The 72,089-nt window shown below is 36.9% G+C and overlaps 1 protein-coding gene and 1 non-coding gene across 8 annotated transcripts; one reads left to right on the top strand and one right to left on the bottom strand.

Moving 5' to 3' along the window:
* Positions 1-25,947: 25,947 nt before the first annotated feature.
* On the top strand, positions 25,948-26,048 carry LOC117695669 (small nucleolar RNA U13). The gene has a single exon (XR_004604698.1). It is a non-coding gene; the product is annotated as a small nucleolar RNA U13 (small nucleolar RNA).
* A 3,252-nt stretch (positions 26,049-29,300) lies between these two features.
* On the bottom strand, positions 29,301-45,891 carry Slitrk2 (SLIT and NTRK like family member 2). 7 transcript variants are annotated; one of them, XM_034485647.2, is made up of 7 exons: positions 45,759-45,889; positions 45,210-45,338; positions 41,845-41,898; positions 41,579-41,739; positions 37,627-41,347; positions 33,679-33,776; positions 29,309-30,643 (listed from the first exon to the last, which is right to left on the bottom strand). In XM_034485647.2, exon 5 carries the CDS (start codon positions 41,302-41,304, stop codon positions 38,764-38,766), a length of 2,541 nt encoding a protein of 846 aa, XP_034341538.1. In that variant the 5' UTR covers positions 41,305-41,347; positions 41,579-41,739; positions 41,845-41,898; positions 45,210-45,338; positions 45,759-45,889; the 3' UTR covers positions 29,309-30,643; positions 33,679-33,776; positions 37,627-38,763. The 7 variants fall into 7 exon arrangements, with proteins under 7 accessions (XP_076775128.1, XP_034341540.1, XP_076775125.1 ...); XM_076919013.1 differs by having other exon boundaries at positions 29,301-30,643; positions 33,679-41,347; positions 41,569-41,739; XM_034485649.2 differs by having other exon boundaries at positions 29,301-30,643; positions 33,679-41,335; positions 41,569-41,739.
* Positions 45,892-72,089: the final 26,198 nt, after the last annotated feature.

The following is a 72,089-nucleotide window of genomic DNA, read 5'->3' as shown; positions in this document are numbered from 1 at the left end:
TATCATAACTAAAACACTTAGTTCTGAACCTGGCTTTTTCCTTGGCTTTAGAATGAATGTCAGCTGAAGACCATCCACACAAATCTTTTCTCTCAAAGTAAATAGCCAGGATTGGCTATGATGCTATAAGTTTTCAACCTGGTCAGAAATCCAGAATGACTGAGTTAACTAAAATTGTGAGACGCACAAAGCATAGCTTCTAAAACTTAGCCAATTTATAGAGACCTCTGAACACCTGGACACTCCCTCTGCTACAAAATGTTGGAGCATCTGATCTTCAGCCTTCTGGCCCAGGATCATCTGACAGACCTTAGTGCTGCAGAATCATTAAGAGCTGATTACTCTGTCTAGGCAGATATAATCAGTTGACTATTCTGCAAGTGTATCCTTTTTTGGACAGTAATTTGTCTGTAAATGGATAGAGGCAAAAGGGTTGGTGGCCCCATGAGGAGAGCAACAATACCAACCAGCCAGAGCTCCCCAGGGTCTAAACCACCAGCCTAGGAGCACATATGGAGGGACACATAACTCCAGCTGTATATGTAGGGGAGGATGGCCTTGTTGGGCATAAGTGGGAGAGGAGATCTTTGGTCCCATGAAGGCTGAACACTGGGGGGGGGGGGAATCTGAGGGTAGGGAGGGGGAGTGTGGGGTAGATGGGTGCACACCCTCATAGAAGCAGGAGGAGGGGGTATGGGATAAGGGGTTCCTGGGTGGTGGGAGGAATGCAGTAAGGGGATAAAATTTGAAATGCAAATATTATATCCAATAAAAGAGGGGAAAAAAGAAAAGTGGTTAGAACCAACATCCTTAATAAAATGTCAGCCCTCTTTTAAAAAATTACCTTGATACTAAAATTTGTTTTGAGAATTGTATATTTCAGAATGATCAGCCTTGGTGTATCTACTCATCAAGCAAGCTGGGCAGACCTGCTCAAACCTCTGAGATCCTGGATTTCCATCTGGATGCAGTGAAGACACAGTATCAGAGGCTTATCAATTTGTTCTTCCCCCTACTCTTCTAATATCTCAAAGCCCATAATCAGCTCGAAGAAGCCAATGAAGAGTCTGCACCCTGATTCCCTGGGCTTGGGAACTAAGGTGATAAATGTTGGGCTGTCTTTCTAGGGAAGAGTAGTGGCTTTGTGGGAATAGAGAGGATTAGCTAGGATTTATTGCATAGCCATAACCTATTAGTAGAAATCTGTACAATTATTATCAAGATGAAGATATAAATTCTTAAATGGCACCAATTTACTTTGATTACAAATTTTAAGGTTTCCATTGGTACGAGCTTCTTTTTTGATATAAAAGTGAGATGAATATTGTTACTCTCATAGGCATTGTACCAGTATAACACATTTAGGAATACAAGGCTTAGACCCAGCCCTTCTTTAACTTTTTTAACAGATTTGAGATAGTTAGCCTGTGAGTTAAGGGACTATAGCAAATTCATGGCTTGGAGTTTATTGTTAGGGTGTTTTCTATGTTTTATTTAGAAATAGCTGAGTGGAGTTAACAGACAACAGTCCAGATTACCTTACATGGATAGTTGGTTTTCTGTAGGGAGCCATGGGTTAGCTGTGATAACATCCGCCATTACAAGATGGCGCTGGCATCCTGTGCCCTCACAAGTAAACAACTAACTACGCAAGTTCAAGAGGTGAAAGCATGCCAAGCCACTGCCAATCCTGAGGCGTAACAAGGGGTGATGAGTGAACAGCCAATCAGAAGTGAACACGCCACTCTAGGGTACATATAGCAGTGCCTTTCCCGGGCTTGGGGTCTTCCGTTTCTACTGATACAAGAATAAAGCCTCACTGTGGTAACTACCCGAACACTGCCTCTAGTGTCTCCTTCGTGGGTGAAGGGGACTCAGAAGGGGCCCGGAACAGTTTTCAAGATGTCAGAAGTCCACAGAATTGACATGACAAACATTTCTGTATTAATGTTCATTTTGATTAGAGACCTGTCTGTTCCTGACAGCTTCCTGTATTGAATTCTAAGAAGAAATTTAGCATCTTTGGAGTTACTCTGTATTTGTTTCTAACTACTACAGGAGGAAGCTTCCCTGATGATGGCTGAGCAAGGCATGGGTCTATGAATATAACAGAATGTCACTTGGAGCCATAGTATTGTTACATTCCTTTAGCAAAAGAGTAGTATTTGGTTTTCCCCTAGGTCCACGGCTTATTCAGTCTCAGGTTCTTGGCCATCTGAGCAGTATCAGGCATGGGGTAGGTTCCATTGCATGGAATGGGCTTTAAACCAATGAGATAATGGTTGGTTACTCTCACACTTTGGTGCTGCTGTTGTGCTAGCATATGTTGCAGGCAGGGCACCATTGCAGCTAGAGGGTTTGTAGCTGGGTTGCTGTTAACTTTCCTCCTGTGGTAATGTGAAGTGTCCCTTCCAGTACCCTGAACACTAGTTAGAAGGGGTCAAGGCCCTAGGTAGGCCCCAGCTCACTTGACTTCTCTATGTTCAATGAGTTATGTAGCTATTGTCTTCAGCAATAGGACCTCACCATCAGTTTCTGGAGGACAACTGATAGCATTGGCAATAGCCCGGATTGCTTGGAAGTTTCCATGGGACTCCTTTGGGCAACAACTTAATTAGATGTAACACATTTCTGGCACTGGAGGTTTCATTTGGTGGTGAAAGATGTCTGTGTATTTGAGACATTGTCTCCTCTGCTATTTGGTTACTCCATTTAATTTTCTTTCATATATGTGCATCTTTTAAGAAGCTAATTATGTTGGGTTTACCTTTGACCCCTCAAATGGCCCTTAGTTTTAGCAGTCTCTTCTCATATTGTCTTTCTTCCCAACTTCTTCCCTTCTGCTTTCCCATTTGATCCTCCCAGCTCAGCCCTATCTCACTCTACCCTATCCAACCATAACTGTCTATTCTGTTTCCCATTTCCCTTGTTCAGGGCTTGTCTAAATAGTTAGTATAACAGGGTCTCATTTGTTATAGGAATTAACCAGACCAATTGCTGCGTACCAACTAATCCATTCTATTACAAAGTCTTTGGCTTATTATATTTTTTACAAAATCATTTCCAGCAATTTGGGGAAGATTATGTTTCATCTAATAATATTCATTCTTATACTATTTTTTATTATTTAAACCTTATTCTTTCAAGCTAAAACTGAAGCACTATTTTTTATCCCAATTATACACACTTAATTTCTCTGTGAATTTTCCAAAGTAGCAGTAAATATTGAACCATACCCAACATTTATGAAATATTGTATTGTCATTACCTCATTAAATGTTATAAGCCCTGTAATGACTCTTACAGAAACACTCAGGTGTGTCCCAGATTGACACAGGTGTATTCTGGCCCGCACCTTCATTGAAAAGCTGAACAGTGCTTGAGAGAAATGGAAATAAATAGCTATATAGTTTCTATCAGCAGGGTGCATTGCACACCAAGAATATTCATTTCAATCTTAATTATATATTATCTACATATATCTAAATCCTTGTTGTGTAAGTGATAAAAATTTTACATCTATGGAGGAAGGAAGGTGTAAAGTAATTTTGAAGGGCTAAGGGAATAATTTAAAAACTACAGTGAATAAGGGAAGGCAAGGTTTGTGCTCAGTAACTATGCCCTTTATTGGTCCCAGAATAATAAAACAAAAAAAAAATTTGGGGGGGGGAGTTTTAAAACTTAAAATTTCAGTGACTTATTATATGAATAGGGTCTATCTACACAAAGATGAACTTAAATCTTTTAGATATTCAAATGTCTTTTTCACACATATTAATTATAAAGGTGCCTCTTAATTTAATCAGGTTTTAATGTAAAGTAAATCTAGCTCCTTGCAGGCTGCTATAAAGGAACCCTCCTTTTCCTTTCTCTAGCACCCAGGAATTGAGTTGATCAAAGATACTCAGCTTTCCTTCTCCCTTTGACCTTGTTTGTACCTCTTCTATGAGGGCAAAGTTACCTACTATTCATTCTGTTAGGTCTACAGAAAACACTGGCCAAGTCCCTATCCCTGGCTTTTTCTTGGAAGAGCTATATTACAACAAAAATTGTTTAACTTCTTTCCTATATTTTTCTTTTTTGAGAGAAAAGTCTTAATAACCCTACATTTGTTGTTATTGTGTATTAGCAGAGACTGTATTCCTAGGAGACTAGGGCAATCCATCATCTGAATAAATGCAGGATGTGATAGGAACCTTTAGTAACCATGAAAATTTGAGAGACTTTCATATCTTCAACCCAAACCTATACTCTGAAAATCATAAAATTATTGGTGAAATCTTAGACAGGAGGAAATGGAGTTCTAAGCCAATTTTTCCTACTATTTAAAGTGAAATAGGGCCTTAGGTGAAATTACAGTTTATACCTTTTACCTAAAAATTATTCTTTCATATTTAAGATGCTTTTTCATAAATTTCAGGTAGTAGATTTCTATTTAAATCTTTTTTCATAGGAGGAAGAAATAAAGTGTAATAATTACAATCAGATTTAATTTCCAATTTATATCCTTTGAGATCACCCTATCGGCATGGAAAATAAATATAAAGTACAGAATTCATGCACATGTTCATAATAAGCATATTGTTTCTCTATTAAACTCAATTAAAAAGGAACTTATAAGTTGCAACATAACAGGTAATATACAACCCAAGATTGCAAGGCATATGATATAAAGTAAGCATTTATACAGAGGGTTTATTTCATTACTTATTGCTTTTAATTATTTAATACATGATCAGTCAGCACATATATGTGTATGTATGAGTATGTGTGAATGTATGCATGTAATTTTTTGACATCTATTGTCAGTTTGATATTAGTTTAGTTTGGTAAGAAAGCAGTTGTGCTATTTATTTCTTAGGATAACTTTACAATTCAAGTAACTTGCCTGATCATTGACACATATGCCTTTGGTAGGAAAACACCAACCTTCCATTTAGGCTTTTACTGTCCTTTCAGATTTTTTTTTTTTTATCATCCTTGTATTTCATCAAAAGAATCACTGTAATTGTCTAAGTGCCAGCTGATATTTTTCAGCTTCCTTTTTCTTTGCCCAGGGGAAAAATGCTGATTTCCTCTTTGATATTTGGCAAATGTCAAAAGAAATAGACTGGCTAAACTATGTGTTTCATTCAGCAGCATGAATGAACACTATTTTTCCCAGCCAAGGAGATTAGCTACCTAAAGCCTCATTACCCTAGTTCAGAGAAATTTTTTTTATCATTTGTCTATTGCTTCTTCTTCATTTAGTCCTGTTACTCTTCCAAAATTTCTGATTCCTCTTAAAAAGTCCATTTTATAGCTTTATATAGGATGTTTATCCCTGACCACTTATTCTACATTCTCGGAGATTTTCTCAACTCTTCATACTTTTGATTTTCCTCAATAACCTACCTACTATTTGCTGCAACAATGTTATATTTTTTATTCTAAAATTCTGGTTTTGTACAAAATATATTATTTTATTTCACATCCTTTTTATTTTTATGTTTCTGTTTTTCATTTACTGTGATAAAATACCCAGACAAAAGCAACTCAATGGAAAAAGAGTTTGATGTGGTTCATAATTTAGGGGTACCATCAATCATTGTGGATTAGTGAAGGCGGCAAGAACTTAAATCATCTAGTCACACTGTATGACCAGTCACGAAACACAGAGGGATGAATGAAAGCTAATGGTCAGCTTGACATATATATGTCCTTTACACTTTAGGATCCTCTGTCAAGAAGATAGTCATGTCTACAATTAAGGTGGTACTTCCCATACAATTAACGTATCAATTACTTTCCATATCAATTAGCAGATCCTTTCTAGGTGACAATGTAACAGTAACCATCACAAGGGGGCAGGGGTCTGCTCTTTGTCCAGGGACTAGTTCATTTCCTTTAGACTATGAATTTTTTAAAAAGTCTGCTAACAGTTTGTGTTTTCACATCATAATAGAAAGATTCACTAAGTTTCACTAACTAGGATGAATTTTGGTAGAAATGTTTCTGTTTCTTTTTTTTTGTTTTGCTTTTTCGAAGCAAGGGTTCTGTTTCTATCATCTTTCTACTATTTGCAGTGGATTACATTATGCCATGTTCATGTATGTAAGGATATTTTACTCATATTCAGTCTCCATTACTTTCACTTTTCTTCTGTGGATCCCCTTCCTCTTCCCAAATACATACACACACACACACACACACACACACACACACACACACACACACACATGTGCGTGCACACTCACATGCACACACACACACACACACACTATACACACATTAATGTATGCAAGTAGGAAGAAAACATACTTGCTGATTTTAGTATGACTTATTTTGCTTAACATGATGATCTTTTGTTGGGTCCCTCATCTCTCCTCCCCATCCATGCTGGTGGTGCATGGAAGGCAGGGGCATAGCCACCTGGCCCAAATGCTGACCGGCAAGCACTTTGCCTACCCAGGATCTTAGCCTTCTGCCACACTGATGCCAAGGTGCTGCCGCTGGTGGGACAGGGAGAAGACGCGGGACTGTGTTCCAGGTATGTTGGGTCCCATTTTGAACCTGTTTTGGGCCTTGTGGACAAACCGGAGTCTGGCTCAAGTTTCTGCAGTCTTGTGGGAGAGTCTAAGCCTGGCTCGAATTTTGAGACCTGTCTTAGTCATTTCAGTACTGGAGTGACTCAACAGGACCTGTTATCCCTGCCTCTGCTCAGCTGTTGCTGCTGCAGAGCTTTGAAATTGGCCCTGTCAGTCACCCCATACCCTCTGTCACCCTTCCCTGTCCCCTTCGTCATCTCACCCCTCCAAAATCCCTCTTCCCTATGCTCTGATATATGAACAAGGGGTTGTTACATTAAAGTTGAGTTCCTGCCTCAACAAGACTCCCAGCCTGGTATATTTCTTTGGGCCAGAGACATTCACCATCCAGCTCAGCTCCAGAGAGACCCAGCTGGACCGCAACCTCTTTCTCTCTTCTTGTCTGGACCTGCCGGCTTTAAGGAGCCAACAATCTTTGATTTTTTTTAATCTATTTTTTTCTATGAATGATATAATTTTGAATTTCTTTATGGCTATTATATTTTTACATTTTATAGTTTTATTTTTAGATTGATGATCCAGCTGTTGCAACTCAGCTAGTCTGGCTCAAACTTCTCATTAAGCTAACTAATTCAATCTGGCTTTTCTCTTGGACTTTTTAATTCCTAAATCTTTCAGTCTGGGGCTTTAGTTCCCTTGACCCAAAACTAGTTCTATCTCTTTATTTTAGGCAAGCCATTTCTTTATCCATTCAAAGAGCACTGCTAAAAGTACACAGTTTTTTGTGAAGAAAGTTCCAGTTGGTCATCATGAAATTAGATTTACCTCCAAGGCTTTGAAACCTGTTACTTCTGACTGGCATGAATGCAGAAATAGCTATTTAACATTCTTTTGATTTTTAATTGGTTATTTTATTTATTTACATTTCAAATGTTATCCTCCTTCCATGTTTCCCCTCCACAAATCCCCTATCCCATTCCCCTCCACTATGCTTCTATAAAGGTGCTCCTCCCATCCACCGGCCTATTCCTGCCTCCCTGCCCTGGCTTTCCTTTATACTGTGGCATTGAGCCTCCAAAGGACCAAAAGCCTCCCTTCTCATTGATGCCAGATAAGGCCATCCTCTACTACATATGCAGCTGGAGACATGGGTCCCTCCATGTGTATGCTTTGGTTGGTGGTTTAGTCCCTGGGAGCTCTGGGGGGTCTGGTTGATTGATATTGTTGTTTTTCCTATGGGGTTGCAAACCCCTTCAGCTCCTTCAGTCCTTCCCCTAACTCCTCCATTGGGATCCCTGTGCTCAGTTCAATGGTTGGCTGCAAACCTCCACCTTTGTGTTTGTCAGGTTCTGGCAGAGCCTCTCAGGACACAGCTATACCAGGCTCCTGTCAGCAAGTACTTCTTGGCATCAGCAATACTGTCAGGTTTGGTGTCTATAGACAGGATGGATTCCTAGGTTGGGCAGTCTCTGGATGGCCTTTCCTTCAGTCTCTGTTTTACTGTTTGTCCCTGCATTTCCTTTTGACAAGAGCAATTCTGAGTTAAAATTTTGGAGATGGGTGAGTGGCCCCATCCCTCCACTAATGGCCATGTCTATCCACTGGATATGATTTTTACAGGTTTTATTTCCCTTTTGTTGGGTATTTCAGCTAATGTCATCCCAGTTGGGTCCTGGCATCTGAGACTTTCTGGTGGCCCAGTTCCCTATCCCCCACTGCTACATACCTCCATTCAATATCCTGACCCCCTGTACTTCTCCCCTATCTCCTCCCACACCTGATCCTTCCCCCCTTTTTCCCTCCCCTTTCTCTCTTCCTCCCAGATTCCTCCCCCGTGTCTACCTCCTGTGATTATTTTGTTCCCCCTTCTAAGTGGGACTGAAGCACTTGGTCTTTCTTCTTCTTGGACTTCGCACATTTACAATGGAGCACAGCTATTAAAAACAATGATTTCATGAAATTTGCAGGCGAATGAATGGATCTAGAAAATATCATCCTGAGTGAGGTAACTCAGTCACAAAAGAACACATATGTACTCACTGATAAGTGGATAATAGGCAAAAGGATGTTCAACATCCTTGATTTTTAACCTTTGCTGGCTGCATTGCCATATTGAATTCCTCAGAAGCACTTGTCCTCAAATGTTCCAGTCTTCTGCTGGAATGCATGACTTTCTTCATTTTCTTTCTGTCTTTGTCCCTCTCTTTTCAGTTCCCATCATAAAATCTCTCCTTTCTTTCTCTGCTTAGGACAATCTAGCTGTTTCCTTTCTTTTCTTTCTTCTCATTCATATATCATCATCATCATCATCAACATCATCCACACAGTTTGCAAGCATTTCCCTAATCCAATATAGTCTTCTGCAAGAAAATCACTACATCTAATATTGACAAATGAGCTTACTATATCCTTGAATGTATTTTTGGAGATTTATACAGATAGACAAACCCAAAATGATGCTATTGTTTCATAAATGTGGATTAATCTATTTCATTATTGAGAATCCTTTTATGTTATTTCCTCCAAATGCATGCTATGGCTGATCTTAAAAAAATGAAACCCTGAATCTTTGCAAATTATCAACTTACAAGTAGAACATAATTTGTTTGAATTTACCTATTCAGATTATAAAAGGTATATATAAATATGTGTGTGTAAGTATATACATATATGTGCTATAATCCTCTAAAAAGTAACCCTAATACATATCTTAAGGTATATTTTTAAATAAATGACACATTTTAAACTGAGTAAAAACATAAATTTTGATGCATAGCATTTGAGCATTACCATATAGAAAGTATATACTAGAATATTTCTGTGATTTAACTTTAGAGGAAAATGGGAATTATTTTAGTTCTATTTAGTATTATTTTTCCAATCAGGTTTAATAGTTGCTCTTTATTTTTAGAAATGGGAATAGAACACATACAAAGCACAAAGCAAAGAACTTCTCTTAGAGCCTTCACAGGTGATTGTCAGACAAGCCAGTTATGAGTCTATTAGGTTGCTCACAGAGTAAGGCACTTACATGCAGGCCTCTAGATCCCAAAGGGTGACAAAAGAGAATAGTTCCCAAAAAATGTTCTCTAACTTCTACATTTGTTCCTTGGCAAATACATTCCCTTTCTAACACAATTATATACACCAAAAATAGAGTAAGTTCAATCATACTGAGGCTACTGTGAAAATGAAAATAATTTTGTTACACATTAGTCATGGCTTCACAAAACAAGATTTTATAGCTAATCATTCCATCTAATACATATTTCATCATGTTCAAGTTAGCCCAATGAAAATCTGCCTTTAGAGAAATAGTTAACTTGCCTTCTGATGTAACCTTAAGTCATATGAATCTGACTGTCTTGATAGTAGGTAAGCTACACAGACCAAAACCTGGATCACATTCAGACCTGATGGTTACCATAACCATATAGTTACAAAATAACTATGTTATGTTGTAAAATTTCAGTACTAACATTTTTGTTACTGCATTGACATTGACTAAAGGATACAGATGGAAGATGAGTAAAACTGTTTAGTAGTAAGTGTGGAATAGGAAGAAAAGTTTTATTCCATGGAGAAATGTTAAAGGATCACAATTATTTTCAAAACCCAACAATACCTAAAATACAGAGCTGACATAATCCTAAAATTCCTTTGTCAAATATTTTCTATTTAGTTTTAATTTTTCCTGTGATAAAAAAGGAACTCTGTTTAGATCAGGCTGGCCTCAAATTCACAGAGATCCACCTAATCCACCTGCCTCTGCTTCCCGAGTGCTGGAATTAAAGGTATGCACCACCACACCTGCCTACTTTTATATTTTTAATGACCATTTCTCTAGCTTGCCCAGTGACTTTCAATGGAGATCTGTTTTATTAGCCTAATAATACTTCTATCCTTCTATGTTAGTAGGACTTTTCATTGAAAAAAAACTTCCAAGATTTCATATTTGCTAAATAAATAAATAAAAATAATTTATTGAATGTTAATTGTGTTTTCAACTGACAACTGATTCCTCAACATATTTCAGCTGGTAGGAGTCTATGAGGTCTGAATTTGGTCTGGGTTCTGGTCTGTGTGCCAAGGTAGCTTATCTATAAACAGATCTAGTATCAAGATAGTCGATTCATATGACCTAATGTTATATCAGAAGGCAAGTTAACTATTTCTCTAAAGGCAGACTTTCAAGGAGTTGACCTACTAAATCATGGCCAATGACTAATGTGCTCTCTACTGACAGACTCAAAGCAGATGAGCAAGTATTCTCAAAGCTTAGGTGGCATCCACCGAACTCCATTAAGCAATCAAATACCAAATGACTCAGAGTCACACTGTTCTTATTTTGGAAAAAACTGCTACTCCACACACCTCATCCATTAATGCCTCAACCCCTCAGCAAAGAAGGTCTCCAACCTGAGAAATCTGTAATTGCAAGGAGGATGCTAATTGAGAGAGTTCTGACTTGAGGAGGGCTCTAATAGGCTCAGTGTTTATAATTATTCTCCAGGAAAGAACACATTATAGAAGGAGAGCTCTAGAAGTGATGGTGAGGGGATACTTGTTACTAAAGAATTTAGAGGCTGTGCTTTGAGATGTGTAATATCTTAAAGAGACCTTGAGGAACTCAAAACAGATGTGTAGTAATTAGTCATGGAGTCACTGAAGGGACCTATTTACCTGTCTTTGTGTAACTACAGCAATAACATATATATATATATATATATATATATATATATATGCGTGTGTGTGTCAAAAAATTACCAACTTAAGATTTAATTGCATAGATCAGTGACATTAAAGTACATTCCCATTAATGTTCTGTAATCAGCACTGTTCATCCACAGAACGTTTTCATCTTGCAAAACCAAACAAACAAACAAAAATAAAACATTTTATTAATGTACCCATTAAACAAAAAATCCCTGTTCCCCTTCTCACACAAGCCTTAGCAACTGAATTTTCTCTTTTAAATAAATTTTCTCTTCCATATTTTCTCTTAAAATCATTGGTAGAGTTGGAATGATGGCACATACCTGTGGTCACAACCTCCTGGGATATTGAGAAAATAGCCTTCTCATCATATAGGGACTTCCATATAAAATACACACACACACACACATACACACACCACCCCCACCCCCACTACTACCTTATGCACTTAGTAATTTATATGTCTGATATTTTATGAATAAATTCAGATTTATTCTTTCTAATTCTTTATTATTTGAGAATTGTATTCATGAGTATGTTTATTGACCCTCTGCTCCCTTCTCTTCTGTCTTCCCATTACCACTATTCCCACACAATTTCATGTGTTCTCTGTCTCTGTCTTTCTCTATCTCTCTTTGTCTTTCACTGTCTCTTTGTGTCTCTTTCTCCCTCCTTCCCACTCTGTCTCTCTGTCTCTCTCTCTTAATTGTTATTCTCACTATCTCTCATTCATATCATCTGTCCTGTACCCACCACTATTCCCACCTAAGTTTTTGTGTTTTCTCTATGTTAACACAAACACACACACACACACACACACACACACAGAGAGAGAGAGAGAGAGAGAGAGAGAGAGAGAGAGAGAGACAGACACAGAGAGACAGACACAGAGAGACAGAGAGACAGAGAGACAGAGAGAAGAGAAAGATAACAGAAAGGGTGAATGAGGGAGGGGAAGGAGGGAAAGTAGCTAGAGAGATCAAGGAGCAGGAGAGGGTAAGAGAAGAAATCTTTTAAACTTGACTTGAGGGATCTTAGCCAAATTCACTCCTTTGCCTTGCCCTTACTTTTCCTCTGTATCAAAGGAAACTCTAAATGATTTTAAAGACCCATCCTGGCTTTCACAATATTTGCTTTTGGCAAATATGAAAAACTATGACACTAATATACACACTGCCACATTCCTTTTAAAATGACCTATTTGCTGGGAAAGAGAGGTTGCTGAATGTAAAAATCACTTCCTGGAAGTTAGTTGAGCCATTTTCATAATGAATATGATTTCATGCACCTAGATTTTAAAGGTGCAATTTACTTGCCTAGTTGCAAAATTGAAGATTATCATGATGATAAGAAAATTAATGGTTAACATCTATGGCCATTTACAACATCTATTCCACATTGATAAGTTCTGAAACATAATGTAGAGTATCCCATTAAAGGGCTGGATTTTTCTTGTGCAGATGAAAAACTTAAAGGTGAATTATAATTAAATCAGGATATAGAGCTCTAGCCAATGTGTTTAAATTTAAAATACCATGTCTGTGTATAGTAAACATACCATAAAACCTATCTAAAAGTGTTTAATTTACTTTCAAAATGTGACATAAAATTGTATTTCTAAGAAAAAGAGATTTATTTAAATGAAATAAAACATATCTAAAAATACATTTGTCTTCCTGAGACCAAACCAATGAATGAAAAGCATGCTTATTTATTTACTACATCAACTATTACTTATAATTTTGTAAATAGGCTGGGATTAATGGTAGAAATATCTATGTGCAACCAAGATATTAAACTATTGATTTGGGAAGACATGCCATGACTGTTATTTTGTCTTCAAAATAGCTCTGAGCATGAGTAATAGTAAACAAATGAAATGCAATGTAGTGTGGGTTATATTAAATTATTTCTTTCCCCTTGACCTCTCTTCATTACAAAAACTAGAAATCATGGACAGCTCTGTAAACTAAGAGAGTCTGTATAATTGGGGATAGCTCTTACTTTGTTGTCTTCATAGGATATAACTACACAGGAACGGAACTGCACTGGGGACTGATCCAGTCTTATGAATCTGGGGTAACACACTAGAGTGCTGACTGGTTTCCCTTATAGGTCATAGTGTTGTTCTTGATTTTAAAATAAAAGGCCTACACAAGCATTTTCAAAATGCCCTTCTGTCGTAAAACCTAGGCTTATAAGTAAACCTTGATGCTGTAGCCTCAATGGACTGTGTTTTGAAGGATTTCAAAAATGTGTATTTTTTTATATTTTCCTTCTTCCTTTATGTAGCTATAATTAAATACTGAAAGGAAATAAGAACATTATTTGACAATTTGAATAAAAATAGATGAAATAAAAAAGAGAAAAATATTAAAAGGGACCTGTAAAATCAAATTACACACCTTGATTTTCTAGATATGTACTAAGTAAAATTGTCTCCAAGCAGCTTGGGAAACACTAGGAAAAGAGAAAAATCTGTTTCTAGTAAAAACCACAAAGCCAAAAAAGAACAAATATATAGATTACACAATCAGTATTCAATGATTTCTAGCATAGAGACAGACCAAGAAGTTCATTCAGGGACATATGTAAACAGTAGTAATGGTCTATGGTCTAAGTTTCTAGCACTAGCCCTATATACAATAATGTGTTGCAGTGTTTTATTTTTTAACATGAGTCTTAATGGTGAAATATACCAAAGCATAGTTTCACAAATAACATTCTTATAGAAGGCCTGGGTTTTTACATATGTTACTGTCTTTTGACATAGAATCTAAGTTCTGGGATGTATTGGGAGAATATATTGGACCATGTATATTACTAAATTTCCCTCCCCTTACATGGCTTTTCCCTTCAACCTATATTTTGAGCAAAATTGAATGGCATAGAACTTCTGATTGTTCTCTCTGGTAAACAGTAACAGCTCTGTTGATCTGTGTTGCAATTAAATTTATGTAGCCCAAAACCTACCTTTTTTAATATTCAACAGACCAGGATAATATGATACAATAGACAAATTGCTCTTGAAATTTGAGTAACAATTAGACAAGTGTTCAAAATGAAAGACAGTATTAATACCAATGTTTAATTGAATGGTTGCTAGTATCATGCATTATTCAAAGTGCTTTATGCAACCAATCACTGTATCCATCACACCAACCACTATTTTATCCATTTTCCTCAGTGGGAGACAAGACATAAGAACAAGACTAAGAAACTTAGCAAGTTTTCTACAACTTTGAACTGATGCAACCAGGATATAAAACTAGCTAGTATGTCTCCAGATTCTATATTATCTGCTATAGTAGATTGCACCATTGTAATAGTGTGTTTCTCATTAACTTAAATGATATTATCTCTAAAATGAGCAGAGTGGGTCAGTATGCTGTAAAGAGTTTAATAAAGACAAGCCAGCATTGATACTCAGTTTGAATTATCCATGAGAAACAATCTAGATACTCTCAAAGTCCTAAATATACTTTGGCCTAGCAATCAGGAGAAATAGAGCCACATATGAAATCAAAAGACCTGGTTCTGATTTGTTCCTGTGTAACCTTGTGTACCTTTCTGCTTGTTTTCATCTTCATTTGTCTAATTACACACAGAAAGTTTTGAACTATAATCTGGGGGATGTAAATCCAGATAACTCAGAAAATATTCAAATTGTGTATATTAGGACCAGCCTCCAACTTGCTGACTTCTTACTGTGGGTTTGGTGCTCTTGAAAACATAGAGTTAAATTTTTAAAGGCAAGCTTCATCTCTTAGAAGGCTTTTATGGCCTTCCATAAAGAGAAATAGCTCTGTCGATGAACAGGTTTTCACTGTGCTAAAAGCTTGAAGTATACATCTGAATCCACTAGGTTTAAAATTGAAGCAATTGAAGTCTATCCTAATAAATGACATTTGGAAAAGGGTCATAGGGGAAAATCTAAGAAAAAACAGCTAAAACAAACCTACAAGGACCCAGGCTAGCCTGTTTAAATGAACAAAACATCAATCTGACATGCATATAGCAACAGAGAGTTCCCAAGCAGATTTAGCCATGTTAAGAATCATAATAGAGTAGTGAGGTCTACTACAAGCAAATTTACTGACTTTGGCAGCTCATGTTGTGACCTGAAATTCTAGTTTTTCTCATTTAGCATCTGTGTAACATATGGTAAATATATTTACTTTTTGATCATCTATTTCTGTAAATGGAATATGAAAAATTCTCAGGTTCATGGAGTTTTATTTGGCTCTTGTCTTGCACTTATTCTTTCTAGAGATTTACTCTGTCATTTTACTGGAAAGGACTATTGTAAGCTCTAGGGTTGTTACATTATTTCATCTTTCCCACAACCTAAGCAAAGTATTCAAGCCAGTCAGTAAGTGAACTGTTGGTGTGGATCCAGCTTGCCTAGTGTACACTCACATACAGTCTGAGAGAGAAGGTGATGCTCAAGAATCTCTTGTTCTTCTCTCCCATTCTACTTAGCATAAGCAACAGTTCCAAATGGACAGACGCTACTAAATGCATCTTTACAAGCTAAGTCCTTTAAATCCTCTCCATTATGAAAATGGCTTCTCTAGTTTCAGAAAGTGCTTTTTACAAGACTCATTAAACTCCTTTTGCCAGTGTACATGCCATTTTATGAGTGGCAAAATACAGCTATTACTGTCAAGGATTTTCATAGACTCACAGAATCACCCTATTAGAGCTATAAAGGCCCTTAGTCATCTTCTGGTCTATTCTATTCCATTTATGCAGAGGAACTAAGGTTTAGAATGGACAAGTGATTTAACCAGAAAATATCACCAACATTATGGCTAAATCTAGAGAAACTGCCAAGTTCTGTTACTGCGACATCAATGCTTTCTCCACTTTCTTGCTCATCAGTACCAGTCACCAAACTTGCAGGTATGAACCACTGGTGAGTCATTCATTCGGTTATTCAATAGATATTTATTGACCTTTTTTGATGTAATAGGCACTGTATAAAGTCATGGGCTAAGAATATGTAAGCAAATGGCTGTGGTTAGTTTAGGCAGCCCATCATCATTTGTAATAGAAGAGGGGAAAGGCAACTAGGTAATTTATAATTTTTACTACATTCCAGAATTTCCTTAGGATGTTTTTAAAGATGACAGTCCCCCAAATGCCTGGAGATACAGCCTAGATAAGTTTAATAAGACTCTCTGCATAGGTATTAAATGTGTGTTTTTCTCTAGAATGATTTTAATGTATCCTTGATCATTTTTCTTTTAACTAAAATAAAATTCCATAATTTCCCCTTCCTTCCCTTCCTTCCTTCCTTCCTTCCTTCCTTCCTTCCTTCCTTCCTTCCTTCCTTCCTTCCTTCAATCCCTCCCATGTCCTCTCCTTCCAATACTTCCCATGCTGTACCTTACTCCCTGTAAAAATCATGGCCTCTTTTTTATTATTAATGTTAGCCATATGTATAAAAATATAACCATATAAATACTGCTTGTTGATTATATTTAGTGTTGCTTGTATGTATATGATTTCAGTGCAGTTCACTTAGTTTTATATAACCAATTAAGGAGCTTGTCATTGAGGAAGAGTAATTCTCTCTCTTCTGTGTTATCATCTGAGCCTTAGTCACAGGGGTTGTATTGTAGATTTATCCATTGGGGATAGGTACCCCATAATCAATTATTGTCTGTATTTTAACCAGTTATAGTTTTTTCTCTGATGGTCTCCATCTACTGCAAAATGAAGCTTCTTTGATGAGGTTTAAGACTGGAAAGGGGCACAGCTTTTGATATAAATAAATAAATTTTAAAAATAAGTTAATAAAATAAAATAGCTACATTTCTCTGTGAGTATATTAACAAGTGTTTAGAATGTAGTTAAGGAAGTTTACCGGTCTAGTAAGGTAGTGGTAGAAGCTTCTTCTCTAAGATCCATGGCCTTACTAGCTCCAGGAAGTTACCTAACTTTCCATTACCAGGCTTCATTTATCTCTTCTTTAGATGGTTCTTATGTTCAATTAGAGAGCTGTTGGCTACCATCAAGATATTCATGTCATTATTACAGTCTTAGGGATATATTTTTACTCGAGTCATTGTTGTGCTTCATAGGCATCACAGCGCCCCCCCCCGCCCAACCCCCCACTCCACCCCCACTTTGGCAGCTTACATAGTACTTTCTGTTACTTTGAAAGCCAGGCTACAAGAAAGAGGTTTTCGTGTTAGATCCAGCTTAAATCATATGAGTCCTATGTCCAAAATGTAAGAGGTCTTCAATGATAGGGACTTAGCTTCAATTCCTGAAAGGCAACCAAAGGCAGCAACAATAGCCTAGAGTATTTACACTTCCCTGATCAACAATTTGAAACTACATTTATCATGTATACTTCTAGGTATCTGTTAGATGGTCTATAGCCCTTGGGGGAAGCACTGGTAGCCTAACTTGTGTGCCCTTTATCTTCATAAACACATTTTCTTGTTCTTTTGCCAATGGCAATAAGTGTATATAGAAAGGATGATACTCATATGAAATGCTAAGGTTTAGCAAGAGATCACTTTTGTCGGTTAAAGGAAGACTAACTAGAGAAGCAATAGGTCTAAAAATAGCTAAAATATACTGAAATTGAACTCATAGCTTAGTATACTCATGAGTAGATCATGTCATATTGTATAGTATCAAGTAACTTCTCACTCTGTATATTAAGAAGTTTCTTTTGGGGCTGGAGAGATGGCTCAGAGGTTAAGAGCACTGTCTTTTCTTTCAGAGATCCTGAGTTTGATTCCTAGCAACCACATGACTCACAGCCATCTATACTGGGATTTAATGCCCTCTTCTGGTATGCAGGTATACATGCAGATAGAGAGCACTCATACATGTAAAATAAATATTTTTGTATGAGAGATTTCTTTTATGGTTTATAAATCACCTTTTGGGTAATAACTCCTATATGAAACACTTCTGTATTAATTAATCTGTATGAATTAATCATTAGGAGGTACTATTATTATATTTATTGTTAACTTAAAGGACTGAATACTCACAGAAACAAACATACTCAGTATCTCAGAAGAAGGAAGAGGTGGTGAAACTAACTTTACATGTCTTACATACATGTCTTCTGATGGCACAACCAGTTTTCATTCCATCAGATTACAAATGAAAGACTTGAAGAAAAAAACAGCCCAGACTATAGTACAGTCAGATAAAATGTATAGTAACGCTTGTCAATAAATGGTGAAACCACCATTTCCCCATCCTGAATCTTTTCTCTCATTGTACCTCCCTACTTCTAATATGTTCTCTTCTTATGGCATCCAAAGGTATGATCATCAAAGACAGGAATAGGAAAGACCCTTGACAATCATCTCTCTTTCTTCCCAGAGGACTGAGGATGTCATAAGTTTGACTTTGAAATCACTTTCCATAATGAGTTTTGCCAGAGAACGGGCAAAAAAAATAGTGTCTTATTCTTAGCACATATTCTCAGCATGCCTTTTAATGACTTCTGTGGAACTGTTTCCAAGCATGCTGTGTTTCTGCCTATACTGAGCATTAGCAAACACAAACAAACACTTCTCTACAATAGTTTGAAATTATCAAGATGATGTTGAATACATTTTTGCTCTCTTGTTGTGTAAAGCTAAAATATATATTTACTTTCTTCTGAAGCAACCAAGAATTTCAGACTATACTGTGCCTGTCTGTTTTGGCTGTATTTAAACAAAGCACCCCAGTTGACATACTATATAGATCTGAGCCCTGGCCTGCAAGTATTTTCATCTACTTCTTGGAGGTGGCAGTAAGAGTGATGAAAGTATTTTTATTTCATCTGTTGGCAGCCCATTCCCACGTCCAATGTGCTCATACAAAATCTCTGCAATGAAAATCTAGCACAGAGTGTCAGAAGCAATAAAAGGCAAACCGAATTTAATCTCAGTATTTTTATGGGTACTGTTAAGGAAAACTAAATGTCACAATGCTGCCTGCAAGATGCTACCACTTAACACTGCCAGCTTCCCAATCCAGTGTTACTTCTCACCAAAGTTCAGTAGCCACTTAATGGGGAGCCTTTTGGAATAAAGACATATTCACACATACAGTAGCTCCACACTCATAAACAGAAACCAAATCTTGCAATACCTACAGCTTGTGCTGAATTGCTGACTTTATGGAAGAGTGGCATATGTGAAGTCTGCCATAGATCATGAAGTCATTCGTTCTCAGACAAAGGGTAGGGTAGAAGGGAATAGAATCAGACTTGAAAGAAAATGAAAACCTAATTTGGACAAGCAACTACTATCATTTTATAAGACTTCCTGATAGAAAGATTGGGCCTTCATGCTCTTGTTGCTGAAGTAAATTAGAGAGTCAAATCCATCATGTAAAATATTTGTAAATGTCTGAGAAGAGATTAGAGGTCATTAGTGTTTCACAGAATAATAGTTTTCTCCATTTCTTAGCAGGCATGGTTCCAATACTCTGTCTATAGATACCAAACATCATCAAGCATGAGATTTTATAAATTTGTTTTACTGTAATTTTTATTAGAGTCATTCATCTTAGTTTTAGGTATGAGTGGTTTGTATGCTTTATGTATATATACTATGTGTGTGCTTGGTGCCCATGAAGATCAGAAGAGAGTATGGAATCCCCTGGAACTTTGAATGTTTGTTTTGAATGGTTGTAAATGACCATGTGGATGGTTGGATTCAAACCTAGGTTCCCTGCAAGACCAACAAAGTATTCCTTACTGCTGAGTCATTTCTCTAGATCCCATAAATGTTGTTTATTTTGTTTTTGTTTGTTTGTTTCTTTGTTTGAAAGACAGGATGCAGGACAACAGAAATTGCTCCCAGCAAATGAGAACATGATTCCTTTGTTTCAAGAGTTTTCAGATCTATGATGAGCTTGCAACACTATATCCATACAGTTCTTCCTTCACATATTCTAGATAAATACCTGGACTTTTGAAATCCTTTTGGGGGCACCCATCAGGCACTGGGGTGAAATAAGTGCAGAATATTGCCTCTAAAATGAGTCTCATGTTCAGACATTAATCTTCAAGAGTTAAAAATGGAAACAGCAAAATTTCAGTACCAGTTAAAACTTCCAGAATCTTACTCTCAGAATGTGGAGCAAAGTAGCACTTTGAGAAGTTTATGAGTACTTAAATTCTTGACATTTCTAGAATATTTGAGGGACACAAATGGTTAAGGCACAAAAGCCATATTTGAGTCCCCATGATAAGAGAGAAATTAAACAATTAAAGGAATTTATATTTTTCAGAACTGCAAATTAAAGAAAATTTCACAAAGTTGTACTCCTAAAGGAGGAACTACAGATAATGAATTACTACTGAGGGATAGATAACCATTTTTTGAGGGGTGAGATCCTAACCTTAGGTGGTTAACCAAAAAAACACACAAATCAAGAAACCAAATAAACTCAGTAGTTTTCTATCTAGCTCCTTTTATGTGTGTTATATAACACAAAAACAATTATAGATGTCATGTATCAAAGGAGGATATGGGGAAAAACAGGGGTTGAATAATACAAATAGAATGTACTCATGTATAAAATGCTCAAATAAATTGAAAAACAGACAAAAAGATATTTAAAATAAATAAAAAATAAAATAGTATGTTATAATTGCCATAAAAGCAAACCATTATTGTAGAAATTGTTTAATCCCAATCTGGGGTTTCTACCCTGCCTTTAACCATTTAGTTCCCAGATAAAAAACACACACAAAATTTATGTTTACAATACACTTTAAACAGCACAAAAGCTGGGCAGATACCTATTCTTTATGCTATTAAAATCAATTTCCTATCAATAACCCTGAGTTATTGCTTACTATGTTTCATCTGGGCTGCTCTTAACTCCAATTTGCTAGCCTTCAAGGCCATGCTTTCTTGACTCCTAACCCATGGTATGGGCATCATTCCCTTTCTCCTCACCTTCTTTTCTCCTTTGTGGTTCTCCTCTGACTCCTAGCCTGGGAATCCTAAACCTGCTCATGTCTCTTCTGCCCAGCTATTAGCTGTCAACATCTTTATTTACCAACTATAAAGAAATAACTTGGGTAAAGTTACATAACATGACTTGGGTCTACGTGCAGACTCTCTCATCTCTGAGGCAACAAATCTTGGGGGCCCACACTCAGCATTACAATACACAGCAAAAGACCATACCTCAACCAACCATCATGGATTAAAAAAAAAACACAAAACAAAAAACAAAATAACAAGATTTATATTCATATAATGAGCATGTATAGGCATATCCACATTCTTTTAGGGGTTGATGGGTTGATAGTTTACTAATACCATCAACTGTGTCAAACATCTCCCAAATCCCAAGGTTAGTACTCCTATTCAGTTCTTTTTTATGATAAAATATAATTCAATAAAATATAATGAGAGGAAACAAAAATTAGCACATAGGAATTGAACAAAACAAAGAAACCTAAGGATATATCCAAAGAGAAGGCTCAATAAACAGACCCACATGTTCTTACACTCAGGAATTCCATAAAAACACTTAAGTGGAAGCCATAATATATATGCAAAGGACCCTTAAAAGTAGTTTGGTCCTATAGTGAGATTCCTTTGGGAGAACCTATATTTTATTTGCAAATAACTATCAACTGGAGGTTGCTGCTGGGATAGCTATGATGGCATATGTCTTTTCCTTTCATCTCTAGGACTCCATCTGGTACAGACTCTTGAAGGCCATGTGCATGCTGCCTCAGTCTGTGTGAGTTTATATGTGCCTTGATCATGCTGATTTAGAGGGCTTTGTTTTCTTGATATCCTCCAGCTTGTCTGGCTCTTATACTTTTTCTACTTCCTCTTCTGTAGGGTTCAATAAGCCCTGATGGGAGGGATTTAATGACCTGAGTCAAACACACATTCTTACTCAGGTGTTTCTGAGTACAGCATGAATTAATACAAGCAAAACAATTATAATATTTTGAAGTACATGTAAATATTATATAATTATTATTTCTTGATTTAACATTGGTCTATGTCCATATTAGATTCATCAAAAGAATTAACATGTTTTCTCCGTGGTCAAATCATAACAAGAATGTAATGAGAATATTCACCTTTACATGTTAAAATTAATACAGGAAAGGAAATAAATAATGGGAGCAAGTAAGACAGTGCTTATGAATAAAAGAGAATAAAACAGAATAAAAGAGAAAAGACCCTAAGCAAAATGTGTAAGCCAGCACCAGCTGAAGAAAACTATACAGAGACATCGAGATACCTTTTGCTACCACATTTTTAACACAAGGAGTCCTGTAAACAGTCATGTAATTACAAACTAAAATGTACTGGGCTTATAGAATCCAAATGCTGAAAGACTGAGATGCTGCTTGGTGGTAGAATGCTTTTCTAGCTGGTACAAGGCCTTGTAGTCAATCTCCAGCACTGAAAGAAAATGCAAAAATGCTTTGCCTAACCTCCTGGAGAACAGAGCAATTCCCATTTTGGCTTATAAGCTAGACAAGTTTTCTGTTTTTAGTTACCACAATTTTTTAGACTTAATCCTCATTGTTTGAAAATTAATTTGGAAGATACCTTCCATCCTTATGATTTGTGAATGGCTGTATCTTCCAGAGTGCTTCTTTATATATCAGCCTAATTCATATGTTGTTGAATTTCCTTTTAAACTTATTATGCTTGAGACATATTCAATCCTGGAATGTCAGAGCTGGAAGGAACCTTGGCCATCAGCTGGTCCTATTTCCTCAGTTTATACTGAACAGATAATTGTGTTCCAATTTGTCATCCGTGTTGCTTTTGGCATGGTTACTGCAGCTAACACTGGGGAAATGGGAACAGAAAGATCAAGGTCACAGTCCTTTTCCCCAAGCCTGCTTCATACACAGGTCCCACTGTTTTCTTTCTGCTTCTGTGTGAGGCAGCTTATAAAGCAATGACTCTTTTTTGCTGAGGGAAGAACAAAACCCTGGCCTCCCAGCAGTGGAGAGATTTATAAAGAGCTCAAGGAAAGTCAAAAGGGTAATACCTATGACTTGTATGTAATCAGCATCTTTCTGGCTTAGTAAGGGATGAGGCTGATTACTTAGAAGGCAAAGGTGAAGAAAAATGAACATAAATAATCACACAAAAGGAAACGTGAGCAGGTCATTATAATCATCCCACCCACCCAGACTCTCAACCTTTACACATAATTCTGGTAAATCTGTTTTTGTCAGGGTGTTTAAAAAGAACGAACAAAGATTTTCTTCAATTTATATAAAAGGAGGAAGTGATTTTTTTATTGTGTGAGATTTTTAAGGGCCATGAAAGAATGTACTCATAAATTGGAAGAAATTGTCCACAGTTGAGAGCTGCAATTATTCAAGAGTCACTTCCTGTGTGGAGGAATTAGGAAGACTTTTGAAAGGAGGTGTGACGTGTGATGGCATTTGTCTTGGCTCTCTTCAATCTTTGTTTCCTTTCTTTGATGACTAAAAGGATGTGATAGTATTCAGACAAAACTTAAATAAGCATGTTATTGCTTCTTTCTCTCTTGGTGTCTGTCTGTCTGTCTCCAACACTTCTCCCCTACCTGAACACATACCACACATATCCATGTGTATACATTTGAAGTACCCATTACATCATGGGAACTTCCACTCTCCAGTTAACCACACCCTAGCATTCTACACATTGTACTTCATGTGCTCACTACATGACAGAAAGCTCTATGAGAGTATTGTTTTTCTTTTATTTATCATTATCTATCCAGTGCCAAGCATAATTCCCAACAAAGAAGAAGTACCTAATAAATACCATTTGTATAAATGATCAGAAGGTTGTGATACCAGTTCCTTATGGAGCTCTGTGGCTGTGATTAAAAGCTAAACTGAGAACAACATAGTCATTAGCACTGGCTAACCTCACTGCCCTACCCTTGACCTTTATGAAGATCACAATCCTGTCTGGCTCATACATGCAGAATTCACATGCTTACCAAGGTCTAGACAGTTTGATATTTATAGAATAACAGAATGAATACATTTTAGAAATTATTTAGTAAAATATTGTAATAGACCCAGAGGCTTATGGGATACTGCTTTCAGTATGAAATGTACCTGTCTTTTTAAGTTATAAAAATAAGAATTAAAGGTAACTTCTGACTAAATTATAAATCTGTACATCAATGCTGAGTCTTGATGTTTGTAATATATCACTAACATTTAAACTATATTGTTCATCCCTACTAAATAATCTAAGTTTTATAATAAATTTGCATATTTTATGTTTTTCATATTTCATAAAGTTTTACATTTTCATATACTTACACAATATATGTTCACATCAAAGACAGAATATTAGCTAATAGTTGTGATATGAAAGAACTGCTAGCACACTTCCTAATTAGGACATTTGTAGATGCATATTGTTAATATAGTCATTCGGAAGCAATACTTTTATCTAAAATGTTCCTTCACTGTACATGATAGAGAAAATGCCTGTTTCTAATAGGCACTTTGGAATTCCATATAAACAAAGCTATCAACTTAGTTAATACTTAGTTAAATATATGTATCTTACATGATAACCACATACAAGGTTCTAGAAGGATTTTAACTCTACCCTTTTCTAGCTTTGCAAAGTTCACTGAGAACTGGTTCTCATTCCTTGTCTCTTTTGCTCATCAGAACCTTCCATTACTAAATTTTCAGTATTCCAGTTTTTCTTCTTGTATTCTTACCTCTAGTTTCTCCCTACCCTAGTCTATCATCCAAGGCAAGGAATTGCAATTTCTACTTATGGACTTGGACATGTTAATATCTCTTTAAAGGTACGCTAATTTGTTTCCTTGATGTGGCATTTGAAGCCCACCTCCCATTATTGAATTCAAGCCTGCCCTATAAATTGCTTTCAATCTAGTATTCATTTATCTGTTATTTACAGTTAATACAATTCTACATAACCTTCTAGGTCTAACTCTAGTATACCTTTTACTGGCTCTTCCTAGCTAGATCCAAATGAACTAGTGGCTGCTGCATTTTCAGTGCACCCAGCACAACCTTCTTTTCATTTACAGCTCTGCATTAGCATTCGTTTCATGCATGGCTTTCTGCACCACTTGAGTGTGAATTCCTTGAGGATTGGAGTCAGAGTTTTGCATAGAGTTTAATAAATGTTTGTTACATGAATGAATGAAGGAGTTAATTAGTTAATTATTTAACTCTGCTGTGGACTTTAGTCAGCATTCAAAATGGTTCTTTTATAGTTGGGAATCACTTTATTTCCACAGAGTATAATGAGACCTCTTAAGTTTACCAGAGGCCTGAGAAAAGAAAATACAATAAATGAGAAAGTTTTTTACATAGTCATGTGGGAATTAACTTAAACTTTTGGAAGACAAACTTTACACTCCAGAAAACATTATGAATGAGAATGTTGAGAAAATGTCATTTTGTAAAATAGCTATAAGTGAAAAGACCTTTTCTTTATCCCTGAGAGTAATAAAGTAATTATTCATGTTTTAATCCTCTTTTCCCCATCTGTTCTTGCTAATGTCTACCATAGACAAAATTAATTAATAAATAAAAGTCTTTTATCCAGACTCGTGGTCTCTTCCAAAAACTGAAAAAAATATATTTTCATTTAGCTGACCTTTATTTTCATAGATCTCTTAACATTAATTAAAATTTTAAAATACTTTCTAGTATAGTTAAAAAACTAAATTGCCAGGTATTTTTGTGTTTCAGAAGCATAATTATTGTTTTTTACATAATCATCTGATATGTACCTCCCTCAAACTGTGTTATAACTTTGGCATATTACCCATCTGAAATATATGTATATATAATATATGTATATTAATGTGTATAGATATATAGATATGTACTATTGGCTATGAATAAAAGTTATCTGCACAATTTATAAAGCTGTAGAATTTTCATCTAAAGTTTAATCCATATGCTTCCCTTAAATTAGGTAAACAAAACATTAGTTTTTAAATCATGTTGTGGAATTATCCACTTTGAATTCTCATCTGGTCCAAGGGCCAATGTTGTCCAAGGAGACTTCAATGTTATTACTACTTATAGGGGTTGCCTTTAGCAACATCAAGCATGACTTAACTTAGTTAATGAATTTATTCTTTCACTGTTTCATAAATGTACATAATGAAATATAATCATTTCCCCCACTATTCCCTCATCTCTCCAACTTCTTTTGCCTAAATAATTCTTCCAAAATGTTCCCTTCATATTTATGTATCAATTTTGTTTGTATGTGTAAGATTTACTGAATTTAATTAAGATTACTTGCATGAACATAGTTGACAGGTTATTTACTGGAGAATTAGCAACTTTTCAGTGGCTACATCATTGAAGAAAAGAGCTTGCTTGTTTTAAAGCCACACTATAAATGTTTTTAATTTTAAAATAATTTTAAATATAGGTATTTTGCCTATGCCCATGGAAACTAGAAGAAGGCATTGGATACTCTGAAACTAGAGTTACAGAGGGTTAGGAGCCTCCTTGTAGATGCTGAAATTTGTACCTGGGTTTCTCAGAAGAGCAGCCTGTACTCTGCTGCTGAGCCTCTACATTGCTAGTTTTAACCTACTAGTCCTTCTGATAACTAAAAGCATAAAGAATTTTTTATTTGTCTATAAAAAGGAATAAGCCTGAAATTTAAGTTATTATTTAAAGCTTGAAAAACTTTTGTCTAAAATCAATATATATATATATATATATATATATATATATATATATATAGTGTAGTAATCATATATAGAGTTCAATAATATTAGAATTATTAGAATAAATTAACATGAAGCAGAAAAAGATAATGCTACAAATTTTTGAGTCTTGAAGGGGCTCTCTATTGTAATTCAGCATCCTTTATCTGTTATAGGACAAGGCTTTCTGAACCTATAACCATCTGACCAGTCCAGAATGAGAATTTGGTGCTCAAACCCCCGTCCCTTTCATGTTTGAGGGAAGAAAGCAGTCAGACTCTCCAGTAGGCTTAGGGCTTTTACACTGCTTGGCACTGTTGGGATTTTATTAGGCTAGTGATCAGTAGGCAATGTGCTGAGTACTTCTATTTTAAAATATGAACATAAGCCCTGACTGTTGAGCCAAAAATATAGTGTAGACTTTTTGGTTCCACTAGTGTTTTCAGTACCTTCAGTAACTGTTGTGGTTTTTTGTCTAAAAGACCAAATACAGCATTAAAACCAATGTTCTCAGTACAACTCATTTGTTTGCATTCTGAGTAAGGCCTTTGTTTGGTGGGTCAGATATAAACAAAAGTCTTTTATGTAGTCCAGAGACTCTAGGTACTCAATTCTTTGAGCTTCTAAGATAGTTATGATGTTTGACAATGAATTCCTCCTATGTACCTGACAAATTTTTGATCGAGTCTCTGCATGGGTGTCAGGGGAGTCTTTGCTTGTACAAAGTTGTCATGATGTGACCTTTCTAATTTACTATTTAAGGAGCTTTGCTATGAATAACTATGAAAGCTTATCTAGGTGCCATTTAATAGAAATTCTCAAAGGCTTTTTTTGAAACAATTTCATTTACAATTAGCAATAGAATGCAATAGAAATATCCTAATCCTGCGAATCAAGGTTTCATCATTTCCACCCCTGCTCTGAATTACTGTGTCAACTTTTCTAAGCTCCTTTCTCTTTGAAAGGTTTCTCTTTCTTCATAATATTAATGTAAAAAATATTACTTACTTATTTTAGGAAAGAACTTGTGAGTGAAATCTGGCCTCACTTGAAACTATTCTTAGGGAATAGGAGCAGAGATAGTGGGAAAATTTTGTAAGTCCAAAAGTGTTCCCTTAAGAAATATACTCAAACCATATCAAATCATTTTTCTCTACCCTACAGAAACACAATTTGTCTTCTCACACAGCAAAACCACCTAGCTACTTTCATCAGCAATATACAGTAGAGGCAGCAACAGGCTATGCACCAGACATGTGTCACCCCCTGACTCACATAGCTTTAACTTATGTATACACACCCTGAATTCCTTCCTATAAAACATTGTAGAAAATGTAAACTAAAACTGCCTGAAAGCCAAAGCATCCACAATTATGTTTACTACAAGATATAATAGGAGAGGACAATGTAATAAGACACACGTAGTCACACAAATAAGGGGTTTTATGATAGTCAAAAAATAGTGGAATTATTAGAAATAGCTCTGCCTTAGGCAAGAATATGTGGCAAGTCAGTTGAGTCACTGGTACTGTGAACCCAGGAGGGATTATGTAACTTAGAAGTCTTGGTGCAAGGTAGAAAAAGCAAAAAGAATCCTTACAAAAATGATTTATAGAGGCAGCACACACCTATAATCTCAGCCTTCAAAGACAGAGTCAGGAGGATGCTGCTAGTCTAGTTTATATGGTGAATTTCTGTCTTATAGAAATAATGATTCATATCTTCTATAGCTACCAAGGCAGTGGGATATTAAACGAAGTGCAGGAAACATCTAAACTTGAGCCCTTGTATATGGTTGTAAAAGTGCATGTTAAGAAATTCAATATTAAGACATATCAAACCCAGATGGCTTTTGTAAATATGAGGTAAACCTAAAATTCCTTTCTAGATGTCCTTAGATTACTACTCTCATAGTTAAAGCCCTACAAGTGTCTCCTTAACCATTTTACCTTAAGCCTTTTTCTTGGAGTCTGAGTATTATCTTACTAAGAATCTACTGATGATAAGTGATGAATGTGTTACTAAATATGGCTCTCTAAAAGATCAATCTGTATGCTCAATTTGTAGACAGCCCAGCCAGTGGTTGAATATATGAGCAGGATCTCTCACCTTCATATTTCTAGAAGCTAATTGCAGAAACTCTCTCTTAGTTCTACATGGCCATAACAGCTCCTGGCCTGATTCCTCCAGGTGGTTCATAGATTCTCTAGTAAAACTGTAAGACCCAGTAGTGGAATAGACAAGTGAGTCAAGAATTAAAACTCAATCAGAACTGGTTTCAAGTGACCCATTTGCTACATTAATTTTGTATGAGAAATATTTTATTTTTCAAATATTAACTTATTGATACCTATAACCATTTTGTAAGATAAAAAGGATCATTGTAACTTCTTTCAGATGAATAAAATTGGATCCAGAGAAGTAAAATGATTTGTCCAATGTTACAGAACTGGTGATGACAGAGCCAAGTCTTAATTTCTGTATGCTGCCTCTTCATCATACAGTTTCTGTGCTGGCTCTATTAAAGCACTTGCCTTCCACAAACACTCAGTAGGTCACTGCAGTCAGCACTAGAACCCCAGAAACCTTGGTTTCCTTATTGAAACACAGATATTAAAGTTCCATTTGGTAACCAAAAAGGTTAACTTTAGAAGTGCACATGAGATACTGTATCAGGCCTCATGCAAATCTTAAGCTTTCCATAATCTTTGTTTTGCCTGTCTTCATTTTCAAGCTTCAGAATGCCCCAGGCCTTTTAAATGTTAGACTCTTTATGGTATCCCTCTGTTCCAAGAGGGAACAAATACTCAAAGAAATACTAGTCCAGTCCTTATCGATCTTTTCTTCTTTTCAATGATAAATAAATCATCTTGCCCATTTTGTTAGAAATCCCCAGATTATTTTATTGTCTTATTTCAGGTTTTTATTATTTTAATAAGTCTTATTTCAAGTTTTTCCTGATATTCTGATGACCTTAAGAAGATTTGGTAGCTAGTGAATTTTCCATTAGCTCCAGCATCTTGTCCCAGTGTTGAATACATACTTGGCCTTGAGGAACACTTGTGGATTTGTTTTAGATGTGCGCCAGCATCTGAGTATTCAGCACACAGAAAGCACTTCATAAATCATATTTTTAGAGACAATCTGGTACCACATAAGGGCTACCAGAAATTATACATACTCTGTGTAAATTAATTCACACAGTTTTATTATTTAAGAGCTACAGTAAGCCCATGGGAAAAGAAAAATATTAGAGTTTATTAAAGACAAGAGGAGCATTAGAAATTTTAGGGTAATTTTTAAAATTTGTATGTTATAGAACACGTTTATATTTGTTGAAAATGTAATGTTTCCAGCCTGAGAATGATTTAGTATTTTAATGAATGAAAATGCACTCACATTTTGCCTATTGAAAATTTTGAAAATGGTTTTGTTCTTTATTATTATTGTGGGAGTTCTGATGTGTAAGAGGCTCAATGGGCACATTACTGGCGTCAGCATCTTCACAATCAAAGCATAAGAAAGAATCAGCATGAGTTAAAAAGAAACCAAGAAAGAATCTTGTTTTAAAATCTTGAAAATATTTGTTCAGGCTTGAGGAAAGTTTCATTTGCACAGGAGACAAGAGAGAATTGTGACCGTATTATAAATCATGTGAGACTCTGGCAAATTTCTTCTGGCGATAAACTCAGGAAATCTGACTGAAAAACAAAACAAAACAATGCCAGTCAAGGCTTTGCCCCATTTCAATCTGTAAAGATAAGAATTATTAATTTATCTTGTGTTCTGATTTTATGTATAGAAACTGAACTTCCAAAAACAAAATTTAAATAATGCAGTTTAAAAATAATGGCTTTAAATGTTCAAGTTAGATATTGCAAATGCAATCATATTGAGATTAAATAATTAATAACTAAGAAGTATCCTTTTAATTGTACTTTGGAGATTTTTTTGGACAAGGATAACCTTTACTTGTGAAGCATAATTTGACAAGACAGAAGGAAATTATGAGCAGAACTTTTTGAAGAGACTTTGCTTTTTCCAGTCTTACAGCACACAGAAATATGACAGCAAAACATTATAAAGTTGAGGTGTTTATTTCTTTGTTTCCAATGAAAATCTATTTGATCAAATAAGAACATGCTAGCCCAGCATTAAAACTATGACTGAAGTTATGATCAGGAAGAGACTTTATACCACTTGTCAGCTAAGTGCCTTTGCTCACTGGAATAAATCATTGAATTTCTCAAGCTCAACTGATTTGTCCAAAGGTCTATCAGTTTCTTTCATGATAAAAATTTGTAAATGTTGACTAAAAGTGGGTAGTGGTGAACAATTCAGTGACTTGTTGTTTTCCCTTCGAAATGATGATGTGGTCTTCCTAGATGGATTCAAATTTTAATTTGCTTAGTCACCACACAGAATAGCTAAAAATAATTCATCAAGAGAAAAGATAATCCCCTTCAAAAACAAATATGTGGAAAACTCTTAATACCTAGCTCCCCTCCCCCCCCCATGGTAAGTTGTTGCCATTTATAAAGGAAGTTTTTAAAAGTGTTTAAGTCTTTTAAGTTAAATTTATAAAGAAATGTTAACCTGAGATAAATTATGCATTTGAGTCCTGTAGAGACAGAATAAGGTTAGAAATAGAGTTCTGATGTGAAAAGTAAGGTAAGAGATTATCCTACTTGAATAACAATTGCCTGACTGTCCTTTCAGTTGTAGCAACCATTTTCTGTGGCCTACATCATTAATTACGGAAGTATAAGAGATCATTAAGTTCATCCAGCCCATTACTAGTCCAACTGAAAAGTGAAGGTTCAATGAGATCTATGATTGCCTTGGTAACTTTACAATCTCTTGAAGGTCAGGACCTCAGATTGTAAGACTCATCTCAGGGAAATACCACCTGTAGATTTTTACTTTGTATAAATGACACTTTTTGAAATCACTCTATTCTGTCAGAATTGGTATTTGATATAGGCTTGGCCCTCTCCTATCTGGAAGACTGACGAAGCCAGTTGGATTCTGGAAAAAAATTATCATTTAAGCATGTCAGAGTGAAATTTTACTCAATTTATAATCACTTGTTTCCTATAGCCAATGGCATAGCAGTCCCAAAGCCATTCTTTAGAATATCACTAAAACTTGGACCCCACTTTAAATAAATGTTTGATAATTTTTTTCTGCCTATTAGCCTAACCAACTCTTCTATTCCCATATGGGATGTGTGTATATATATGTATGTTTGTGTTTGTGGTGTGTGTGTGTGTATGTGTGTGTGTGTGTTATGCTGTAAACATCTTATAACTAAATATTTAAGAGTTCCAAAAACAGCCAATCATCCATGGTTACTATGAACTATACTATGAACTTAGATTCTCTGGTTTTCAACTTTTTCTTCAGTCTTCATATAAGAATCAGCATCTCAGCAATTCACACATCCATTAACTAAAGCAATTTTTATCATCAAGCAATAGGGAATATGAAAAGGGAAAAAAGGCTTCTAAAGGAATCCATTAAAAATTAATTCAATTATGCTGCTTGTCTGGTAGTTAGTTTGAGAGCTAGACAGTACCATAGATTACTAGATTTTGTCAACATTCTGTCATGATCAAAATGTTCCAAAATTTTAGGTAATAGCCTGACAGATAATTAGGACAAAGTGGCTCTATACATAAAATGTAAAATTACATTTTAAATTGAAATTAATAAAAATGATGTGAAACTGTTTACAAAGCTATTTCCTAAGGGAACATAAATCAAGTGCACTTCTAGCACAGATTCTGGAATCACTAAACCTATAAAGATTATTATAAGATGTTTACAGTATAGCATACACACACACACTTATGGCTTACTGATAGCCTAATTCTTGTTTTAGCTGTCATATATAGACTTGTTAATGGATACAGACATGTTTCTCCTGATATTTACCAATGACTAACTAGATAATCTATGCTAACACCAATTTTTATGGATTAACAAAATAATTTCAAATATGAATGTTTCAATTTTTTCAGCTACCCTGTAAATGGTATATGAATAATCAGGCCATATTGTACCCATATTTACCTCCTCAACAGAAAATAATTAATCTGTTTTTAAGTCCTCATGTCTTCCACAGGAATCTCAGATCCTTTTTGTTGTTATGCATTTGTTAATGGAGTATATAGGGAAGATATGCTCTGATTCCTTAGACAAGCACAAATAGCCAAGGGAACCACTTTCAAAATATCACCATAATCACAGGAACAGATGATTATCTATCTCCTTATTTCTTATCATCTCATTATTAAGAAATATAATTAATAGCATTTATATTTGTATGTCAGACATGTTTTTACTTTTTAAAATATGAACTTGTTACATCATATATGCTATTAGAAAAAATTATGGTAAAAATAGAATCAATATAGAAGTGAATGTATGTAGTATGGGGACTAGAAAGTCAGTAAGTATTGTTTCAGTTTCTAGAGAGACATCTGTCTGTATTGTTTTGTTATTATTGTTTGCTTTCACTTTTCAAATATAATATAACAAATACTCATAGAGAAATATTAATACTTTTAAAAGCTCACTTTATGCCAAATGTGAAAACCATAATCACCTAAAAAATAAAAATGTTCTTTTATAAGCATTAGAATAGCATATGTCAAGTCAAAGAAGACAGTTCTCACTCTTGTAATTAGATCTTATGATTCAAAAATCTAGGGCTGGGTGTGGTGGCACCAACCTTTAATCTCAGCACTCAGGAGGAGTAGGCAGGCAGATCTCTGTGCATTTGAGGCCAGAAAGATAAAAATAGCAAGCTCCAGGATAGCCAAGATAATCCTGTCTCAAAAAAAAATGCGAAAAAGACTTTTCTAACTAATTCAAAATGTGCATTTTAGTGAATATTTATTTATTAACTGAATACTAACTACAGCATAAAATAGCTAAACATTTATACAATAAAATACAGTATAATTTGATCACATTTTCAGTATTTCATTTGCCTATTAACAGCCCAAAATATGTCATTTATTTTCCTAAACAATGTCACTATCTGGCACAAGAATTTATTTACATAATAAATTGTTTCATTTGCCATTTATTCCAACAACGTGAGAACAATTATTTGCAACTAAGTCTAACATAATTTGTACACATACTTTCAAGCTAAAATACTGCTAAAAATTTCCAACACACATGCAATTCAGTATGTTTACATAGTAACATGTATTTTTTTTTTTTTTACTAAAACCTGTATCTCTAAGCACTTTATAGGATGTGAATACAGGAGTCTACCCTCTAAGGAAACAAAGTCTTGGGAGGGGAGATGCTGCTGAGCAAGAGTCCTGTGTTCAATGGTATTGAAATGGGTTGCTAGTCCAGACATTCAGGAACGCTATTGTGCCATCATAATCATAGATAGCTCAATTCACATAAAACTGCAGCAGACTTTAAGTATAAGCCCTTAGCAACCAAGAACTGGATAGTACAAGCAACGCTGACAAAACACACTCTTATTATGCATGTGAACTTGGTTTTAAGCAAAATTGATACTGAAAATCCAAATATACAAAACAGATAGAATGATTATTTGCATTATAAAATGGTTTTCTGCCTCATAAAGAGATTCCCATATTTTATCTAAGTGGCAGCTCACTTCATGCACTTAAAATAGACTTTGATTATTTTTTAACTTCAATTTACACACTACTTTTTCCATGACCATTGTAAGGAGCAAAGTAGGTTTATACATAGTACTTTGCTCTCTCACACACACTAAAGTCTCTTATCATTGTATAAGTAAAGGCATGTGAGCCAAAATATTACCCTTTAAGCCACTAAAATAGATAGTAAATATTGCCTCTAAAACATGAATATCCCCAAAACTTGAAGTATATCAGTGGTTTTTATATTTATAATTCTGGTATTCAACTTTACAAAGTAGATATAGATAGCACAAATATATAGCTATCATCAGGCCATAATTGAACCTAATTCTGCTGTGATTTAGGTTTATTTTAGTGGAATTTCCCCTTTTAATTATGTAATTCCAAAGATATGTCAGTAGCACTTACATGGTAACCAGTCTATTTATGATTTATTCTTTCAATAGTTTACTCCAGAGAATTTAAAAACTCAGCCTTCTGCATTGCATTCCTGACCCACTGCCTACCTAGGGGTGATTTTCATTCAGGCAAAGCTCTCTTTTATTTCGAACTATGCTTCTTACCAAATTTTGGAGGTCTGTGAATGAAGGAGAATTTAGTAACAGTGGGAGTAAGGGTGAAGGCTTGGAGTGACTCAATTAGAGATCCTTTCTTATATATCTGTGGCCCCTCAGCACACAGCAGATCCAGGCACCAGGGAAGAGAGCACTCAAGATATATTAAATGAGTGCATGAATAAATGAATGAATGAATGAAGAAACAAATTGACTAAGAGAACCATCTGGAAGGCTTTGTTCACTCTAGCATTCAATCCAGTATGTTTCTGGAATGTGTAGTATAGTATCATAAGGAATTTTCAGAGTCTGAGAAATGATAGAAACTATCTTTGATTCATTACATATATTTTAAATTTTTTTAAAATGTTAAGCCCTTTTCATTATAGAATTATTTAGAAAAATTAAGTCACCTTAGAAGTCAGAGGACAAAGAGGATATTGAAGGGTATTTTTCCTACTCACCAAATGCCTGAGGAAAGAAGGCACACAGGTTGACCTAAGTTCATATCAAATACTCTTGGCAATGGTGTCAAGTTTGAGGAGTAATATTTTTGAGAATTCTATACAAATTTACCCACTGGAATATGTAGAAGCCATGAAAGTAAGTAATTAAACAGTAGAATCTAGAATAATTGCTGTTTAACATTTTGTAGGGCCATATATCTAGTTGTGTTCCAGGTGGGGTCCTAGGAATGCCATTATCTTTCCTGGAACAGTTCTTGTGAGGCTCACACTCATTACAATCTGCTTGTGAAATAGTAAGGGAATTAATAATATATCCAGCTGGAAGAATTAAAAATAAAACTTAAAGTAAAATAGGTTTGGAAGTGCTTGAGCTCATAAAGAAAAACAGAATATAACCAGTGGGAATGTCAATAAGGTAATTAAACTTGAAGTGCTTATGCTTGCTTTTGACAGTAATGATTAAAACACACACTGTGCTATTATGCTTTTAAATAAAACCATTTGTATCAGACCTAAAAGACTTGATTTTGTAACTCAACGTAAATAAAGAACAAATCTAGAAACATGAAAATATTGAAATGAATAGTAATTATTGAGCTAAAGAATTTGTGAACTTGAGTTCTTCCAGGAGGCCTCTTCAAAAAAATCAGGAAAATGAATGAGAAGTATAGTATATTTCATTAAGATTAATAAATTAATTTTGTTATTAATACAAGTGTTTTACTTTTCAGGAGAATGAGAACAAACACTGAAGTAGAATCATGTCGTTAATAGATGAAATCACAGTTAAAGCCTAAAATCTATCCTAAGATGATATATGCTGATTTGCCTTCACAATGATGTCCCCAGATATTCGCCTCTATAGAATGTATTGATCATTATACCAAAGGAAAGCCACTTTAAGAAAATGTTTAAACTCCTGTAATTATATGTCACCCAAAGATGAAGTACTTTCCAGGAGCTCTCTCCATGTCCAACTATTTCACCATTCTGGCTTCTTTTATACAAAATGTAAAATGTCTATATATTAATGTATGTGTAGATCTCTTTGACCTACCATTTTCAGTTGTGAGCTAACGGATATAAGTGGCAATTATGACTTTTAAGCAAACAGTGAATATATTAGTCAGTCACTGTAGATATCCAGAGATTTCAGATTGTTAAAACTTTTTTTTTCCTTGAGTGTCCTTTACTTTTATATATGGACACAATTAGCTTCTGTTGTTTAAAAAGTCCATTTTGCACTATTAATTATTAATCAAAATGATTTGGAGTTAAGTAATTTCTAATTGAAAGCCTGTAGCATGAATTGTTAATAGTGGTAATATACTATTAGTCAATTTAATGCTTTAAAAGTAACTTATCAGGATCCACTTCAATCTCCACATGATAATAAAGGATTATTATGTGCAGTAACCTATTTATGAAAAGGAAACAGTGTCCTTCTTTCAGACACCATCACTTGCTTTAATAAGGAATTGAAAAGCTGGACTACTTTATATGCTGATCACCATTCCAGTTGCATAAGGATTTACAATAGACAAAACAAAACTATTTTTGTTGTAAAGAAAGGCTGTTTGTTTAAAATCATACAATAATGTTTGCATCTAAAAATTATTTACAGTCTAATAAGGCTTCATAAATGTTATATAGAGTTGGTTAGTTAAAATAATTGACTGCTAAGAACAAAACGAAAGGCTTGCTAAAGCTAACAAGAAAAAATTTCAAGTAAAGCGTGCCCAAAGAAGGCAGAAGGAAAAAAGACACTTACTGTTGTGGTTTAGGTAATTGTTAATGGATTTGGAGATGCAAATAAGTACATGATTTGATAGCACCTCATTAACAATTTAATTGAAATCAAGAGAAAAAAATAGCTTTGTGAAAATTGAAAAGAATTCTGTGTCTAATTTTTGATTTTCAAAGAAATAAAATTTGAGATATGTAATTTTATCTCTGCTGTCTTGAATTTGCAGAGAATTTATGTGGGAAGTTTTCATCTTACCTTTGAAGTCTTCAAGGTATTTAATGGCTCTTGTGTCTTGGTTAAATGAGGTGTGTGGCGGCCTCTACTGGTATGTGTTTATAGAAAATGTTGCTTGCAATAGGCAGAAAAAATATTAGTTTCAATTAAAAAGTTAGAAATACAGATTTTCATTTAAATATATAAAAATATCTAATTTAATGCAGAAAAAATATACTACTAATTGTGCAATGTACTCTTACTTAGGAAAATAATCTAAAACATTGACCATGTTAGTGTAAAATAATGATTCACGGAAGGGCATTAATTGTTCAATTCACTCTGATATTGGGTTAAATATATTTTATTAATGAATTACTAATCCAGACAGAGGTGGCTTATTACCTCTAATCCACTGTTAAATCCTCTTGCTTGACTTAAATAAAATCACTTATAACAAACCCAGAAGAAAGGAAATAGTTTACATTTACATCTATAAAGTCCTAAGCTAGAATCATTTGATGACAGGCTGGTTTCTATAACTCAAGCAAACTGTACTTTGACTTAATATAGCTGACATATAGATCTATTTTACATTGATTTCAATTTTAAAAATACAGCACATTAAAATACTTTCAATTTTCAAAGCTAAAAGCAACATTTAAGGTATGTTTTTAAGTGCAAAGGCACTTTAACACAAAGTAGCGATGCCCAGGCCTATACTTGGCAACTGAAGATGGCAATACCATAGACCATTATTTACAAAAAAAAAGTTGTAGTCCCAAAAGATTTTTGGAGATCTTCTACAAAATATTTTCCTTTCAAAACTTTGCCTACTATTCCTTCATTCACTGTCATTTCTTTCCACTCCCACACTGGAAAAAGAAAAAAGAAAGAAAACAGAAACAAAACCTAAACAATATACATGAAAAAATGCATTGTAGAAACATTCGTGTTCTCTGATGGTTTCTAAGAAGGGGGAATTGGGGTGGGAGAACAAGAGAGAAATAATTTAAAGGAAAGCTTGCAAGAGCAATATCATTGCTTCACCCCGTCTCCCAAAGGCTTTCAGTGTCCCATTAGCACTGGGGAAGGGAGGACACAACAAAAGCAAAGGCAGTGCTTCCAACAGTCTGGAGCTGCATCCTTTGATGCTATAGGGTTGTAAATGGTTTCCCTTCACAGCTGACTGATTGCAGTTTGTTTTTCCAGAACTTCGAGGTAATCTGGTTCCGATTGCGGCTTAGCTTGCAGTAAAGGGTGGTCTGGCTTTGACCGCCCCACAAAGCATTTTCTGGGAGTCCCATATAAAACGGTTTTATTGATTCTGTCTTGGTTTTGGCGTCGAGATTCATATGAAGGGGCAAACTGCCTTTTAGGTAAGGTACAAAAGTTATAGTGGACTAGGCCTGCACTGGGAAGCTCCTTAACTCGCTCAGCGATATTCTGATACAGCAGCTCAGGCTCTCTTGGTGTGGCCTGTTTTTCTAGCAACTCAGTGGCACTTATTGTGTAAGCAAGTGTGGCAGGCTCTTCTTTTTTTTCCTCTAGGTTGCCATAGCTGAAGTCCTGCAGGTTTCGGTAATAGGCTACTGGGTCTCCTTCCTTCTGCATGTAGATGGGGTTTTGGCACATCTGACCCACAGGTGGAGGGATGTAGTTATAGACATGGCCATCAGCTTTATCATTAGTTTCAGTGTTGTAAGACCCATATTGTAACTGGAAGGAACTTACATCTAAGTTGGTAGCACTCCTGGGAACATTTGGCACTCCCTTTCGACGCTTCAGAACAAAGACAAACAACCCCGCCCCAAAACAGACAGACAGGATAAAAACCACAAGCAATCCTAAAATTAAGACGGAGAGTGGAACTTCAGTGTGTAGCTCAGGGTAAGAACTAGGAGACACACTAAGTGATCTAGGTGTGTCTGTGTTGTGATTCATTGATAAAATAGTCCCATCTGACAGGTTAGGATTATCTGGACAAATAGCCTCCCTTCCCAGGAATTTCAATATCTCCCCTGCATGCTTAGCGGGAGATTCACAAGTCACCTCATTGATGATGACAGGAGAATTGGCATGTTCAGTCCAGTCCTTTAGCCCCATGATGTCACAGGTGCAGTCCCATGGGTTTTCTTGCAGATCTATCTGGATAAAAGCAGGAAGCTGGTCCAGGACGCCTTTCACAGGCAGGTGAGAAAAATGATTGTTTCTCAGATTCAGCCTGGTGAGGGCTGTGCCCCCAAATATATTATCAGGTAAGGACCTCAGCAGGTTGTTATTCAGGAACAGGAGCTGGAGGTTAATCAAAGCATCAAAAGTCAGAGGCTTAATTTCCTTAATGACATTATACTCTAAATAGAGATACTGCAAGCTCTGCAGTCCATCAAACATAGAAGGATACAGCACTTCAAGGTAATTGCCATTCAGATAAAGTCTTCGTAAACTGGTCAGGTTTGTAAAGGCACCTTCCTGGATGACTGCAATCCTGTTGTTTCCTAAATGCAACAAATCCAGTGAACTGTATTCTAAGAGGTCATTCTTATAGACTGTTTGGAGATAGTTCCCTGTTAGGTAGAGTTTCTTTGGACTGGTAGGTTTGGGCTGTAGGTCAGACATGTTAGTAAACTTCCTTTCTTGGCAGTTAACATTTAGACCATTGTCTGAGCTCTGAGAGGTACAGACACAGCTGCTGGGACAGGTAAGGGCCACGGGGGACTTGGTCTGGTACACCATGATCGGACCAAAGCTCTGCCGGTCTTTCGACACAGTCACTCGGGGAGTTGGACGATTTCTCATTTTGGGTGGCCGGCTGGCTTTTGGAGCCCTGGTTGGGTTGAGAGCTGGATTCACTGTAGGGGACAGCCTTTGGACCTGTGTGTCTGAATGGCTGCTCCTCTGACTAGAATCACCACTTGCACTTTTTCTGGGACAGAGGTCTTGTCTGGTCAGCTGGGTCACATCTTTCCCATGTAACCTGAAAGGAGTTTCACAGACAATCTCCCCCACAAAAACAGTAATGGTGTCCAGCCATGCCTTGAGAGGAAGTAAGTCACAGGTGCAATTCCATGGGTTTTCTTCCAGCTGAATTTCCATGATTCCTCCAATATGTTCAAGGACACCAGCAAAAGGCATTACTTTCAACCTGTTCCCCCTCAGGTCTAAGTGAGTCAGCAGGACAAACCGAAATACATTACTGGGCAAAGACAGCAAAAGGTTGTCATTCAAGATGAGGACTTTGAGCTTATTCAGTTTGCTGAATGCCCCAGCCTCAATGGTGCTGATGTAATTGTAGTCAGCTTGGAGGTACTCCAGACTCTCTAGGCCTAGAAAAGTGTCCTCTCGCAATACCTCCAGTTTGTTGTTATTGAGGTGCAGTCTCTTGAGAGTTTTCAGACCACTAAATGCCCCGGGTCGGATCTCCTGCAGCCCGTTGTTACCTAGATGAAGAGTCACCGCATTTGAGTAATTGACAAACTCGTTTGGATACAGTCTGGTCAAGAGGTTTCCATTGAGAAACAGCTGATAGATGCGATACTGGGGGGGTTGAAGCAAACTGACAGTTGTAAATCCTTTGTTTTCACAGTTAATATTCAGTACATTTTCCTTCTCTTCGCACAAGCAGCGGATCTTGCAAATGTCTTTGGCAGTTTTGCGACTCTCCGTCTGTAAGATCCCGGCCACTGTTAACACACTGAGGAACCAAACGCCGCTCAGCATCTTTAAGCACCTTCGATGTCAGCTCAGGTACCTACAGGCAAACCTTCAGTGAGGGACAGGGGGAGAAAGCAGGATGCAAGGAAGAAAGAAACAAGGAAGCTCGATTAAAATGGCAAAGCTAGGAGGCAGGCGGGTGGGAGGGAGGAAGAGTGAGGGGGTGGGCAGCAAGGAAGAATGAAATCATTGCGTATTTCAAAGCAGTTTCTTCTCTTTCTCTCTACCCACTCCCCCCAGCCCACCCACACAACGCATCCTGGAACACACATGCTTGCACCTGATTTCCCTGCGGGTCACAGCCAGCCACGGAGTCATTAGTAATCGAGTTGTCCTACTAAATCCGGCCCATCTCCTCCTCCCCTGGGGTATTTTGAAGAATCTCAAGCGGATTGCCTGTCTTGGGCTTGCAGTAGAAATTGCTTTACTTTTTTTTTAAAACTGCACAAAAAAAGGGGGGTGGAAAAATTAAGAGTCAGGGAGCTGGCGAAGGAAACAGAATGAGAGGGCAAAGAAAGCTCTGGCTGGGGGATCGGGGGTACTCACACATCCGGAGAAGACGGGGCTCCTCTCCTCTTCTGTCCACCAATAGTTTAGCATCTTCAGGATGAGAAGGAGAGCAAAGTAAAAGAAGATGCCGCTTGCAGTGGGGGAAGCTCTCCTTTTTGTGCTTGATTTAATTTGATTGGGCGGGGGGGGGGGGGTGCGCAGAAATTAGAAATCCGGCTGGCAGCCAGAGAGAGGAAGAGGAGGATTGGAGCAGAAAGAAGCTGCGCTGCAGGGAACCAGGGGTGCGATTGCATAGGGAGGTCTGGGAGAACTGGGTTACTGCTGGCGGTTGCCACAGCGGAGCCTGGGCGCGCGCTTTCAATCCGGCGGCAGCAGCAGCAGTGCGTCTAGCAGTTTGAATTTGAGAGGTTTTGCTGGCTCCTCGGGACAGGACTAGGGGTGACGTCACGGAGGAGAGGAGTGTGGGCAGTGTATCCAGGGCGCTTGGTGGGGGGGGGGGGAGGGGGGGCAGACGCTTCCCTTCCTTGTGAGTGAAAGCTTTGCACAGCTCAATTCCCAGCTGCGTCAGTTGCTTCAGAATTACTCTATCTCCAGCCGGGCTGGCAGCAAGAGAAGCTCCTTCAGAACAGGAGTTTGTTTCTCAAGCAGGCGGCCCAGCCCCCTTTGGTTCTGGCCTCACTGAAACTCCCCAAATCCAGACCAGTCCTAGTGATCTCCTTCACTTGACCTCCCTCACCTACACATGGCATAAGGACAGTGACTTGGTCATTAAGAGTGATCTCATGGCGGACTCCCAAGGAGTGATCCAGACCCTCCCAGGAACTTTGTGTGTGTGTGTGTGTGTGTGTGTGTGTGTGTGTGTGTGTGTGTGTGTCGAGCGCGCGTGCGAGTGTGTTGCCTCTTGCTACAGAACTGATGCCAGCTAGGCAGACTGCTAGCTGAGAGGCTTTAGGTGCAGAGTGGGGTGTTCCTGCGCTAGTGTGTCTGTGTGGGAGTGAGAAGAGTTCTCCTAGGGGATCAATACTTTATATACAGAGAAAGCTCTGTTTCAGTGCTTAGGGAATTACTTCCTTGGTGGTGACCAGCCGAACAGCTATTTGCCTGGACTCTGGAAAGCCAACTCAACGTTAACTGGTAGACTGAGCCAAACAAAAATAAAATGTTTCTCCCCCTGAGATTTATACTTAGGCAGATAATGAGTCTTAAACGTGTGCTTTTTTGCCTGGAGGAAAGTGAAGTGGAGTGGGTGTCAGAAAAGCATTGCCAGGCTGAGAGGCTCAGCTAGGAGTGGGAGCCAAGGCAAGAGTTGGTGAGCCCTCTAGGCTGCAGGGCTGGGATCCTCCCCCAACCCTCCCCCACCACACCCCACAAAAACAGGGCAGAATGCAGGGCAGGAGAAATGACTCCTGAAGAAAAGGAGAATAGAAATCTTAAGCTGAGACACAGAATACCAGGGTTCTTGATCTAACTCTGCAGCCATGCCTGTCACTACTTTAAGGATCTTATACTGTTTCTGTTTGCTAATGCCGGTGGTGGAGTGCTGGTCCTCTGGGCCCTGCTGTTGCCTTTAGTTTCAAATAACCTTTCTAGAGCATTACTAATTGGCTAGGTGTTGGATTTTTGCCTGCATTATCTCTTTTTTCCTTAATGTATTATTACTCCTTGGGTCCAGGAGTTCCAAGAGGGGAGCCCATTTGCATGTGTGAATAATGCCTGCTGTTGCTTGGAGGAGCTACAGGCCTGATAGAAGAGAGAAGTCAGGAAAACCCAGGGAAAGAAACAGTGATGAAAGGGACTGATTAAATGTGCCTGCTGCACAAACAATTCACCTTCCCGTCCTCTTTAGAGCTGCTACAGAATTTATGCAGGGTTCCAATGCCTAGCCAAAATGGAAGGTAGACGATGCCACAGGCAAAATAAGTCATTCAGGCATGAAAAAACACCCATTTTATACTGTTTCTCTCTCCATGTTAAACAGAAGTCTTTGACCTCTGTATACAAATTCCTTCCTCTCTAAGAAAGATTGGGAGTCTATAAAGTTCAGCACTAAGGCCACCTGTGGCATTGTGATCTCCTGCCCCATTCTGTCTGGATTTCTTCCTTCCTGCTCCTTTCAAGAAAAGCCTTTGACCATACTTCAGGAGCCTTAATTGTCCTTCTCTGGGCCATAGGGCGACCATGAGACTAGCGCAGAAGCCCTGGGAGTGGGGAATGCAGTTGTGGATAGTCTTCCATTCTATTGCAGGTGCATCATTATGTGCAGGCAGAGTGATGCACTGTGAGCAAAATTAAGCTTCTTTCATAAGGAAAGGGCACTTTCTATGTATTTCTAAATATTAGAAGTACATTGTTCCTAGGGAGATATGATTTATTCCCTCAGACAAACATTTGCTAATTAGGTTGTCTTACTGAAGTAAAAGCCAATGTGACAGCTGTACAAAACCCAATAGACCAGAATTATTTTACAGATCAGAACATTCCTCAGCCAGGTGAGTTGGTGACTTAGTTAACTCCAAGAAGCTAAAATAAGAAACAGAGCCCAGTACTGCTTAATATGAATTAGAGAATTGTATATCTAAACTCAGTGGGGCATTTCACACAAATGTAAAGTTTTCACTGCTAAAATAAATATAATTACTATTGGTTCTCAAATACAGTAAAATCTTCAAGACATAGATAATTCTGTGCACACTCTTTGGAGACCAAAATGGTTTTACTTAAAAATGAAATAGAAGAGGGGAAGAGAGAGAAGAAAGGAGAGAGAAAGAAGAGAGAAGAGCAGAGAGGAGAAGAAATGAGAGGAGTAAAGAGGAAAGGAGAGGAGAGGAGAGGAGAGGGGAGAGAAGGAAAAGGGAGAAAATGAGAGGAGAGGACACAAGAGGAGAGGAGAGATATGGAATTTAGAGGTCTTGAAATTCTTACCACTTACAGGATAAAGGAAATCTGGTGGTAATCTGGTTGTGATGAGCCCCACCAAGGACCCTGAGTGCCAGGTTTTCATCCTATGATTTCCTTTCTGCAAGAGTCAATTTGCTCTACCACTGTATTTTCTGCCTGCATTTGAGCATCCACAGCCACTTTTCAGAAACATGACTGTTATTGGAAACAAATAAGCCTCAAATCCAACAAACACTTTTAAGTAAGTTTCATTTGGTCTAGTGTTTCTCTAAGAACCGCGGGAAAGGGTGAGATTTTAAGGAACTGAAAAGGTTCAGGGTGAACCAGGAACCCAAGAGTAGGCAGAGACAGATGCTAAAATAAGTAAAAGATTTGTTCTTTAAGGAGAGGGAAGTTGACATGCATATTCCATTGCATTGGCCTCTTTTATCACCAACCAGATCAGGTTGCCCAAGCTTTTCCCACAAGTCATGAACAGGGCCAGGCTGCACTTCAGAGCCTACCTTCATCCCTGCAATCCTTAGGCTAGAGCCAGGTCAGAAATCTAGCGGCGCAGCAGCCTTCTTCAGCCTGCTGGGTGCTCCAGGCTAATCTCTCTTCTAGGGAGATGCAGGCTCTAAGGGAGTTCCCCCCTTTGAAAGGAACAGGAGTAAGCACCAGCCCTAGAGTAGCCCCACCTTTCCTACACCCTAGAGGCTAACATCTTGATGCTAGGGGATGACCTCGCAATCGTGAAAGCCACTCTGCCCTAGCCACTGGGCTTGTACACTGCGAGTGAATGGAGCATTTCACTAGCAGAAGATCTTGCATGGGTCATCCCTTGCAGCAGCGGTCGTCTCGTCTCCTAGCTTTGGGACTCCTGGATCCCTACCACACCCGCGGAAGCTCAGGGGGCGAAAAGGAGAGGGTACGGAGGGTAGAGGGCTATTTACAAGGGTTGACTGACCGCTGTGGGTATAGCCTAGCCTTTCCTTGCTCATACCCACTTTGTGGCCAAAGCATCCGGCTCGTGGGTCTCATTGTCACAGCATTCCCGAGTATTCCGAACTTACCCAGAGAGAGCGCGCCGCCTCAATCTTCCCCTGGAGGCTCCCGCAGTATCAGCGTCTCTGAGAGGCTCGGAAGCCAGCACCTCCTAGGTACCAGCCTAGCGGGCCATGCAGTGGCACAGCAGCGAGGATCGCAGGCGGTACCCCCCACCCTCCCCACCCCAGGGTAGGCAGATCCTTGCTGGAGCAGCTCGCCACCCAGCAGAGCTTCTGGCAAGGAGGGAGGGAAAGAGAGGAGAGAAGAGGGAGGGAGGGAGGGAGGGAAGGATGGCTGCCCCTCTCCAGCACTTATCAATCACCCTGCAGATCAAATGTCCCTGCTGTACACTCCGGAGGGGGGTGTACCAGCCCACAAAGGAGCGGCTGCTCCAGTTCTCTGTCTGACAAGCGTTGCAGAGCACCGCTCTCGCCTGTCAGCCCCTCTTTACTGGAACTCTGCCCAGCTCTTGCAGCTCCTACCATGTGCTGCCCCTCAGACTAGGTCAAGTGAAATAAGGATAACACTCACTCGCTTGATATCATATCTCAGGGGACCCTAAGACCCCTGGGTGGAAGTTATGGACAAGTGAGAAAGCAGTCAGCAGTCTGAGTTGGACACCTTCCCGAAATGCTGCTGCCTCCCTTAACTAGTAAGCACCCAATCACTGGAGTTCGCTGGCATATATTTAAGGATCTCCTCCCAGGGTGGTAAACAAGGGATTTTCATATTGTATAGTGCTCAGGAAGACTAGTGTAAGCAAACATTTGAACAAAAGCAAGACTTAGCACTGTTCTAGACACTGCCTTAACAGTGATTATTTTCATACTTCAAGGAGGTTGCCAGAGCCCTCTTTCTTGCCCTTTCCTTTGCTTCCCCTCTCATTTCTTCTTCCTCTTTATTAGTAGTCTAGACTGATTCTATTAAAGGAAGACACTCATTTAAAGAGTCAGTGGAATTGAAGAAGGTGGCTAGGATTTTGCAATTTCCCCTGAAGACCTGCCTTCGTTGCAGCTGCTTCCTAACTGCCCAAGAACATTCTGGATAAAGTTGCAATTGGTTCAGTTAAACAAAGAATAGGGAGTTAGTTTTCTGGTCCCAAGACAGTGACCACCTCATCCTAGAGGATATGGGCCCTCATTGAAGTCCCCATAGCCTCCTGACCCTTACACTCTCCCAAAGTCTGTGAAATCCCTCTTGCACAGAAAGCCAGAGGGTTGGTAGGAAACAGCAGGAAAGAAAAAAAAGTCGAAAATGCCAGGAGAGAGGTGCAAAATTAGAGCAAAAATTAGCTAGAAAGCTAATGGATGCACGTTAGGGTTCTCTGCAGTCAAGGTTATTGCACATACATTTAAACCAAGTTCACAGAACACTCATGACTTTCACCTCTGTCCTCTCCATAGAATCTTCTGTGCTTTTCCCTTTGCTCTTTTCTTTGGCTTTCTTTTTGTAACAGTTGCTGAAGGAGACTATATGGGCCTTTAAAAAAGAATCCTACTGATAATCTTATACTGTGAACAGGTGAAGGTTGCTTTAGTAATAGCTCAAATAACTGCCAACATTTATCTCTTGGATCTAAAGATCATTAACATCCCTTGTACTTCAAAATTGATAAAGGTTATTTTGCAATTTCCGCCATTCAGATAAGTAATTTCAGAATAACATATTTTTGAACTTAGCTTGTGAACAGGCTGTTTTCAACTACATAGAAACATTCCGACTTTAAATAACATTCTTGTTTTTGAAAAACATTCAGAAAGTATCTAGCAACTTGCCTTTCAACAAGGGATGGCAGTTATAGTAACATAAAAATGAAAAGAAAACACTACACTTTTCATGGGCAGAAAATTTTCTAGTAGGTAGATAGCATTTTGAAATGTGCTCTGAATGTGAACATACACAATAAATGAAAAACAATACCAAGGTTTGTGAAAGCTGTTGTAAAGATAATTATAGTAGAAAAACAGTTGAAGCACATAAAAAAAAAAAAAAACTGGGCCAACTTATTTGAAAGCTACTTTATAAAAAGTTTCTACTTTATGGGGAAGTTTCCAAGTAAAATGGAATACAAAAGATACATGGATATGTATGTATTTTTATTAATACAAATGACATTATCATCCTATATATATAGCAGCTGTGTGAATGTATCCAATGTTTGGATTTTTTTTTCTATTTTATGGTTTGCTTTTACTAAAGGATTAGAGATCTGTGACTGCAATTCAAGTGTTAAAATGGGGCAAATAAAATTTTCCCTAGACTTTTGAAAATTTAATATTAATCTTACTATAACTTGTTATGCAATGTTTGGTGAATATCCTTGGGAGGCCTGCTCTTTTAATTGAAGGGAAGTGGAGGAAGAGTGGATCTGGGGGGGAGGGGGGAGATAGAGGAAAGGACTCGGGGAGTGGAATGAAGAGAAACTGCAGTCAGGATGTAATGTATGAGATAAAGAAAGAAAGAAAGAAAGAAAGAAAGAAAGAAAGAAAGAAAGAAAGAAAGAAGAAATTTCATATATGACAAAACAATGTTTAAACTATATGTAAATGCTATCAAGTTACTATGTGGTACGTACATAGTTTCTCTTAGAATGCTATTTCTCTAACTTTTCTACTAAAACTAGAAAGCATCAGATAAACAAAATGAAAGAAGAGTCCGTGAATTCTAAGATCACTTCCTTTTCAGAGAAAACTGTTCCTTTTAAGCAAACATTTTTAAAAAAAAGAGCTCCAAAGGACAGCAAAATTACTAAATAAAGGAAATTGACATAAAGAGGACATGCCCTTAATACCAGTGATTACAGTTTAAAGGTTATTTTAGATTTTGGTTTCTGATGTTATTGAAAATATAGACATTTCAAAAATTCAGTTCAATTATTCTAATTATTTTGGCACAGGTTTTATCTTCTTTTGAACAGTATGCCAAGACCCAGAGCAGTTTGTCTTTTAATTAAGCACATGTCTAATTTCTTTAACTTAGAGATCTGGGCTTACATCCCACCTTCATTACGTCTTCATCATGGGTCCATAGGAAGTTCTCCATCTCTTTCAGTTTTCCCATGTGTAAAACTATTGATTCTGTTCATATGATGTCAGGCCAGGATGCATAAGATATTCTGAAACATTTCCAGGTAGTAGATGTAAATGCAAGGAAACCTTAAAACAAGGAATTCTTAAACTCGCTTCCTAAAGTAAAAGTGAAAAATTTTAACAAAAATCTAATTATTTTAGCAATAAAGGAAAATTTAAATTTTACTTAATATAATCAAAATTAGAAAAAATTGTGATTCTCATTACTGCTGACCATTCAAAGAAGTCCTCAGCCTATTTTCCACCTTTTCCCCCAAGAAACTGTATGTGTGTGATGGTAATGATTGTGTAATTGACAGTATCTAGAATTTATCTAGGAGACAAATCCCTGGCTATTTCTGTAACGGGATTTCTAGATGAGGTTATTTAAGCTGGTGAAACCTACTCTAACAGTGGATGATACCATTCTGATGGCTAGAATCTTAGAGTGATTAATAAAAGAGAAATAGAGGTGGGTATCTATAGTCATACCTGTTTGCTTCTTGACTGTAGATGCAAGCTGACCAGCTGCCTCCTGCTGCATGAGTTCCCTTGCCAGGATGGACTGTATCCCTTGAAACTGTAAGTCAAAGCAAGCCCTGCCTCCCCGAAATGGCTTTTGTCAGGTGTTTTGTCATCACACTGAGAGAGCTAACTTACCCAATATTATACAGTAGAGCTGTTCAACCTGCCAGAGCAAGATTTTAGGGTGTCCCATAGTGTGCTTTGTTCCATACTATAGTCTTCAGCCTTTTGTGCAATAAGACCCATCAGTGGAGGCAGGTGTGGAGGCAGCCCACAAATGTGTGCTGCTCCTCAGAAAGAAATGTGTTTCATATTATGACCCTGGGTAGTCATAGACCAAAACAAGTGTGTCCAAGCCAGAAATATTCTCCAAAATATTTCTTGCCTGTGGTCTACTGAATTGATTTCAGAGGTGACTAATAGATTCTATCTCATAGTTTGAAAATACTAACTCACTAGATTGGGCAAGAAAGAAGGAAAATGGAAGAGAAAAGAAAAATGGGCAATAGAGGCAGAAAGGGGAAAAGAAATATATGTGGTACAAAGTTACAGAAGAATTTATTGTGCTTAGTCAGTTATATCAAGTGCTACCTACAAATGATTCCTATTCCCTGAGGATTCTAGATCTTCCCTGTTGTTGGCTGAATCCAGTGATTCATCAGCAAGAACAGTATTTAAACTTACTGAGCTTGGAAGTAAATATGTATGGTAAAAGCCACAGAATATACAGATAAGGCATAGGACAGCAGTAAAGATATATTTCATTTACCCTAACACAGTCTAACCCATTAATCTCACTACGCCTGGACATTTTATTTTGGTCTGGAGTTGCAACCAAATTTATTAGATTTGACCTTGCACTTTATTGGAATGGTATAATGATGTTGAGTCTTTGTTTTAAGTTCTCTTGATTTTATTTATGTATTTATATTTAGTTAGTATAAATATATGCTAAAGTATGTGTTGTGATAGAGTTTAATGCTGACTTTGCTTAAAGATTAATAAAACTTCTGCATGCTATATGTCCAGTTCTAAAGTATTACAGCCAGAAGAATAGTTATTAAGGCTTTCCATTAAATATTTCTGATTTTTATGAATATATTCATTTGTGAAGAGGACTAGTCTATTAATATTAAAAACATGATAGATATGGCATACTACAGATCTACCCTAAAATTGTGATTTGTATAAAATAAAGTGTGCTTTAAAATTGTGAATATGAAAGTAAAACAAGGGCTGAAGAGATGGCTCAGTGGTTAAGAGCACAGTCTGCTCTTCCAGAGGTCCTGAGTTCGATTCCCAGCAACCACATGGTGGCTTACAACCATCTGTAATGGAACCTGATGCCCTCCTCTGGTGTACGTCTGAAGACAGCTACAGTGTATTCATATACATAAAATAAGTAAATCTTTAAAAAAGAAAGTGAACCAAGTAAGAGCTAGAATGAAAACAAAATCATTTCCAAATAACAGCTGGATGCACTACAAATCAGTGAGGACAATGTGGTTTTGAAACTTGGATCCTGATGAATAATTATATTCAAACGTGACATTAGTTCCTTTTTTCACTTTCATTATGTCTTAATGACACCTAGCATATAGCCCTATTCATCTGATTATTGCTATTATTGCTCTTGAGGTCAGCCCTCTTAAATAAAGGCCCTAAGGTTTATCTTGTAACTTTTGCAATCTGTCAATAAACTTAACCTTTGAAGTCCTAAATATATCTGTTGTCAGGGAACCAGATGATTTATCTAAAAAGCATCATTTTGGTTGATCCCAGGAAACGATAAAAATACTAGAGATACAGATATCACTGCATTATTTTTCCACTTTTTCTGCCAATAATATTAGTGGGTTTGTTTTATAATACTTTGAAAGGAACAAAAATAAGCACTATTTTTGCTATATATCATGGCTTCTGAATTGAATATGCAGATTGCTTCAATCTTTATATGTAGATGTAGTGATCATAAGCCAAGAAATGACACTACATGAGCTAGGCCATTTAGTTGCCATAATTTGGTCATATTGAATTGTCTTGTTTATTTTAATATATTTTTAGTAGAAATTCTAATGTTTAAGAAAACTTGCACATGGCTGCTAAATGATGAATGTTGCAGCAATGAAGGACAGTTGTCAAATTAATAAATTAATATTCTCTTAATTTAAAAAAATAAAACCACTCAACTTATGGTAACTACCTTTTCTTGTATATAAACAAACACTACATAGCTATTTTGTATAAATGAGAATCATTGGTGTTAAATTCCAGTTATATGACAATCAAGTACCATTTTTTTTACTCAAAGGTCTGAACAGAACTGCTTTGACTTATACTAGTAACTTCTGGGTGTATTAGATTGAAATTCAAATTTATTTTGTTATCTCTGATCTGGATATTAGCCAAAATCATCCTTAAAACAGCTTGATAATATATAATGATCTGCAGTTATTCTGTAGGTTTATGATGCTTCTGTTACATACTTTCAATTCTTCCCTTTCATTGAAATACCAAAGCAATAAGTCCTTCTTCAAAATTTGCTGTCTATAAAATGGCAATGATTACATTTTGAGCAAATATTGACTAAAAGTTCAGGACAACCGAAGAATTTATGCATCCTGTGTGCATCTGTTTATCTATTCTCCTTCCCTTCTTTTTCTGTTTTTGATTAAAGTTGATTTAGAAATTCCTCCATTTGCCCGGTGGTGGTGGCGCACGCCTTTAATCCCAGCACTTGGCAGGCAGAGGCAGGTGGATTTCTGAGTTTGAGGCCAGCCTGGTCTACAGAGTGAGTTCCAGGACAGCCAGGGTTACACAGAGAAACCCTGTCTCGAAAAAAACCAAAAAAAAAAAAAAAAAAAAAAAAAAAAAAGAAATTCCTCCATTCAAAATTAATTATTTTTATTTCTTTTTTGCCAATTTGTACCCTTGATGTCTTTTTCTTGTCTTATTGTTCTAGGTAGCACTTCTAGCACTATATTTAATAGATATTGGGAGAGTGAGCAGCCTTGTCTTGTCCCTGATTTTAGTGGCATTGCTTCAAGTATCTCTCCATTTAATTTGACATTGGCTGTTGGTTTGCTGTATATTGCTTATGTTTAGGTATGAGCCTTGAATTTATGATCTCTCCAATACTTTTAACAAGAAGGGATGTTGTATTTTGTCAAATGTTTTTTCTGCATCTAAGGAGATGATCATGTGATTTTTTTCTTTGAGTTTGTTTATATAGTGGATTACATGAATAGATTTTCATATATTGAACCAACCTTGCATCTTTGGGATGAAGTCTACTTGATCATGATGAATGATGATTTTAATGTGTTCTTGGATTTGGTTTGCATGAATTTTATTGAGTATTTTTGCATTGATATTCATAAGCGAGATTTGTCTAAAGTTCTCTTTTGCAGTTGGGTCCTTGTGTGGTTTAGGTATCAGAGTAATTGTGGCTTCAAAGATTGTATTAGGTAGTGTTTCTTCTGTTTCAATTTTATGGAATAGTTTGAGGAACATCAGGTATCAGGTCTTCTTTGAATGTCTGGTAGAATTCTGCATTAAATCCATCTGGTCCTGGGCTTTTTTTTTTTAAATTGGGAGTATTTTAATGACTTCTTTTATTTCCTTAGGGGATATGGGCCTGTTTAGATAGTTTACCTGCTCTTGATTTAACTTTGGTATGTTGTATCTGTCTAGAAAACAATCCATTTCATCTAGATTTTTCAGTTTTGTTGAATATAGGGTTTTGTAGTAGGATCTGACGATTGTTTGAATTAATGTTTCTATTGTTATGTCTCCCTTTTCATTTCTGATTTTGTTAATTTAGACACTGCCTCTGGGCCCTTTAGTTAGTTTGGCTAGAAATTTACCTATCTTGTTGACTCTCTCAAAGAACCAGCTTTTGGTTTTGTTGAATCTTTGTATTGTTCTCTTTGTTTTTATTTAGTTGATTTCAGCCCTGAGTTGGACTATTTTCTGCCATCTACTCCTGCTTGGGTGTGTTTGCTTCTTTTTGTTCTAGAGCTCTCGAGTGTCCTGCTAAGTTGCTAGTGTAAGATCTCTCCAGTTTCTTTACCAGGGCACTTAAGCAATCCCAAAAACACTACCAGAAAAATTCTCCAGCCGATAAACAACTTCAGCAAAGTGGCTGGATATAAAATTAACTCAAATCAGTAGCCTTCCTTATACAAATGATAAACAGGATTAGAAAGAAATTAGGGAAACAACTCCCTTATAATAGCCATAAATAATATAATATACCTTAGGGTTACTCTAACCAAACAAGTAAAATATCTGTACAACAATAACTTTAAGTCTATCAAGAAAGAAATTGAAGATCTTAGGAAATTGAGAGATCTCTCATGCTCGTGGATTCTCAGAATTAACATAGTAAAAATGGCCATGCTACCAAAGGCTATCTGCAGATTCAATGCAATACTTAACAAAATCCCAACACAATTCTTTGAAGACATGAAAAGAGCAATTCTCAAATTCATCTGAAAAGACAAAAACCAAGAATAGCAAAAACAATACTTAACAATAAAAGAATGACTGGGGCAATCACCATCCCTAACCTCAAGCATTACTACAGAGCAATAGTGATAAAAAATGCATGGTATTGGTACAGAGACAGACAAGTTGATCAATGGAATAGAATTGAGGACCCAGAAATAAAACCACACACTTACAGACATTTGATCTTTGACAAAGAAACCAAACATATACAATGGAAAAAAAGAAAACATCTTCAATAAATGGTGCTGATTTAACTGGCTGTCAATATGTAGAAAAATGAAAATAAACTCATATGTGTCACCTTATACAAAGCTAAAGTCCAAGTGAATCAAGGACTTCAACATAACACAAGATACACTGAATCTAATAGAGGAGAAAGTGGGAAAGAGCCTTGAGCTTACTGACACAGGGAGAATTTTCTAAATAGAACTCCAATGGCGCAGGCTCTAAGATCAAGAATTGATAAATAGGACCTCATGAAACTGGAAAGCTTCAGTAAGGCAGGCAAAAGACACATTCAATGAGACAAATTGGCAACCTACAGATTGGGAAAAAATCTTCACTAACCCCACATACGACAGAGGGCTAATATCCAAAGTATATAAAGAACTCGAGAAGCTAATCACAAAAAAAAAAAAAAAAAAAAAAAAAAAAAAAAAAAAAAAAAAAAAAAAAAAACCAAACAACCCAATCAAAGAATGGGGTATAGAACTAAACCTGAGAATTCACAACAGAGGAATCTTGAATGGCTGAGAAGCACCTAAAGAAATGTTCAAAGTCCTTAGTGATTAGAGAAATGCAAATAAGAACTTCCCTGAGATTCCACCTTACACCAATCAGAATGGATAAAATCAAAACCTCATGCGACAGCACAAGGCAAGGATGTGTAGAAAGAGGAACACTCCTCCATTGCTGGTAGGATTGCAAACTGCTACAACCACTCTGGAAATCAATCTGGAGGTCCCTCAGAAAATTGGAAATAGATCTACCTGAAGACCCAGCAATACCACTCTTGGGAATATACCCAAAAGATGCCCTACCATGCCACAGGGGCATGTGTTCCACTATGCTTATAGCGGTCTTATTTATGATAGTCAGAAGCTGCAAACAATCCAGATGTGCCATGACAGGAGAATGGTTACAGAAAATGTGGTTAATTTATACAATGGAAAACTACTCAGCTATTAAGAACAAGGATATCCTGTAGTTTTGCAGGCAAATGGATGGAACTAGAAAATATCAATCTGAGTGAGGTACCCAGACCCAAACGGACATGCATGGTATGTTCTCACTAATAATTGGATATTAGCCCCCCCCCCACAAAAAAGTACAGAATACCCAAGATACAGTCTACACAACTCAAAACGATAAATAAACTGAAGGACCCAAGTGAGGATGCTTCAGTCCCACTTGGAAGGTAGAAGAAAGCAAACACAAATGGGGAGGGAGGGAAGGACATAACAGGAAAAGGGCGAGGGGAACATGATCTGGTATTGGGTGAGGAAAAAGAGCTGAAGCCCTGAAGGCCAGCAGAAAGAATGGAAATAGGCAACGTTGGCAGTAGGAGGTTGTGCGGACCCTCCAGAATGCACCAGAGACCTGGGAGGTGAGAGACTCTCAGGACTCCAAAGGGAGGGACCTTAGATGAAATGCTCTACAGTGGGGAGAGGGAACTTGTAGAGCCCACCTCCAGTAGAAAGACAGTGCATCAAGTGATGGATGGGGCTGTCATCCCATAGTCAAAACTCTGACCCATAATTTTTCCTGTCTGAAAGAACTGCAGAGATAAAAATGGAGAGGAGCCTGAGGAAAAGAAGGTCCAGTAACAGGCCCAAAGTGGGATCCAGCTCAAGGGGATGCCCTAAAGCATGACACTACTACAGAGGCTATGAAGAGTTCATAAAGAGGGACCTATCATGACTGCCCTCCAAAAGACCCAACAAGCAGCTGAAAGAGTCAGATGCATATATTTGCACCCAAACAATGGAAAGAAACTGCTGATCCCTGTGGTTGAATTAGGGAAAGGCTAAAAGAAGGGTGACCCTGTAGGAGGACCAATAGTCTCAGTTAACCTGACACCTGAGATCTCTCAGACACTGGACCACCAGCCAGGCAGCATGCACCAGCTGATATAAGACCCCAACACATATACAGCAGAGGACTGCTGGGTCTGGGTTTAGTCAGAGAAGATGCACCTAACCCTCAAGAGACTGGAGGCCCCAGGGAGTTTACAGGTCTGTTGGGGAGGGCAGTGGGAATGAAAACATCCTCATGGAGACAGAGGAACAGAGAGGAGGTATGGGATGTGGAACAGTTGGAGGGTGGACTGGGAGGGAAATAAAATCTGGAGTTTAAAATAAATAAGGAAAGAAAGAAAGAAAGAAAGAAAGAAAGAAAGAAAGAAAGAGAAAGAAAGAAAGAAAGAACAAATGAAAGAAAGAAAGAAAGAAAGAAAGAGAAAGAAAGAAAGAAAGAAAGAACAAATGAAAGAAAGAAAGAAAAAGAAAGAAAGAAAGAAGGAAGGAAAGAAAGAAAGAAAGAAAGAAAGAAAGAAAGAAAGAAATGCCAATAATTTAATTATTTTGTCAATGGAAGCTACAAATACCACAGGTACCAGCATTCTGACTTTTAGTATTTACCAGCGTTCTGTTTTTAGTAGACCACATACAAGATTCTAAAGAGAATGTTGTCACTGATAGTTTTTTTTTATTTTTTTTGTTTTTATTTTCAGATTGTACTTAATTACATTTTTCATTATCTTTCCTCTTTCCAAGCCTTCTCATGTACAACTCCCTGCTCGCCTCTTTCTTCATCAATTATTATTACATACATATATTATATTCACAAATATAACCTGTTGAGTACATACAATAATATTACTCATATCTCTGTTTTCAGGGAACATTGTTTGGCACTGGTCAAATAATTGGTGTGCTTTTCTTTGGGGAAGGCCACCAACTTGCCCCAGATTTTCTCAGTAACCTAATATTTTGTGTAAGGCTGAGATCATGGAAGGATTTTTTTTTATTCAGCTGATTTCTGTGCAGTCATGTTGGTGAATCATTAAGGGTATACCTTCTGCTGTTATTAGGAGATACAATCCCATAGTAAGTTCTATGAATTTCTCTGGCTCTTACAATTTTCTGCCCTCTCTTCTGCAATGTTCTCTGAACCTTAATTGTGGGAGTTTTTTGTAAATGTATTCACTGGAATTGGACCCCACACCTCTACATTTTAATTGATTGTGGTTTTCTATAGTTGTTTCTGCCAATTGCAAAGAGAAATTTCCTGGATGAGGGAGTAAAGATTACAGTTATCTATCCCCACAAGGACAAATGTTTATAGGTGGCTACTAGGGATTATGCTGGTGTAGGTAATTACTCATTGCAGATTTACCTCCAGTAACCATGGTTAATTAGCTAGGTTTCCAACAACAGGCATGGTATCTCTCGTGTTGTCCTTACCTTAAGTCCAATTAGAAAGATGTTGGTTATTGTCAAGGTATGCATGCCACTAGTGCACCTGTATGGTTATCATAGTTCATAAGTATCATAGCTGGATAGGACTGTTGATTGTTTCCCTCCATTGGAAACTTGCATGGCACCTCTGGTACCATGAAAGCTAGTTCGTGGGAATGAGGCATTCTGATCAATTCCAGATAAGGGGTCTCTGGGCCCTGTTTCTGAAGTGCATAGTGTCTTCAAAAATAGTGACTTCCATTGCACCTCTGGAGGTAATCAAAGGCTACAACAATAGACTATATGTTTTAGGGAGTTTTCTGGACTGTCCTTGTAAACAACGCAAAAGAGGGCTTTTCATGTTTGTTATTGGGGTCCTGGTTAGGTGGTCTTTGGCTCTTGGAGGGAGCTCCATCATCGCAGATAAGAAAAGTTCATTAAAACTATACAAATGAATATTTGAATAATGCATATTATAGGTATTTTAGTAAATGTTAATAATATAATTAACATTAATTGATAATCAATATTATGAATCCTTGTGGATTGTCAGCCTTCCATGTTATTTTATCTGCCTTCCCTTTTCTCCTGCGTTCACTTTCAACCTGTTACCTAAGGATCTCCTTTTTTTTTTTTTATCATATTCCCTATCTGATCAATCCTGTCTTGCTCTTCCCCTTAACCCCTTCCACCAATTTCTTCATTTGCCTGTCTCTCTAATGAACTTCCCCCTTTCTCATTCCCCATCAGATCACTTGGATCTTGTTATTGCTGTCTTTATTCCTCTCCAATCCCCCACTTGCCATCCTGTCAATGGTCTCATTTTACTTTCCTGGTTTCTGTAATTACTATAGGTAATATATTTATATGTAGAGAATTGATCTGGAGCCTCAAATAGGAGAAAATATGGAGGGCTTATGTTTCTTGATCTGAGTTACTTCACTCTAAATGAGCTATAAATTTCCCTGGTAGGAGTGCTTTGAATGTGTCCAAGAGGGTTTGTTTTGTTTTAAGTCCATTCTCATTAAGTTTCTGGGAAGCTTATTTTTTCTCTTGATTTTTTTCTTTGACTGTTAAGCAAGGAATTATTTAATTTCCATGTGTTTACATATTTGCTAGAGGTCTTTTGGCTGTCAAATTTAAGTTTTATTGCATTGTGGTGAGATTCATCAGATAGGATTCAAGGAGTGATTTTAATCTTTCTGAATTTGGACAGATTATTCTGTGGCCCAAAATGCTGTCTATTTTAGATATGCTTCCATGTGCTGCCAAGTAAGATATGTATTCTTTGATTGCTGAGGAAATATAATCCAGCAAAACATGTCTGCTCTGACTACTGATCTCATACAAAGACTTTCTAGGTCTATATGATCTGCATGGAATACAGACATGCCCTTAGTGCACACCTTTAATCCCCAACAATGAAGGTAAGGTTAGTTTGTAGAAGGAAGCAGCCATTTTTGAAAGTAACATCTAGTTGAGGGGCAAAGTGACAAATAAAAGAAAGATCTGAAAAAAGAAGTCAGAGATAGGATGTGCCCAATGTTCCTGAGAAAAAGTACAGAAAAGAGAGGCTACTTAAGAATAGAGAGGAGAGAGAGAGAGAGAGAGAGAGAGAGAGAGAGAGAGAGAGAGAGAGAGAGAGAGAGAGAGAAAGGTCTGTGTGTGTCTGTGTGTATGTCTGTGTATCTGTGTGTGTGTGTCAGTTTTACCAGGACAGTTTTACAGAGACAGGTGGCAGAGAGAACAGCATGTGAAGACAGAATGAGCCAGAGAACGAGAAGGAGCCAGAAGATTAGAGGATAATGCCAAAGTTAGTATGAGCAATTCAGTCAGAAGCCGAAAAAAGCCAGATTGAATCAGCAAACTTGAAAAATTCCAGACCTAGTCCATAGAACAGAGAAAGAAATGCTCTGGGCTCATTCCAAGCTGTGTATTCACAGAACTTAGGTATGACTTTCATTTTATCACGTCTGAGAAAATAAAAGTGACATTTACGTTTTGTAGTTTAATATAATATGTTGTAGATATCTGCTAAGTCCCTTTGATGTATGATGTCAATTAATTCTGGTGTTTCTGTTTTGTCCAGACAGCTTGTCTACTGGAGAAAGCAGGGTATTGAAGTCACATACTATTAATGGATTGGTGTTAATCTGTGGCTTTTATTCCAGTAATACATTTTAAAAAATGAAACTGGATGTTCCTGAATTTGGTGCATACATGTTTAGGATAGTAAACTCTTTGTGGTTACTTTTTCCATGATTAGAATCGATATGTGCTTTTTATCTCTTCTGATTCATCTTAAACTTTAGTTCATCAGATATTATGATATTGATATCTACTTGTTTCTTTGTTCTTTTTAATTGGAACTGAGAGGCCAAACCTTTTAAGTTCAGACTCCATTTTAGAGAACCTGACCAAAGTTTGAACTCAGGTAAACTAACAGGCTGGTACCTAGCATTAGTTTCCAAGTTGCCCCACCCACCCACCCACCCACCCACAAAACCAGAGCCTAGATCCAGTCTCTAGGCCAATCCCCAACAAGACCAGAATCTCCAGTTTACATCCTCAACAAGACCAGCATCTCCAGGCTATTCCCCCAATAAACCTGTACCCCCAGGTTACAAGCCCAACTCCTGCCTAATGACCACCAATGCAGAGGGGAGCAGAAGTTAAGTTTATAATATGACTCTCAGCACTAGCCAGCACCAGCCAGCACCAGCCAGCACAAGCCAGCACCAGCCAATTAAAGGCCACAGTACCTTTCCAATTAGATGCTTGCAGACTTACCCCGGTTACTGCTTATTAAAAAGCCTTGCCCCATAGATATTGTTGACTTCCCTACCACCAAAACCATACTGCATGAAAGTGGTGTGTTGGGAGGGGTGAACTAGCTCAAATAGAATAAAGACTCTGCTGTGAGTTGCATCATATTGGCTCCTGTCTTTTTATTTTGGAGGGGGGGGGCGGAATCACTAATATTTCCCTGGCACTACAGAATAAATTTGTCAGTAGTGCCTGTCTTTAAAACTAAGATGTGTTTCTGGTAGGTTTTGTTTCTTTATCCATTCAGTCAGTCTGTATCTTTTGATTGAAAATTTGAGGTCATTGACATTTAAAGTTATCAAAATTTATCTGTTAGTTGTGGTTATTATTTTGTTGATTTTTGGGTTTGTTGTTTGTATTGTCAGTAGTATTTTGTATTTTAATAATTATGTCTTCATATTTTTATCCATAGTCTGTCTGATATGCTCATTCTTCTCTTTTGCTCAAAATAATATACCCTGTTATTTTCCTTCGGTTTGGTTTGTTTATATAATGACAATTTTTCTCCTTCAATTATGGCAGACAGTCTTTCTGGATAGATTATTCTAGGTTGGCTGCAATAGTCTCTGGATACAGCCCTCTGGGCTCTTTTTGCTTTCAAAGTTTTCATTGAGAAATCAGCTCTTACTTTAATGGGTTTTCCCTTCATATATAACTTATATTTCTTTTTTTCTGGCAGCTTCCAATACACATTCTTTGTTTTGTGTACTTAGTGTTTTAACTATGATTTGCTATGGGGAATTTTCTTTCCTGGTCTTGTATATTTGGTGTTCTGTATGCATCGTGTGTGTGTGTGTGTGTGTGTGTGTGTGTGTGTGTGTGTGTTTCTTTAGTTTGGGGAAGTTTTCTTCTATGATCTTGTTGAAAATCTGTTCTTCCTGACTTAGAACTCTTTTCTATAATCTATGCCTATAATTTTAACATGGTTTCTCACATTTTCTGTGCTCCTCCTCTTCCTCCTTCTCCTCTTCCTCTTTCTCCTCTTCCTCTTCCTCTTCCTCCTCCTCCTTCTCCTTCTTCTTCCTCTTTTTCCTCCTCCTCCTCCTCCTTCTCCTCCTCCTCCTCCTCTCCCCCTATCCCGTGTGTGTGTGTGTGTGTGTGTGTGTGTGTGTGTGTGTGTGTGTTTAATTATCTTTATGGTCCTTATTTATTTGGTCCACAACCTTTATTTTATCTTTGAGTCATGATCATCTTTCTTCTTGATTCATTCCTCTGGTAATGCTTTCCACTGTATTTTCCATTTGAGCTACTGTATTCTTCTGGTAATGCTTTCCACTGTATTTTCCATTTGAGCTACTGTATTCTTCTGGTAATGCTTTCCACTGTATTTTCCATTTGAGTGTTGTAGGTTGGTCTGTTGCTATGCATACAAATGCTAAATTCTGAACCCCCAGATTTTGTTGTTGTCCAGATGAGTGCAACCTCACATACACCAGCCTTTGTTTTGTAATCTTTGCTCCTCAATTTAAAGCTATTGATTAATTGAGAGTGAGAACCTGTGATTGGACAGTAGGTCGAGATATCCCAGACTTGAGAATAGAATGGAGGGTCTTGTGAGATATTGTGGGGGAGAAGGAGAGAGAAGGAGGGTGTCATGAGGCTGGATGGATCATGAGCATGTGGCCAGGAGAAATGCACCCTGATGACAGACTGATGGAGTAAAAGCAACCTAGGTAAAACTTAAGCAGCAAGTAACAAGGGGTCTATGGTTTGGATACAGGTAAAAACAGCATAGAACTTGTCTAATCAAGGCATACAGCTTGTAAATAAAATACCAGGTTTCTATGTCTTTTTTATGGGATAGCTAGAATAAATATTTAATTTACAATTATGTTTTTCCATTTCAGCCTGAGGCCTTTTCAATGTTTCTATTTCTTACCAAATTCTGTTTTCAAGTTCTTGATTGGAAATGATATTTTATATGACTTTCAACAGAATGTGATGTAATCTGTAAAGTCATTTTTGGTCAAGTATCTTCATTTTAGAGGAGAAACCAAGATTCAAATAGGTGAAGTGATTCAATCACCCAAAGAGAGCCCACAATTGATCTCCCATCTCACGTGTTTCTGTTATTTAGATGTTTACTGATCTGTTGGATGTTTTGGGCACTTTAATTTTAGAAGCATATGTTTCTTTTTGTAGATGCTCAACATTAGATTTTGTCACAACACAATGCATTTTGCTTATTAACCAGAGGACTGTGAAAAGTGATTTGTTGATTAGCCTCATAAACTGATAGCATTTTAATTTCAATTATCTTTCATTAAAGGTTTGTTGCTATTTTTGTTTCTGGATTAACTATGGAATTTTGAAAGAAATGCTTGTAGGAATTTATTAAGTTGAAAAACTAGAGTATAGGTCTCAGTTTGAGTTTGGAAAGATTTATCTTGTTATTGGCCCACTGCTGCTGTTAAATAGAATCTGAAGCAGTTTATTTTTTTCTTGTGACTATTTATGAGATGTACTAAATAATTTTAAGAACAGTGTAGGGAGAGAAATGTCCATAATGTGTGTTTTATTTTCTGTTCAGTTTGCTTTCTCTCTGTGTACAAATTTTTGAGTAAAGTTACATAAATTCTTCAGAATAGGCTTCAAACATGTGGGAACAGAGGACAATATCAGGAAGCTCACTTGCAAGACCTGTATCAAATTTAAGAAATTTTCCACTAGAACTTTTTGGAGATAAAATAGGATACCTAATTAACATTTAGAAGAGGAAGATAGATATCCATTTCAAATAAGCTGATACAGATTTCAGTAGCAACATCTCTTTTGGTTGCAACTCATTGTAATTGCTAATAAATACTGTGTGTACACACCCAAGGCAGAGAGGTACTTAAGCTCTCAGCCTAACAAAGGTGAATTAACTTAAAAATAAATAAGACATTTTACGAAAAGATATTTCATTTGCCAAGTATGTGTGTTCTGTGAACACTAATTGCTCTGAAATGTTGAAAGTACTAATTACACTTCCTACCCATCTATATTACTCTAATCATCTTAAAAGTAATCAGGTGACAGCATTTGCATGTAGTATAAGTAGTAGCAAGAGTGTGGATTTTGGAGTGAACACACCTTTCCCATTCTACTGTCTAAGAAAATGTTTTTTAAGCCAGAGTGAATTTATAGATTCTCTGAGTTTGGGTTGCCTCTTTTGGACAGAATGGATCATTATACTGACCCAGTGAAGACTGTCTTGAGAAGCATAGAGAATAGGCATTCAAAAGTTTCATGCTGTACACAGATGGCATTTAGAAGCTAAAGAAGAATACGTAGTCTCCTCTCAGTGTCTGTAGCATGATCCATACAGTAAAGAGTAGTATCTTTTTGGAAATATGAGAAAGAGATTCTCTCTCTTTTTCCAAACCCCTCCAAGAGAGAGGAGTAGAGAAAAGGATGTGAAAAAGCTCACTTCACTTCCTTTTGTGTCTAGGATTTGGTAGATGAATATAGTTCAGAAGTCTTCACTGGCAGATCTAGTTCTTGTTATCTACCAAATCAAGTTACTGAAGTAAATGCTAACAGTAATAATCTGACATTTTGATAATCAGCTATCTGATATTTGTATTTACACATATTTAGTTGTGAACATAATATGGATTTAAAAATTGAGTATTTTTACACATAAATCTCCAACAGCAGAAAACCAAGAAATTATAGCTCCTGGACCCACAGGCAGTTTTCACTATATCCTTCTGATTTCTCTTTCTCTTGCTATAATTTCAAGAGAAGAAAAAAAAAGAAATGTTAAGCTACACCCTATTTATGGTTGCTTTGACTTGTCATACGTTTTACATTCAGAAAAGTGTTTAATATATTAAAAGAAACTGGATTTGAAGATAGTATGAAGAAATAATCTATATCAAACTTACATTAATGGTAATCTTAAAGGTTTTTCTGGTATGTGGAGTGTGTGCATGTGTATGTTTCTGTGTACATGTGTGAATGTAGTGGTCATTTATTCCCTATGACATGAATATACTCATTGTCAGAACACGAATATATGGGTATAGACTTAAACTTAGATTTCAGAAGGATAATTTGCAAAGTAACAAGACACCATGTATACGCAATAATTTTTTTTTTGAATCATAAAATCACCGCTAAGAATAGTGACTACAATTCTTGGTGAATATTCACTAGAAGAATACTAACATTAAAATGAGCAAAAGCTACTTTGGAGGATACATTTGACATAATTTCAGTTATTAATTGAACTTCCCAGAAAAAAAAGCAACATTTGACTGAGTCTCCAAATCTAATTAAATTAAAATTTCTGTGATTATGGGGAATTAGAATTTAGTAGATCTGCAATATTTAGCTTTAGAATAAAACCTTACTCTGTTTGAGGTAAAAGCTGTGTGGTTGCATTAACTGTTTTGCTGTCAGTTTCTTACTTAGTCAAAGGAGACTTGTTGTTTGTTTATTGGGATATATATATATATATATATATATATATATATATATATATATATAGTGTATATATACATGTTCCCAAATATAATCTGTTGAGTTGACATTATGTTACTTGTATGTATGTTTGCAGGATTGATCATTTGTCCTAGAAAATCAATTGCTGCTTTTCCCTGGAGAGGGCCTCCCAGCTTTACTCAGTTGCCTGTAGTTCTTTGAGTAGGGATGAAGCCTCAAGGACTTTTTCTTCATGCAGTATAGCATGTCCTTTGTTGACATTTTCATTCCAACATATTGCTTCCCAAAGTAAGTACTGTCATTCACAAACTTATTATTTTCGTTTAGCATTACCATGTGATTCTGTTTTTGCCAACAAATGTAGAATTGTTATTTGGAAACTCAGGATAATTTCTTTGAAAAGGGAATAGGAATGCTTTTAGTCTAGTCTTCTTGATCCTGTTCCTCAAGAATCTAGAACCATAAAGATTAAAACTATCTTGTGGGAAGAAGCAGATTTCTAAAGGCTAAAACTACCCTGTGGTGAAGAGAGACAGATCTCTGAGATTTCTGTAGGTGCTTGTATTTAAAGACTGTGGAACTACCAATACCTTCAATTGTCTACCTGTGAGTGGTGTGTGTGTGTGTGTGTGTGTGTGTGTGTGTGTGTGTGTGTTGGTAGTGGTGATGGTGTTGCACATGCAAGTTTGTGTGTATGTGAGTAGAAGCCAGAGGTCAACCATGGGTGTAGTTTCTCAAAAGCTGTTCACCTTGATTTTCAAAACAAAGTTTCTCATTGGCCTGAAGCTCAAAGATTTAGCTGAGGTAGATGGTCAAAATCCACTTGGGATTCACAAGGACTTATTTGTTTCTGACCCTTAGTGCTAAGATTACAAAGGGACATCAATATACTAGGGTTTTGTATTTTAGTGCAGGGAAGTCTAATTTAAATCTTCATGTTTGAAAAGGCTAGTAACTTAACTGACTGATCTAGCATCCTAGACTGTTCTTACTACTTTTTTTTTAACTTGAGAATTAAACTTTTGAATTCAGGTGATGAGTCCAAGTAGATTTATGTAGCTAAAGCAATACTATCCTAGGAATCTTGCCACTTGTTAACAAATATTATATTTTGGAATATATATGTACATATATATATTCATATAATAACAATTGATTTAAAAATAGGCTGTGAATATGAAAGAGTTCTAAGGACATATGGGAGGGTTTGAAGAGGGGATAGGAAAGGGACAAATGTATAAATAAAATCTGACCCGAGTCATTTAATAGCAGGTAAACTTTAACAACTAATTCTCAGGAATTATTTTATTTCTGTTTTCTCCTCCAGAAACACTAGGATAAGCTTAAGACTATATAAGGTATTTGCTAAATAATTCTGTGATCATATCTAAATATAATCATTCTGGATTGTTGGACTAGCATTAGAAAGAAATGAAGCTTATCTTTGCAGTTTCACAGAAACTCATTAATTTAATTATTTTTAAAATCATTTAAATGTACACTAATTTGAACTTTATCTTTGTACTGTCTAAAAAAAAAAAATCCCTCAACAAATCTTCAGGGTAATTATTAGCTTACTTTGGAAACCAACTGCTTTTTAATTGAAAGTTGGCAGCTCCTGTTTGTATAGAAACAGTTAAATGTACTAATTTTAAATGATTTTTTAAAAATTCCTACTAAAATAGTTTGGCAAGAACGTTTTAATATTACTCATATTGTAGTAAGGAGGTTAAAAACAGAACCTCAAAATTTCTGATTCTTTAATAGTTGGCTGCGTAGATAAAAACTACTTTCTTTCTTTCTTTTTTATGGCAGGAAATTTGCTTTCTGGGATAGAAGAGTGAAAAAAACTGAGCCTCTTCTGGGAAGGTAGTCATTCTTTGTTCTGGAAGGATTACTTGGGAGCCTTATTGACATGCAGAAGTATGTTAAGTACTTATTATTTGTCCTCCACTGTTGGAAGTAATCGAAGTGTAAATAATGTAGAAGTTTACTTTGGATACGGGATGAGGGAGAGGAGATCTAAGCCTTGGTGGATATTTAAGGATTTTCAATTCCTTTTGGCCAGTCTTTAGACAGAAGCTTACCAGAGCCTTAAAAATCAGGGAAAGAAATGAGAGGAGATGAAATTCCAATAACCAGCTTAGGGTGCCTCATCTGTGTTTAAGGGACAATGACGTCTGGTATTAAGCTAATATTACTTTTGATGAGATACAGTATTTTATAAAATTCTCAAGATTCCTATGGGTTGCAAACCCCCTCAGCTCCTTCAGTCCTTTCTCTAACTCCTCCACTGGGGACCCTGTGCTCAGTCCAATGGTTGGCTGCAAGCATCCCCTCTGTATTTGTTAGGCTCTGGCAGAACCTCTCAAGAGACAGCTGTACTGGGCTCCTGTCAGCATGCATTTCTTGGCATCCCCAATAGTGTCAGGGTTTGGTGTCTGTATATGGGATGAATCCCCAGGTGGGGCAGACTCTGTATGGTCTTTCTTCAGTCTCTGTTTCACACTTTGTCTCCAGATTTCCTCCTATGAGTAATTTGTTCCCCCTTCTAAGAAGGACCAAAGCATCCACACTTTGGTCTTCTTTCTTGAGCTTCACATGGTCTGTGAATTGTATCTTGGGTACTCCAAGCTTTTAGGCTAATATCCATTTATTAATGACTGCATACCATGTGTGTTCTTTTGTGACTGGGTTAACCTCACTAGGGATGATATATTCTAGTTCCATCCATTTGCCTAAGAATATCATGAAGTCATTGTTTTTAATAGCTGAGTAGTACTCCATTGTGTAAATGTACCACATTTTCTGTATCTGTTCCTTTGTTGAAGGACACAGCTGGTTCTTTCCAGCTTTTGGCTGTTATAAATAAGACCACTATGAATGTAATGTAGCAGGTGACCTTGCTATATGTTGGAGCATCTTTTGAGTATATGCCCAGGAATGGTATAGCTGGGTCCTCAGGTAGTACTATGTCCAATTTTCTGAGGAACTGCCAGACTGATTTCCAGAGTGGTTGTAACAGCTTGCAATCCCATCAACAATGGAGGAGTTATTCCTCTTTCTCCACATCCTTGCCAGCATTTGCTGTCAACTGAGTTTTTGATCTTAGCCATTCTGACTGGTGTGAGATGGAATCTCAGGGTTGTTTTGATTTGCATTTCCCTGATGACTAAGGATGTTGAACATCTTTTTAGTTTCTTCACAGCCATTTAGTATTCCTCAGTTGAGAATTCTTTGTTTAGCATTGTAATCCATTTTTTAAATAGGATTACTTGGTTCTCTGGAGTCTAACTTCTTGAGTTCTTTGTATATATTGGATATATCAGATTTAAGGTTAGTAAAGATCTTTTCCCCATCTGTTGGTTAATGCTTTGTCCTATTGACAGTATCCTTTGCCTTTCAGAAGCTTTCCTTTTTTTTTTTTTTTTTTTTGATTCTTGATCTTAGAGCATAAGCCATTGGTGTTCTGTTCAGGAACTTTTCCCCTGTGCCCATGTGTTCGAGGCTCTTCCCCACTTTCTCTTCTATTAGTTTCAGTGTATCTGGTTTTATGTAGAGGGCCTTGACTCATTTGGACTTGAGCTTTGTTATTAGGAGATAAGAATGCATTGATTTGCATTCTTCTACATGCTGACACCCAGTTGTACCAACACCATTTGTTGAAAATGCTTTCTTTTTTCCATTGGATGGTTTTAGCTTTTTTGTCAAAGATCAAGTGACCATAGGTGTGTGGGTTCATTTCTGAGTCCTCAATTCTATTCCATTGATCTACCTGCCTGTCTCTGTACCAATACTATGCAGTTTACAATATCAACTAACCAGACACCCCCCCGTCCCTCCAGAGCTCCCAGGAACTAAACCACAAACCAGAGTACACATGGAGGGTCCCATGACTCCAGCCGCATATGTAGCAGAAGATGGCCTTGTCAGACATCAAGGGGAGAAAAGGCTCTTGGTCTTGGGAAAGCTTGGTGCTCCAGTGTAGGGGAATGCCAGGCCAGGGAGGCAGGAGTGAGTAGGTGGGTGGGAGCGTGGATGGGATATGGGGTTTCTGGAGGGGAAACCAGGAAAAGGGATAACATTTAAAATGTAAATAAAGAAAATATCCAATAAAAATATATTCTCAAGATTCCAGCAGTACATGCATTTATCACCAAAACTTGATTTCAGATTTGTGTTACCATGGGGAGAGGAGGGAGAAAATGCAGAAGGAAATTTGTTTTCTTTCTTTTCTAACAAATAGTCTCTATGCCTTTGTAGGCTGGTTTAGAACTTGGAAACTTCCAGCCTTGGCATTTATAGTGCTAACATTATAGGCACAGACTGCCAAGATCCTTCTCCAGAAAAGATTAGAAAACTGGTGTGGCTCAATGAAAACAAAGTCAACTGTAGGAAGAAGCAAGCCTGAGGGATTTACCAGAAGTCATTTGAAATCTATAAGAAGTCTGTGTATTGCTTTGATCATGCAAGTGATTTGAAGCTACTTTATTTTGATATTCAAGAAAGGTAATTTTTATGAGTATAAAAAACTTAGCCCATGATATTTTCACAGCACAGTTGCCATTTCTATTAACTGTCTTGTCATGTACATGTTTTGTCTCTATGCAAGACATATACATGATCCCCTTTATTGTTCATAATACACCTGATCAGCAGCAATGTTTTCATTACCAGTATAGGAAATACTTAGAAGCATTAAGTGTATGTTTGTCTTATTCTTTGTATTATGAATGTCGATTTCTTTGTTTTTGCAAATCAATTCTTAATGGTCTTCTTTGAACTTAACAGGTGTGAGTAACATTTTGGTAGTCAGATTAAGAAACGTCTTGTAGAAATTACTGGCCAGTTGAGAATTTATTTATAGGAAAAGCATGGAAATATTTCTGCAATTCTGGAATATTTAAAAGATAGCTATCCTTAATATACATATAGGGAGCAGCTTTACAGCTTACAATTAAGCTAAATTTTGATATATTTATTTATTTTGTAATTGTATTTGACTCATAATTAAATAACAATGAGAATATTGTTCTTAATTTTCTAGTATTAAATGACTGTCAAGCACTGGTATTTAGTAATGAGCCTCATAATTCAAATTTTATTGCCACGGTTCAGAATGAACACAATGATTATTTGCTGCTAATACAGTACTTTCTGTGTGGACTTATGAATGACAAAGTGCAACCAGATAAAACACTGTATTAGTAATGGATAATAAAGTAAGGGAACGTCTTTAGGATGAGCAATATTGCAGTTGCTGTGTCTGCTGTTTTTCTTACGTTTATTTTTAAATGCTTTACCACTGTCCCTTCACCCCATCACCACAGAGGGTTTAACACTCCACTTTCCCTTTTTCTTCCTTAACTGACTAGATACTTAAAGACTATTCAGAAATTCACTTAAGTAGACATGGGAATGCCTGGCAGTAAAAGTTTTATTTGCTGTTCCTAAAATTAGGAGAAGTATTTAGAGCCATTTAAGAAGCATAGTTAGTTGATTGCAAAGAGAGTTGAGTGTAAGCTTATGCAAAAAGCTTTTTTTTTGTCACTGTGCTCCAGGCACAGGAGAAACACATTAAATCAATAATTTGGTATTATTTGGGAATAATTATTTGGGATATATAGAGGTTTGTCATTGTTTGACCCCTGGCTTCTGATAACTCACTATTAAATATGTATGTCTCACCCTCCTCCATATGTGTATCTGCTTGAGTACCTGTGTACCTTTGTACATGTACCTGTGTCCATGTGTATAATGGTCAGAGATTAAATGGGAGATCTTAAATCTTTTCAATTATGCTCTACATAGTATTTTTGAGACAAGATTCTCAACCCAAAGCTCCCTATTTTGGCTAGACTGGCCAGCAAGCCCAAAGAATCTGACCAGTCTGTTCCTATCCACTCTAGGGCTGTATTTACAGGCATGTATTACCATGCCTGGTTTTTGCTGTTGTTTTTAATGTAGGTTCTGGAGTTCATGCATAGTTCTTTTTGCTTTCATGGCAAGTACTTGACCATCTGAACCATTTTTCTGCTATAAAAGACTGTTTTGAAAAACAACAACAGCAAAGTGAGATGAAAACAGCAACAACAACACAAGTCAAAGTCTGGAGATGGGTCTTGAATGCTAGGCAGGAAAATGAATCTAATCCCTGTATTAGTTTTCTATTGCTGTGTGAATTAGCACAAACTCTGCAACTTATAATTACATGCTTTATAATCTCCTAATTTATGCAGACTAGGATTTATAAGTATGTATAATTAGATTTTCTGCTCATGATATCTCCAGGCTACAATCAAGTACAGAACATTCCTATCTCAGATATTTCTGATAGATAGCAATGGTCTACCATAAATGCATTTAACTGGTCTTCTTTACTACCTCTTTCTGTGGTAATAACAGTTAGGGCTGAGGCCTCATCTCATATTAGGGATCTTCTTTTATACTTATGGGTTCTTCTGCAAAATTTAGTCATAACATAAAACACAGGCTGTCTTAGTTAGGGTTTTACTGCTATGAAGAGACACCATGACCAAGGCAACTCTTAAATGGACAACATTTAATTGCATCTGACTTACAGGTTCTGAGGTTCAGTCCATTATCATCAAGGCAGGACCATTGCAGCATCCAGGCAGGCAGGGTGCAGGAGAAGCTGAGAGTTCTACATCTTTATCTGAAGGCTGCTAGCAGAATATTGACTTCTAGGCAGCTAGGATGAGGGTCTTATAGCCCACTCCCACAGTGACACATCTACTTCAACAGGGACACACCTTATAATAGTGCCACTCCCTGGGCCAATCATATACAAACCATCACAGAGGGCCTCAGCATTTTGTTTCTCTGTGGTACCTATGACATGGCACCTTTCACAATATAACATTTTACCCTTTGAAGGTCAGTAGTAAGATATTTGCTGCCACTTCTCCTTTTTCTGAACTATAATTCCAGGTTTAATGATCCTGCCTGATAAGGCCAAGATCACACAGGGAATATAGGAATTAATTATATTAAAGTTAGCTGATTTAGGACCTTAATTAATTACACCTGTAAAATCCCTTGATCTTTGTAGTGTAACATAAGACATTCAGATATCCATGTGAATGAAACCCTATCACATTCAGTAGTCATACCCATACTCAAAGGTAAGTTATTATATAAAATTTATATACCAAGGGGATGTTCTAGAATTGTAGTTCTATAATTCTATAGGTTTTAAGAAATGTGTATTTCACTATTGAAGTTACCAGATGAGGATATTATCTTTTCTTTCTCCTTTTCTGTTTTTAGACTGAGTTAAGTTTTAGTTAACACATAATACCAACCTAAAACTTTAGTCTTTTTGGAAAATCAACTTCTCTATCACTATATAGTCTTAGGTGGAACAGTTATGTTTTTTTAAAAATTAATTATGTTTAAAATCAAACACACTAACTTTGACATTAATTTCTTTAAAATGGTAGTTATAATAGTATCACATACATTCTTATTGTAAAGCAAAAAAGATGAAAGAAAGTAAAAGGAAGGAAGAAAGAGA

Source organism: Arvicanthis niloticus, chromosome X (assembly GCF_011762505.2).
Source record: "Arvicanthis niloticus isolate mArvNil1 chromosome X, mArvNil1.pat.X, whole genome shotgun sequence".
Lineage (NCBI taxonomy): Eukaryota > Metazoa > Chordata > Mammalia > Rodentia > Muridae > Arvicanthis > Arvicanthis niloticus.
This window is presented reverse-complemented; position numbering and strand designations above follow the sequence as displayed.

Bases quoted from the DNA above. Each gene is read 5' to 3' on its own strand.
- Slitrk2 (XM_076919012.1), bottom strand. From the start codon at position 41,304: ATGCTGAGCGGCGTTTGGTTCCTCAGTGTGTTAACAGTGGCCGGGATC.